The sequence below is a fragment of the Esox lucius genome, chromosome 10 (assembly GCF_011004845.1).
Source record: "Esox lucius isolate fEsoLuc1 chromosome 10, fEsoLuc1.pri, whole genome shotgun sequence".
Lineage (NCBI taxonomy): Eukaryota > Metazoa > Chordata > Actinopteri > Esociformes > Esocidae > Esox > Esox lucius.
In genome coordinates this window covers 3850023-3920689 of record NC_047578.1, presented here as the reverse complement: position 1 = coordinate 3920689, position 70667 = coordinate 3850023, and the positions used below count along the sequence as shown (strand labels likewise).

Genomic DNA, 70667 nt, shown 5'->3' with positions numbered 1-70667 from the left:
CCATGAGGAGACAAAAGTGCAGCGAAGCCTCTAAACCCGACCTCAGACAGATGAGTCCTGATTAGGTTGTACGGTTGAATATAAAATCCCATCCCCCAAGGAGCAGTATTACTGTGAAGGCAAAATGCTTTTTTATGGACCATTACAACCTTTGCAAACACATTCACACACACATACACACCAGAGCGAACACACACGCACACTTGCTCTCGTACACACACACACACATCCATACTAACGCACAAACACAATTGCCAGGCGTCGTTGACCCCCCTGGTCCAGAGGGAACGTAATACCAACGGAAATGGCCCGTCCACCACCAGCGTTGTCCTTGGCCTACACCGCAGTCGTTACAGCCCTATGTGAGGTTACACCATTTGTCAGAAACATGAGGCAACTCTGACAAACAAAAGGTGATTGTTCGACAATCCGGGTTTACAGTAGTAATCTCCAGGTAAGCACTGGCTATAATAAACAGAGTGGTTGGCTACCTGCTTTCTTTTGCAAATATGGCACTATTTATTTTATGGTTTGGGTTACTTAATAATTATTACCCGATTCCTGATGTAACTTTTGGGGTACCCTTGGAGTAGACAGAACCAAGTAGTAAAACACACTTGGGACAAAGAAGATCACCAGGTAATCAAATGCAATCATCAACTGGGGATCTTCCTTGGTGGTCTTCAAACTATTCTTACCTCATTTTGAACTACTATTACACAAATCAGTTTAACACTCTACTAATGCATACAAAGTTAAATTGTATGCTGTTTCTAACTGAATCACAGATTTTTACACGGTCGGGTAATAAATCAATATGGGGTCACATACACGTATGCAACCAGTATGATGTAGCCGTCCTAAATGGCGCCCTACAGCTCATGTCCTGCCCTAAAGTAGCGCGTTTGAGCTGCATCCTTCATTGTAATTTGCCATCGTTAGTTCGCGGCATGGTGCCGGTGATTGGTAGTTAATGGATGATTACCCTGTTCCGGCGGTTCTCCAATCTCACCCAATAGGTCGAGAGCGCTGTTGTTATGGCACCCACCTGGTGTCCCGGGTCTAAATCAGCCCCTTATTTGGGCGGGGGATGTGCAAAACACACACAGAGGAGCGTAATCTCCGACTAGGATTCCTATTTGAGGTCCCAGAACAAATCACATGACTCTGACATCACAAACGGTGAGGATGCCAAACCTTTTCACCTTAAAATCACAAACAAAACTCTCTAGCAAATGCGAACACTACATTAAAAACTGATGTTTCCAAAACTTTTTTTGCATCAAAATGACACACACACACACACACACACACCATATGTATAGATCTGTCTACCAATCAACAGCACACTGATGTGCTCAACACAAAATACTACCACGAATATCCCATCAGTAGGTTTATGCCTTTTGCAATGTCAGCGTTAAACTGTAGCCAGTTATAAAAGGCTGTTACAGTAATGTATACCTACACAAATATACATGAACACACACAAATGCAATGGAGTAACACAAACATTCATTTATTTCCTAAATGCAATATTTCTGAATGCAGTATGTATGTAACACTCTCCATACGCAACAGGAGAAAACCAAGCTAAACATTCAGTAAGATAAAGACAAAAACACATGCAAAATGTAAGGAAACGGAATTAGGCTGCACCCTGCCTCCTATTTTGGTATGGCCACAGCACCTCATCTACAAGAGATGTTCTCCCTGGCTGAAGAGCAGGAAAGACTCTTCTGGAGTGACAGATCCAGACGCCGAAAGCCCGCACATTAACTTACATCCTCCATTGCCTGGAGAAGAGGCATGCGTGTGAGGTGATGGTGGTCAAAAACCTTCCATCACCATGCCAGAAAGATCTCTTCGGTTGGGTTTAGGACTGGAGAATATGGTGGGAGGTACAGAACAATAAATTGTGGATGGTCGACGAACTCCATGCAGCCCGGTGGAGACTGTTGTTGTCCCAGAAGACGACATACCTGGGCTCCTCCGGTCCACCCCTCCGCTCGGCTGGTACGAGGACGCAGTGTGTCCAGGAATGTATTGAGAAGGGCGGTGTTGTAGGGGCCAAGGTTGGCATGGTGATGGAGGTTGGCATGGTGATGGAGGTTGGCATGGTGATGGAGGTTGGCATGGTGATGGAGGACGCCTTGCTGGCGGACGGTGCACACGCGGCGATGTTCCCTCCACGCCGTCCGGGGGCGTTGACAATCGCACGGTGGCCAATAGCGTCCCCGTCCCCGCCCCCTTCTTTTAGCTGGTTTAATCCAACCTGATCAATGTAAATATAAATTGCTGAATTGCAGTGGCATCCAGCTCCAAGACTCTGAATCAGACAACAAGACGATATGTGAAATAGACAGTCAATATGGTGAGGCACAATACACTGGACTGCAGCACTGTGACATGTCTATACAGGGCTGATAGTACATTCGCAGTATAGTACTTACTCGCACATATCCATAGCGCTGTAGACCTGTAGACCTGTTTCATCCGGATTTGTTTGTACACAATCCAGTGTAGAAAAGCCCACCTGGTGAATATTGTGTTGTCCGCAATTATGTGGTTCTGGATTTCTCGTAGTCTAGTGGTGCTGTTTGCCACAACCATGTTCACAGTGGCACTCTAATGGTGTGGACAGCCAGGTCTTCCACTGTGGCCTGGCCGTCTCTCAGCTCTGCAGAACATCCACAAATATGATATGACTGGTTACAGTAAGCTAAAATAATCTATTTTCTTTCCATATGAAATTACATTACTGTAACATTGGCCAACATTCAACATGGATCTACGGATGTGTCGGCCTGCAGTTTACTACAGTATACATACATAAAGAGTATAGTGTAGATGGCAGGTGACCGGTTCTCATTTCTGGATGTATGGATGATGGATGCAACCAAGCAGCAGCTCGGGTTGAACTCTGCCCAGCCTCTCATCTTTAATCCATGGTTGAGCACATGTGTGTGTGTGTGTGTGTGGTCACCCAATATGGCCCTGATCTCAACTGAGAATATGGCCCTGATCTCCTTCCTCCCTCTCCCTCCTCTTCCTCTCTCTCCTTGACCTATAGCACTTGCGTTACCACTCACTTTGATTTTCCTCCAAAACCGGAGAGCTCGTCTGTGGCCTTTTATAGTGCCAAAGCTCTGATGTCTAATGGAACAATTCAGGAACTAGTGTTTACACCTGTGCGGAGTGAGTGTTGCCAATAGGTGTATAGAGCTTGGCATTGTGATTGGCATTCTTGCAGACTCGGTGTAGGGATTTGGTTTCAGGTTTCTGTGGTTGCGTTTCAAGTTCCAGAATTAGTGTAAACAATTGTGAAAAAATTTAAATAGAAGGCTTAATCTGATGGAAAAAGCATATTCTGAGGGTTATAGTCAGGACCCCAGCTTACTTAGCTGCTTAATATACAGTATATCAAGAGGAAATTGTATACCTGATTCCCATTAAATGCTGTCAGTATCATTGAAATACAATGCCATTTAGAACCGAGCAACATATGTAGAAACTAATTCTCTGTTCAGGACATTATTGACCGGGCTTGTTCTGTTCACTGATAACTGACCTTAATAAAACAATGTGTTGATTTTGCTGTCCTCTCACCACAAAGACTTTCCCTCTACAGGTACATTACTTTGACTTAATAAAGCTGCACTGAGTCTGTTCGATTGGGTCAGAATTGTCTTGTAAGCATGTGTGTGGGTCTGTGTGCGTGTGTGTTTGTGTGTGCGGTTGTGGTGTGTTCGGGGGCGGGGGGGGCCGGGGTGAGAGATCTCTTAACCCCAGTGCATGTGTTCATCAATTACTGTCTCTGTACCATAATTGTACCATATTGATCTGTGAAGTTCATCTACCACTGTTCCTAAGTGCCCCCCCCCCCCCCCACCTTTGCATCTGCCACTGCGGGGTCAGAGACAACCTCCGAATCGTTAGGGCCGTGTCCCAAACACCTCTCCTCGATCCCAAAGTGGCCACTTCATCTCTTCCCTTTATTGACTTGAAATACAATGGCTGGCGGTTTCAGCGACGACGACACGCCGGAAAAACAACGCCAGCCTGTGCCTCCGTCCGTTGAAGGCTTGCACGCTGTGTCCTAGAGAGGTACACACCAGGACAAAGGACGTATCACTGAGTGTTGGGTGTTCGTGCCAGCCTCTCCGGGATTGGGGTCCTATGGATCCGATATTAAACATGGACCCTGTGTTGATCGCAAGCTGTTCCGCGCATTCAGTCCCAACTGGGACTGGAATTCCGACATCCTGCTGGAGACATCACCACCACGCACTGTCATCATTTACAAACGGTGTAATTACAGTGGATGTACAGAGCAGCTGTGGACGGATCAATTGCATACCCCCCCCCCCCCCCCCCCCCCATCCTAAACCCTAAACGACACTACAACTGTCTAGTCTTCCTGAGACGTGGATTCATCGCGCCTTGCGATTGGGGTGAAAACCTGACATTGCAAGGCTGGAAATGCATTGACACGTCAAGCATTCAGCGCCTTGTTGAAAAATAGATGCGGGAAAATCTGTCTCGGTGTAATCAATGCCGGGAGCAGCATGACCAGCTTTGTGTTGTGTTCTCCGCCACAGCCAAGGCGTCCAGGAACATGTCCTTCACGAAATTGGCCGAGCTAATAAGACGGTAGAGATAATCTGGGACAGTTATAATTATATTGTTGTAATTACACAGTAGCATATTGTTAGTTGTTGTACATGCAAATGATTGGATTGGGCAACAGTGGAATCAGTTAAAGCTGCATTGCTTAATTTTGACAGTAACAAAGTTTCACCTCACTTACGTTTTGGTAACACATAATATTGAGTACGGAGATGTTTGACTACTAACGCAGTCAAACGCATGCACTGAAAGCAAGATCTGACCCATTAAATAAAAAATGTAAGTTGGAACCATGATGTTTGGATAGAATACAGTTTGTTTACATTTACATTGTTCACAAAAATGGATTTAAAATCAGCCCTCATTCTTGGGATCTGACGGAGTGTGTGCGGTTGTGGTGCTACAGTAGAAAATCAGTTCAAATGCCACATATTAGTTAAACCCTTTACTGAAGAACTACGATGAACATACAATGTACAGCCTTTATGTGCTGCTCCTCTGGGGTGACTCACGGTCATCACACGATCCTGTGTACCATATTACCAACAATAACATCATGTAATGTTATTAGTAGCGATCCCCAAAGTCAATGAGCGAGGTACACCGTACTGGACGCCAAAACCACTACCAGCCATACCACCCCAGGCGCAATGGCAGAAGCTGCAGACCGGTTCTCCAACAACGCAATTCCCCCGACCATAAAACAGCGAGCAGGCACCAATACATAGATCACAGGGGCCAGGCTATCCCCCACTGCCTGAATTTGCGGCCCTCATCATCTCATGGGCGCGGTAGCACCGTCGATTCAGTAGTCTTCTTCTTGTTGAAGCACAGTAGCCTGAGATGCATCATGGGAGGTCTGCAAATCTCTAAATGTTATGTTTGAGCTGGCATTTAGTTTGACGTTTTCCTTGTGGCCCTTGGGGATATTCTAGAAGGATGTCTGGTTCTGTGCTGAGTGGCTGTCATGTTAAATGCTCTCCATTTGCAAATTGTTTGCCTGACAGTGGACTGGTGGAGCTCAGATCTTTTTGAGATGGTTGTATATCCTTCCCAGACTGATGTGCTGTCACTACCCACTTCCTGGTGTCCTCTGAGATCGCATGGTAGGTTTTGCATTCATCTGTATTGATAACACCAAACTTATCAGTGTCCTGCCCAAACTCTTTCCTAACGATCGGTCCTTTGATTGGTTCATTTGGCACATTATTTATCACCTGATTCCACTTCCCTAATTGATTCGTCCAGGGCAACTTGGGGTTCACTTATTTTTGCACCTGCACTAATTCCTTTTTTATTTTGTTTTTCAACTACACACATGATATCCCCTGAACCAACAAATGGAACTGATAACCTGTTAAGTCTGATTTTAAAAAAAAGTCTGTCTGTGATTAAATGAAGATTTCATGGTGAACACGAAACAAAATCTGTGGTTTCACAAGGGGTTCTGTGTTTTCCCACTAGGTTCAACCCTAATTCTGTGATAACTCATCATTTTGTGTTTTATCATTCGCAGCTGATTTTCATCATGATGTTTTTCATCACAGTGGATTGTTTTCGCTTCAACAGAAGGTGTATGTACTTTAAATGCTTGCAATGACAATAAGATCACCGCCCAGTGTCTCCCCTGAGTGAGGTTATTTACGAGGAACTTTAGAAATGGGGCAGCAATGTTCCAATACAATAGACTACAGAACATTGTGATTAGAATGCAGGTTGGAGTGACCGGCGGAGACAGTGGAGGAGTTTGCTGAATTCCACACCCGGTTTATTCACGATTGTGCCCATTTTATGAATGCTGACTGGATCCAATATGGACAGATTAAAAAATATATTCAGTGTTCAGATTCTCATTCAGATATTTTTGCCTCAGGAAATGATTGAACGATCTGGGAGAGTAATTTAAAATCACTTACTCAGCATCACTGCATAACTTATCTATCCTAACACCTGGCAGGGAACGAGACAGACAGACAGAATGCGTGTGAGAGACAGGGAGACAGAAACAGTGTGCACGAGAGAGACGCGCATAAACCCGACGACAGACACGAAGAAAGCGAAGGATATGGTTGATTATATTTCATACGTTATTCTATTAAGACACCGCTTCATTTCCTTTCAAACACCTCCTTTCTCATACCTAACCCTTATGTCTCTCTCTGCCTCACACACACACACACACACACACACAAACACTCACACACACACACACACACACTCACACACACACACACACACACACACACTCACACACACACACACACACACACACACACAGCAGGGCCTCTCTGTAGCCTTATCTATCACTTCCTTTATTAAAGACACAAAGCGCTCTGAGCGGACTATTTCATTCAGTCTCTCCCAGGCAAATGAGCCATTCGTTCCCTCGCCCAGATTCTCACATTTCAGCCAAGTGGGCCTATTAGCATACAGGGTGTAATTGAATTAGGAGATTATACCATGGGCTTCGTTCGAGAAAACACCACAAAGCAAAACATGCAATTATTCTGTTTTGGAGCGGTGGGTTCCTTTCATCTTGACGTGATTAGCAAATACTTAACGTGATTAGCTGTGTTTTTGGTTGAGCAAATTTCACCAATGGTTTAAGTACTGGATAAACATACATTGGGGAGTTTCCACCCGAGGCGGTTTAAGGCTGGCCAGCTTGATATTAGGCTATATTAAAATATAATAAAATAAACTGTTCTTGCACAAAGACAATCAAACGCGTTCTGTAAAACAACACAGACATAGTTGCGTTGTATGTTTTAAAACGGGCATGGGAAAACCATGATGAATTAATCCGAAGCTTTCCGTGGCGTTTAGAAAGCTCACACACCCTGCAATCACAGGGCTGGAAATGAGTGACACCATCTAATGAGATGGATGAGTATTCTGTGTAATGCCTCAGACCCCCCACTGTGGACAGAGGGGTGGGGGGGGGGGGTTTGCCTACACTACAACCATATCACGGCTTCTAACACAAGCAGACCCTTTTAAGTATGATCCATGTTCCGTCTTCTAATCCGCGTTAGGCCACCGCAAGACTAATGCATTTTATGGCTACAACAGAAAAGTAGCCACAGCCAGAGGCATAATATGCCTGCTGATAACCAAAAACACCTGACCTTAGCACATAACATACTAGTGCGTACAATGCTGGGATAGGCTACTTTAATGACACAAGCCTGATTAACACATTCATTTTGATGGACATCTAATGTGCGATTTGTCAGTGCCTGCACTTATTTTTAACCCAAGTCAAGCGCTGAATGCATATACACTGATCAGCCATGACATTATGTTTATTAGTGTATATATACACTGATCAGCCATGACATTATGTTTATTAGTGTGTATATATACACTGATCAGCCATGACATTATGTTTATTAGTGTATATATACACCGATCAGACATGACATTATGTTTATTAGTGTATATATACAAAGATCAGCCATGACATTATGTTTATTAGTGTATATATACACCAATCAGCCATGACATTATGTTTATTAGTGTATATAAACACAGATCAGCCATGACATTATGTTTATTAGTGTATATATACACTGATCAGCCATGACATTATGTTTATTAGTGTATATATACACCGATCAGCCATAACACTGTTTATTAGTGTATATAGACACGGATCAGCCATGACATTATGTTTATTAGTGTATATAGACACGGATCAGCCATGACATTATGTTTATTAGTGTATATATACACGGATCAGCCATGACATTATGTTTATTAGTGTATATATACACCGATCAGCCATGACATTATGTTTATTAGTGTATATATACACGGATCAGCCATGACATGATGTTTATTAGTGTATATATACACCGATCAGCCATGACATTATGTTTATTAGTGTATATATACACCGATCAGCCATGACATGATGTTTATTAGTGTATATATACACCGATCAGCCATGACATTATGTTTATTAGTGTATATTGACACCGATCAGCCATGACATTATGTTTATTAGTGTATATATACACTGATCAGCCATGACATTATGTTTATTAGTGTATATATACACCGATCAGCCATAACACTGTTTATTAGTGTATATATACACCGATCAGCCATGACATTATGTTTATTAGTGTATATAGACACGGATCAGCCATGACATTATGTTTATTAGTGTATATATACACCGATCAGCCATGACATTATGTTTATTAGTGTATATATACACCGATCAGCCATGACATTATGTTTATTAGTGTATATATACACCGATCAGCCATGACATGATGTTTATTAGTGTATATATACACGGATCAGCCATGACATTATGTTTATTAGTGTATATATACACCGATCAGCCATGACATGATGTTTATTAGTGTATATATACACCGATCAGCCATGACATTATGTTTATTAGTGTATATTGACACCGATCAGCCATGACATTATGTTTATTAGTGTATATATACACAGATCAGCCATGACATTATGTTTATTAGTGTATATATACACGGATCAGCCATGACATTATGTTCATTAGTGTATATATACACCGATCAGCCATGACATTATGTTTATTAGTGTATATAGACACCGATCAGCCATGACATTATGTTTATTAGTGTATATATACACCGATCAGACATGACATTATGTTTATTTGTGTATATATACACCGATCAGCCATGACATTATGTTTATTTGTGTATATATACACCAATCAGCCATGACATTATGTTTATTAGTGTATATATACCCCGATCAGCCATGACATTATGTTTATTAGTGTATATATACACCGATCAGCCATAACATTGTTTATTAGTGTATATATAACATTATGACCACCAACCTAATATTGTATAGGTCTTCCTTTTGCTGTCAAAACAGCTCAGACCCATCAATGCATGGATTCCACTAGACCTCTGAAGGTCTGCTCAGGTATCTGGCACCAAGATGTTAAGTACTGTTAGTTTCGAGGTGGGGCCTCCATGGATCGGACCGGTTTGTCCAGCACATCTCACAGATGCTCGATTGGATCTGGAGAATTTGGAGGTCAAGTCAACACCTTGAACTCATTGTATCCCTCAAACCATTCCTGAACCATTTTTGCTTTGTGGCAGGGCACATTATCCTGCTGAAAGAGGCCAATGCCATCAAGGAATACCGTTGCCATGAAAGGGTGCACATGGTCTGCAACAATGCTTAGGTAGGTGGTACATGTCAAAGTAGCATCCACATGAATGGCAGGACCCAAGGTTTCCCAGAAGAACATTGCCCAAAGCATCACACTGCCTCCGGCGGCTTGTGTCCTTCCCATAGTGCATCCTGGTGCCATGTGTTCTCCAGGTAAGCAACGCACACGCACCCGGCCAACCAAGTGATGTAAAAGAAAACATTATTCATCAGATCAGGCCACCTTCTTCCTTTGCTCCGTGGTCCAGTTCTGATGCTCACATGCCCATTGTAGGCTCTTTCTGCAGTGGACAGGGGTCAGCATGGGCACTCTGACTGGTCTGCGGCTACGTAGCCCCATACACAACAAACTGCAAGGCACTGTGTGTTCTGACACCTTTCTACCAGTAACAGTATTAACTTTTTCAGCAATTTGAGCTACAGTAGCTAATCAGTTGGATCGGACCTCACACCCCATGTGCATCAATGAGCCTTGGCCACCCATGACCCTGTCGCCGGTTCACCGCTTTTCCTTCCTTGGATCACTTTTGATAGGTACTGACCACTGCAGACCGGGAACACCCCACAAGGGCTGCAGTTTAGGAGATGCTCTGACCCAGTCGTCTAGCCATCACAATTTGGCCCTGGTCAAGGTGACTCAGATCCTTCCCCTTTTTCCTGCTTCTAACACATCAACTTTGAGGACAGAATGTTCACTTGCTGCCTAATATATCCCACCCACTGACAGGTGCCATGATAACGAGACTATCAGTGTTATTCACTTCACCTGTCAGTGGTCATAATGTTATGAAAGTGTAATACGCATGTACGCAGACAACATGACATTGAGGTACATTAACATGATATTAACAAACGTATGCTTTCGATCAGTGGTGAGTTCACTCTGACGGACTAAACATTGTTTCTAAGACAGATGGTTTCTGTGAGCCTAATTCAGGTACAGCAGGTCACTCACGCCTCATTTTGTTCATTTTCTGTTTTAAGGAATATTTAGCAACCAAGCAGGCCAAATAACACACACGCACTTAGCCTACACTGCCTACCCCAGTCTAGTTCCGGTATTAATATCACCCACCGGCGCAGAAAACTCTCAGTTTCATTATAGTTACCCGTCGCGCTGAAACTCCTTGTGACGTTGACAAATGGACCTGGGTCACCAGCGGCAACCCTTCCGCTGGCACGGGGGACAGCGGCACGCGTGGCAGGCTTGGCTGCAGATGATGTGCGCTAATGGTCCTCTGAGACCGGGGAAACACTGAGAAAACCCCCGAACCTGGAATGGTACGCCCCAAATGACATTAGGTTCCCTGTTGTCGTACACTTCTTACAACTGTTGCCCTGTCTAGGGGATAGGGTAGCATTTGGGACGCATTAGCAGGTGTTGTTCTCTGAATTCACTATGCTCTACCGCAATGAACGTAGCGTATTGGTTTACTAGCTGGGTTTTTTTTTTGGTCTGGTTTGCAGCCCAGAGACTAGCTAGCTCTGGAAGTGCCTGGGTCCTGGATTGCCGCATGCCAGGAAGACCGTTTTTTGTTGGATGTAGGCAATTGCTACCCATATGATTAATGTTGATGGCTGTTCGATCGCACGCTGGGGTTTTTTTTATTCTAGGTTTCATACCGAGAAATGCTAAAGTAAAAGCCTCCCTCAGCAGCCATGAAAGAGTGGCCAGTCAGCTGAAATGCGGTCTGTTGCTGGACTGAGACCAGGCTGGTTTTTCATATTGGACACATATACTTACTCACCAGGTCTGCCTAGTATTCAGCTGGAGGACACTTGGCTCACAAGTCCTTAAGGGGGGGGGGGGGGGGGGGGGGGGGGGGGGGGGGGGGTTCAGACAAAGTTGTATACACTCCATAATTTTCCCCATTACTTTTAATAAATGTTTCATTCATATTTTTAGTGGGCAGTTCTTTCAAGAGGCCGGATGACAATTTGGTCACCCTGGACAATATAATTCTTACAAGAGGGATTTGTTTGCAGACAAATCTGTATCTTCAATGTACCACTGATACTTAAATATCAGAATATTAAATGTATATCAGAGAATTAAATGTTTTCGAAAAGTTGTAATGCATTTTTATAATGCTGTGTATTCAATTATTGTAACAACCCAATCCAACACCTAGGGACTTTAACAAAAGGTTTGGACATCTAGGCATAAAAGTGACGTTTTGGTTACTCCTTTAATTAGCCTCGCGGGTGCGATGAAGTGAGATGGTCCGTAAACATGAGAAACTTAATGAAGAGAATCGGCGGAGGACATGCTCTCCCTAATTAACGGATCCATTTAGCAACCTTAATTCAACAATTAGCAACTTCCCGGTAATACTGCCCCGCGATTTCCTACAATATGATCTAACTGAAGCTAACTGAACTTCTGCACTTGTTAATAAATAACACAATTTTGCAGGGAATTAACATTAATAGTGATCATTAATAGTGTCTTCCCGGCACCAAGAGCTATTGCCTGAGCTGTGCCGACGACTGGTATTGGAAACCTGATCTTTCATATGTCCTTTCTATTACCTATGGCGGAGTCCAGGATGTAAACCCGCCGTATATTATTAATAATTTGATTTAAACCAAGTAGACCGCGTTTATCTGTCGTGGGAATCCAGTTAGTTCACCGCTTATACAACACCCCCCTCTGTCGGTGACTTTTGGGCCGGTGGGCTTAGATGTCAGAGGGACAACGATGCGTCACAAAGAGTGCAGTAATTTACCACCACCTGCTTGGGGCAAAATGACCGCAGATGCACCTTCCCTGTATTACACTGTCACATTAATTTGTGCAGTGTGCGTGGAATGCTCTGTTATTGTCACAGCGAGAGCACAGTGTTCTAAAGCCCAAAAGAGACAGAGCAGAAAACTGGGCAGGGAACGACGAGAGAAAGAGAGGGAGGGAGAACGGCAGGCCAAAAGCAAAATAATGTCATAAAAAATCACTCAGAAATGCTGTGAATTTGACTATGCTATAACAATGCCAGTAACCCCCTTTCAATCACTGCTCGAATTTTTTAATACTTGCTTGAATGTATATTATAGTATGGATTTGTCATAAAGACACATTAGTTAATACAGTGTCTTTACATCTCGATTTAATGTCCCAGCCAAATATAATTGTGTAACAAAATATTGTGCAATCATTTCTTTTGCGTCACATTTGCGCCCCCTAGCGTCAATAGGAAACAGATTTACATTTGTCATCTTTCGCACACCGTATTTCTCCGACGACATATTGTGTGTGAGCAAATTCTGGAAAATAAGGAGAGGTGTATTATCAACAATTTATTTATTTTCCAAGCAACATACGCAGTGTCTGACATTTAAGACGAAATGGGTGAGTTATGATTTTGTGTTTCTATGAAAACTGTCTATGAAGGTTTCCCTTATACATGGGATAAGGGATTAGTACCGAGCGTTAGAGTTGCTAGCAAACGTTAGCTACATAGCTAACTTAATATGCCTTTACTGTCATTAAAATGAGTTGTGTTGTCACAAATACCAACCATTCCAAAAAAGTTGTTAATTCAGACGACGTGACATTTCCAGTTTACAGATGGACTTCTGTAGCAAGGTAGTTAGTAGAAATGACTGTGTCAAGTTAACGCTAACGTGCCTCGCCTGCTAGCTAGCTTTTACTGTGTGGTGGTGGTGGTGGTGGTGGTGGTGGTGGTGGTGGTCGTCGTCAAATACTGCCTCTGTTGTTACCAGGTAACATTAGCATAAACGCTAACTAGTGCACTGGTGGTGGTATTAAATAATTTGAAACTGTTGGCTGACAAAGTTATGAACTTCAGTTAGTAATAAGACAAATCCCTGTTACATAGACTAATAAGGGGGCTTCACATTGACAACGAGATTGAATGTACATTAAATAGGGCGGATCAACGTGGTGACCACAAGCCAACTAACTACCTACCTAGTTAACTTGAGATAGTTAACCTTGGGTAGCGTGAGTTTCCGGCCTGACTAATTAGCGTTATCTACAGTACATCTTAGCCGCGTTACTATCTACCGGTTAGATTCATTACTGAATTAGCTACTGTACTGTAACTCGCTAGCTGTAACGCTATCAGCATGAGGCTGTTCATGCTGTCGGTGTCACTGTCAGCGGATTGACACATGCTGACTGCGGCTCAAAAAAATGGAGAACTAGCTTTAAGTCCCCCCCCCCCCAGTCTGTTTTATCATGAGCACTGAGTCTGTTTATTTTGAACTCAACGTTGGCCACGTTATCACTCAGACACGAGGAAATGCTTCATTTCTATTGACAGTGTTATGGAGAACTCGTCAGCAATGTAGGCAGCTGTTTGTTTACTTGTAGTTTGGGAGGGTGTGAGAGAGAGAAAGAAACTGGAAAATACTTTGTACATAGCTGAGGCGCAGAAAAAATACTGGCAGCTTGTTGTCAGTTTGTGAGCAGGAGAGAGAGGCTAATGGATTGTCATTACTGTGTAGCTACACCATTCTCATAAACAACACAATGTTTTCGTTAACCCCCGTAAATGTGACTGTCATATCAATCCGACCAAACCTAAACATAGAAGGCTAAAGCCCCACTCCTTCTCCCGCTGCTCTATCAGGTATAGCAGGGCCTGGGACCAATTATAGCTTCTCTCTGGAATCTGCATGTCACCTCGCCTGTGGCTTCACCTTCTGGTCACTTCACAAGCACATATATATGTACACACACACACTGTTATTCTGCAACAGGACTCATCTCATTATAGCATGGCTATATTGCAATGTATGGTGATCTAGGGTATATTATACATATTTTTTTTATGAAGAAACATGTATTTATAGATAATGTGAAGGTTGTCTTATTATTTAGGCCATGGTTGCAAACTGACAGACAGAGAATTACAGAACAAGGTGTCAAACTCCTGTGTCCCCTTGACTTTATTGGGTCAACCGCAACTTCCTGAGAGGCCACGCCGAAATTGTTTCCTTTGGCTTCAGAGTTTAAAATAAATTATCCTCTCACCATCGTTTTTGGAACTGTCTGTGCTCCCTGACTTTGGGTTTAATTTTGGTGATTGTTAACAAGTTGAGCAATTTGGTTTCAGTCCAATAGATATTAGTTGAAGTTATTTGTGTACACACACACTTTAACAGTGTGTCCCTAGATGACTCAGGTTTTGTGTGCTAGCTGGTTCTGGTAGCGTAACTGCACAAATGCTGAGTTGGGGTGGTTTGGCCAGCAATCAGCCACCCAGCCGTTCAGGCACTTTGGGCTAACTCAGGGATTATGTGTGTGTGTGTGTGTGGGGGTGGGGGGGGTTGTTTTTTTGGGTTTATGAGTTGACACAAACCCTGTGTGGCGTGTATGAAAGTGTATGTGTTTGACCTCAGGGTGTAATACTAGAGCAACATGATGACACAGGGGAATATAATCCCAATATAAACAAGGAAGTGTAGCACAGACACATGGTTAAATATACACCAGTGCTTCTGCTGCATGCCTACACACACGCATGCGCAAACCAGCAAAAACATAATGACACCTGTAATACTGGCTTACATGTTACCTAAACGCGTTCATAAACCTGGTAATACATGTACACACATGAGTTGACTTCCCTGGTAGAGTCTGATTTCTAGGATCAATGTGTTCCTCTGTTTCCAATATCTGTCCAGTAATGTGATTGGTCCAAATGGCTAGGAGCAGTCTAACAGATGTGTTTTGCAGAGCCGTCAGCCAGTCCGGTGAAGGATAACCCCAGGATGAACAGCTATAAGAACAAAGCCCTGAATCTGGAGGAGATGAGGCGCAGGAGGGAGGAGGAGGGAATCCAGCTCAGGAAACAGAAACGCGAACAACAGGTACACCCGCCGGGCCTGGCCCGTTAGATAGCCCGTTAGACCCGTCGGGCCTAGCCCGTTAGAGCCGCGTCCAGTGGAACAGGGCCAGCTGCTGCGCCCCCTTACAAACACAGATGTGCTATTTTCCTCCTGTATTAAACATGGCCTCCCCTGACCAGCCCGAGGGCTTCTTCTGCTGCCCTAAGCCTTTCCTCTTCCTGCCTGCAGTTCTTCAAGAGGAGGAATGTGGACATGTTGAACGAGGAGGGGGCCATGTCTGAGAGTCCACTGGTGGAGTCCTACATCGCCTCAACAGCCACTGGGGTGAGTTTTACCGGGGAGTGTCACCCCACCGCGGCCGGCGCTGAGGGCCTTCCTGTTTAAGGATGTGGGATGTGAAGGACACATCCTAACTTGAAGACCTGTTGGTTCTATGGTTTCAGGAAGGAGTGATCACCAGGGAGATGGTGGAGATGCTCTTCTCAGAGGACCTAAAGCTCCAACTTGCCACAACGCAGAAGTTCAGGAAATTGCTGTCCAAAGGTAGCGGGCTGTTCGGGGCGTATCGTCAGGGGACGCTTTGTCCGAAGTTATTCGCACGTTTTTTTGTCAGAACAGTAATGGGTTAGGGGAGTAATTGGTCAGCCGGCGTGTGTCTGTTCATGTCTGCTCCTGAGGACCAGTGGGTTCCATAACATACCGTATTAAATTCTGTCTGACCTGTTCCAGAGCCCAATCCACCAATCGATGAGGTCATTAACACGCCCGGCATAGTGGAGAGGTTTGTGGAGTTCCTCAAGATGAGCGTCGACTGCACATTACAGGTGAGACCTTCATGCAGGGTCACGTTCAGATCGAAAAACAACTTGTTTTGATTGAAACAAACTGCTTTGCAGGCTTTGTCAACATTGAATGACCGTTGAAGAACCTTTCTTTTTTTTGTTTGTTGAGTATTTATAATGTTGATGTATAATTTCTCTGTATGTCTGTGCGTGCGCGCGTGCGCGTGTAGTTTGAGGCTGCGTGGGCGCTGACCAACATAGCCTCAGGAACGTCCATGCAGACCAAGATCGTGATCGAGGCCGGAGCCGTGCCCATCTTCATAGAACTACTCAACTCCGACTTCGAAGATGTCCAGGAACAGGTGAGGGCCCCAACATTTTTAAGGGGCCTTATGTGAAATGTTGACTGTACTACTAGCATCAATACCAGCATAAATGATTCGACAATGTCTGCAGTTAGGGTTGGAGATGCTGCCCGTTTCAACTTCCTAGTTGACTTGTTCGCAGTGAAGTGTAGTCTCCTCTCACACACACACACACACACACACCACACACACACACCGAAACCACCCCGGACTTGCTAATACTACTCTGGTCTTGTTTGTTAAGAGATGAGGAGTAGGTGACCAGAAGTGTTACTGTTTTAAGTCTTGTAAACATTAGAGACAGGATTCTTCATAGTGCCCCTTTAACAGAATCGCACAGAAGAATTAATCAGGGCCTTTTTGTATAGTTCTTTTAATGGATTGTTGTTGAACACTATATATTTTTTCCTTGATTAAATTCTCAGTAATTATGTTTTCATGTAAATGTGAAACCCAGTGTAGTGAATCAGTATGTATTCTCTCTCGTTGTGTCTCACTCTCTCTGTCTCTCTCTTTCTCGCAGGCTGTGTGGGCTTTAGGTAACATAGCGGGAGACAGCGCCGTTTGCAGGGACTTCGTACTCAACTGCAACATCCTGCCACCTCTTCTAATGTAAGGAGACGCTGCTTCTGTTTCAGGTCCCGTGGGGGTCCTCGTTCGGCTCCCGTGGGGGTCCTCGTTCGGCTCCCGTGGGGGTCCTCGTTCGGCTCCCGTGGGGGTCCTCGTTCGGCTCCCGTGGGGGCCTTGTTTCGTCCTACTTCGTGAACCACCTAAGATGGACAGTTGTGGGATACAGGTGTTGTCTGTACTCATCCTGTTTCTCATCCTTCCTCCCCAGGCTTCTGACCAAGTCCACCAGGCTCACTATGACCAGGAATGCAGTCTGGGCTCTCTCCAACCTGTGTAGAGGGAAGAGCCCCCCACCTGTATTTGAGAAGGTAAACTTCCCCCACACCTCTCTCCAACCTGTGTAGAGGGAAGACCCCACCTGTATCATATAGTGTCAGGAATAGCATCATTTGATTTCATCATGTACGTAATGATATTAATAACTTGAGTTGAGGTTTTGTTCTGCCTGAGTTGCTAATTGTGTCTCTCTTTGAGTAAAACTTAAACTGCTAGTTATACTGAAGTAGAAGCAGTAAGTCTGTTTAATAACTACGCTAAGAGCTGCTCATTTTCCATGATGCCTGATACAACACTGGGCACAGCCTGTGGGATGTTGGCCATATCGTCATTATAAGCCAATAACTAAGGTGTAATGATGATGTCCTGTTCTTATGCCTCAGCTTTCAGCGCCCAGTGTTCAGGATATAAACTGGGTGCTTCATAATGTTGTTTTGGCTTCCCAAATGGCTTCCAGACGACTACGTTACACCGGCCGTGTCCCAAAGGGACTCATTGAGTTCCGATCCGAAACCCCGACAGGTTGCTAGATTAGGTCATGCTTTCGGCCCCCAGACCTGGAGCTACATTACACACGTCCCAAAAGGCACCCTGTGACCTGTTTTGTGCCCTACTATTTAGGTGATGTGGAGCCATTTGGGACGCTGCCCGGATGACTCAAAACGCTCTGTGTCAGTTAGCCAGCAGCTAGCGGATGATTTAATCTGCTAGTGACTGGGGCCGTCCCGAGCCGAGCGTCAAAGCCCCGGTGACCAAGACTGAGCATGTGACCAAGAGATGTCATGTGACGAGGCACCAGGAAACTAGTTTTCTGCGTTTGTTCATGCAGGAAGACTCGAGCCTGAGACCAGGGCCTCTTTTTCAGTTGAGCCCTGCGTTTTATCGGTTGACTTATCAGTAGTGCTTATGGAAATGAGGCAAAGTTTTTTTATCTACACTCCTCCCTGTAATCTGCAGTCTAATCGACATATCCTGTGGTCTACATTCCTTCCTGTAGTCTACACTGCTTCCTTTAGTCTGCACTTCCTGTATTTTACACCTCTTCCTGTAGTCTGCCCTCCTGTACCCTTTAATCTGTACTTACCTTTAGCCAACTTATCTCCTGTGAGGTCAGCTTGCTATTATTTGAGCTTGTTGACACAGCAGACAAGTACACAGGCTATTGGAAGGACACTACCCAGAATGCCCTGTACACAATCTACTGTACACTGACCTAGACACTGCGTGAACTTTAAACTCTCAGAAATGTCGACTGGCTCCTTTCAGTAGCGGCGTGGGCCGGTGGCGGTGGAGCTGGGCCGAGTTGTTCACCACAGGCAGACACTTTGAAGCACAAGCAGCAAGCGTGTCGTCGGTGCTCTCTGAAGCCGATCAGACGCGCCCTCCAGCCCCCCTGTTGAACCGGTCCTCCCATTCCCCAGGTGTCCCCCTGTCTGCCGGTGCTGTCCAGGCTGTTGTTCAGTAGCGATCCGGACCTGCTGGCGGACGCCTGCTGGGCCCTGTCCTACCTCTCCGACGGGCCCAACGAGAAGATCCAGGCCGTCATCGACTCGGGCGTGTGCCGGCGCCTCGTGGAGCTGCTCATGTAGGTGTACGCCAACCCGGCTCTCCGGCACGGCTCGTCAAAACACCCGCTGAATGTCACCCCCCAGGGAAGATTATGAGGATCGACTTGATTCCCTCCGTCTTTTAATCCTCTGTGTCTCCTTGCCCCCCCCCCCCCCCCCAACCAGGCACACGGACTACAAGGTGGCGTCTCCGGCCTTGAGAGCGGTGGGGAACATTGTGACCGGGGACGACATCCAGACGCAGGTAAAATGCTCCGGGGAGGCCGAGAGGTCTGTCAGAGGCCGGTCGGATCTGTTGCCGAGGGGAATGGAGGGTTTGTCTGCGGTGGGTGAATGACATGGGTGCTGTTGCCTGTAGGTGGTGCTGAACTGTTCAGCCCTGCCCTGTTTACTCCACCTGCTGAGCAGTGCTAAGGAGTCAATCCGCAAGGAAGCCTGCTGGACCATCTCCAACATCACGGCTGGAAACAGGGCTCAGATACAGGTGAGGCACGGAGGGAGTTCCCTGGGGTTTTCTCTGTTCAGGCAGCCCAGGTGACATGCATGTTCTGTGTCTTGGTTTATTGTATTTGTTTGGACAGGCACCATGTACAACGTTCTTGTTTTCCCTACTTTTTGCTCTCCATCAGACGGTGATTGATGCCAACATCTTCCCGGTGCTGATAGACATCCTGCAGAAGGCAGAGTTTAGAACCAGGAAGGAAGCAGCCTGGGCCATCACCAACGCCACGTCCGGAGGAACGCCGGAACAGATCAGGTACCCAACCACATCACAAACTTCTTAATTAGCTGTGTACCACTGGTAGAATATAATGACTTATGGAATTGTTTTATAATAGCTATAAGGCTCTTTGAGGGTAGTCGTTTATGGCTAATATAGCATGGCTGATATAGCATGGCTAATATAGCATGGCTAAGTGCTGTGCCCAAGTAATTATTGTTGCACTATGCCTAAGAACATCCCCTAGCTGTGCTATGCCCCACTTGGCTGTTAGCTGAGTTTAGATACTGCGTATACATACAAGGCTGGCAAAGGCCTAGCTCTACCAGTCGTTTCAAAGGGTGTTGTCATATAGTGTTCTCTTATTGCTTTGAACTGTTCAGTGTCAAATTGAAACCCTAGTCTGAGTTAGCAATGTTATGTTGGCGAGGCGCCCCGGGGGTTTGTGCGAGGTGCCCCAGGGGTTTGTGCGAGGTGCCCCGGGGGTTTGTGCGAGGTGCCCCGGGGGTTTGTGCGAGGTGCCCCGGGGGTTTGTGCGAGGCGCCCCGGGGGTTTGTGCGAGGCGCCCCGGGGGTTTGTGCGAGGCGCCCCGGGGGTTTGTGCGAGGCACCCCGGGGGTTTGTGCGAGGCGCCCCAGAGGTTTGTGCGAGGCGCCCCGGGGGTTTGTGCGAGGCGCCCCGGGGGTTTGTGCGAGGCGCCCCGGGGGTTTGTGCGAGGCGCCCCGGGGGTTTGTGCGAGGCGCCCCGGGGGTTTGTTGTGAGGCGCCCCGGGGGTTTGTTGTGAGGCGCCCCGGGGGTTTGTTGTGAGGCGCCCCGGGGGTTTGTTGTGAGGCGCCCCGGGGGTTTGTTGTGAGGCGCCCCGGGGGTTTGTTGTGAGGCGCCCCGGGGGTTTGTTGTGAGGCGCCCCAGGGGTTTGTGCGAGGCGCCCCAGGGGTTTGTGCGAGGCGCCCCGGGGGTTTGTGCGAGGCACCCCGGGGGTTTGTGCGAGGCGCCCCAGGGGTTTGTTGTGAGGAGGAAGGAAGCTGGTGTCCTATAAGGAAGTCAGTGCCTCTGGTCTACTATGCAAAGTGGGAGTATGTACGGTTGTGGTTCTACTCTGGGTTTTAAGAGAATCTCCAGGTTCTCGTAGGATGTTGCAGCTGTAGTAGGAAGTCAGTTTTTTTGTGGGAGAGGGTAGAAGGAGCGGTTCAGTGTTCGCTTTCCTCTCGTCGTATTCCTTGCTGGGTCAGAGAGTCCACTCAAAGCTTTTTCCACAGCCTGTGTCTGGAAATACCCGTGTTGTCACAGTAATGTCAGACTGGGGGTATACTTGGTGTGTGTATTTGAGGCCTTGTCGGGAGCTGTTGGTCCGTATTGAGTTACCTTGCGGTTCTTTTCCCCTCCTCCACATGAGGAACATCTCTGCTGTATCCAGGCTGCTAGTTCTCTCAGACGGCTGGGCTGGGCTGGACCAAACACTGTGTTCTGTGTTTATGATCGATGATTCAGTTCCATGTTGGTGTCACACAGCCTTTAGTCTCTCATCCGTCTCTCGATTCTCATATATTGTCTGTGGTGTCTGGTGCATGTCTGTTATTTCTTTTTTTTTCTGTACTACTTTGTGTCTGAAATATGGGTCATGTTCTGTTTAGTTTGACGTAGCAAAACCTTTGAAGGGGTGATTCACTGTCTTACTCCCCGTCTCCAGGTACCTGGTCAACCTGGGCTGCATCAAGCCTCTGTGTGATCTGTTGACGGTGATGGATAGTAAGATCGTCCAGGTGGCTTTGAACGGACTGGAGAACATTCTGAGACTTGGAGACCAGGAGGCTAAGCAGGATGGAGGACAGCACGGCTCCGGAATCAACCCTTACTGCTCCCTTATAGAGGAGGCCTATGGTATGTAAATACATACATTACCCCTTACTGCTCCCTTATAGATGCCTATGTTGTGTGCTTAAATACATTACCACTTACGGCTCCTTTAAAGAGGAGGTCTATGGTATGTAAATGCATACACTACCCCTTACAGCTCCCTTATAGAGGAGGCCTATAGTATGTAAATACATACATTACTCCTTACTGCTCCCTCATAGAGGAGGTCTGTTGTACGCTCATAAATACATCAGACACACACATGCATTCTGTCATCTATTAGGGTTGGATTGCAAAATTTTAAAATGGCATCTTACTAGCAGTTTTTTCATATAGTTTCCACACAAGGCCAATAAACATGAACGAACAAAATAAAGCAATCCACCTGCTGAAGTTATACAAGTATAGGTAGTAACCAAATTAAACAACACCAACTCCACTTTGTCCTTTGTCATCAAACCCCTCCCCTGTTTCCTTTGTTCCTCCTTCGTCCAGGCCTGGATAAGATTGAGTTCCTCCAGAGCCACGAGAACCAGGAGATCTACCAGAAGGCCTTTGACCTGATTGAGCACTACTTTGGTGTGGAGGAGGACGACCAAAACCTGGCGCCTCTGGTGGACGAGGCCAACCAGCAGTTCCTCTTCCCCCAGCAGGAGGCACCAATGGAGGGCTTCCAGCTATAACGCCTCCCCTGCCCCATACTTTCCTGGTTCTCTCTGCGCTTGGTTCATCCAACTCTCACCTCATACCAGGGCGTTCCCTACCCATCGGGGGGCTTTTAGGGTCCTTCTAGCCCAACATTTCTGTCCCACACTGTGCCCCTCCCCCTGGCTGTTTCCTTCCATGTCTCAACAATCATCTGGCAGATGTCTCACCCCGATCCCCCAATCTCTGTGGAAGGTGTTACTGTGCCTCTTCTTTCTTAGCTCCCAAACCGTACAGAGGGTTCACCAGCGCTAACTATCTCCACCTTGTGCCCCCCCGACCCCTTATGAAAGGTTTACGTTTGCCCCATCCCATGGGAGGCTTACGGCGATGACATTACCCAGCCTAATTTCCCCCCTCGACCTGGTGGATCTCACCTCTCTAACGGAAATGCCGCATCCAGGCCAGCGAGCCAATGGGAAGAGCTGAACTCAAAACCACCCGACCTGATGACAAAACCATGTTCTTCCTCCGCGGCGGTCACGCCCCCAAGGCCTGCCTTGTGTGCCGTTCCAGGTTTTAAAATGCACACATGCGCTGAGAGACGTCACACTGCCAGTTGATTCTTTGTGCATTGGCTGTGGTTTGATTTGGTCTTGTTTATTTGCCCGTCCGCGTGTCCTCTCTTGGTACGACACAGTCTGCCCTTTGTGGGGATCTGGCTTGTCAGGTGAGGACTCCCTGACTCTAGCATCAAACCTAACCAGTGTGAGGTTAATTACCTGGTCTCTGAAGTGTCTTCCTTGCCCTTATCAGCCCCCCCCCCCCCCACCCAGCATAGTTTTGTTTTACTGTGCCCCATCCAAAGACTAGAGGGTCCCCAGGCTACAGGCTGGTCTTTCCACTCTAAACAATAAACTACCCAGCTGTATTGACTAACCCAGATTCCAAACATCCCCTTTACACTGGTTTCTGTCGGTAGCAGACATACAGGGTTTGCCTACATTATTCTGTGGATTCTAGAACTGTCTCAGGTTCTACAGCCACGGTTTTGAAAATAGACCCATGGTTTTCCCTATTCTAGAACAGACCATGCGTCCTGTGTACAACATTTCCTTTTTTTTTTTCTTCACTTTTTTTTTTTTTTGTGCTTGTCAGATTATTTCTTAGTTGGGGTGGGGGGGGGGGGTGGGTGGAAAGTCATAGGAATTTGTTGAAGTTTAAATGGTACAGTCTGGTACATGTCTGGGCTGGTGTAAGAATTGGGCTGGGGAGGTTGTTGAGTTAGACATGGGGCTAGAGTTTTGGGCTGTCTTTTGATCCCTATTGAAAGTACCTAGTTTGCCAGCTTGATCTGAGGTTCATATACCGAATAGCTAGAGGTATAATATTTGTTGTGTGCTGTGTTCTTAATAACGATACATTTGAAATATGAAGTGAGTCTAACTATTTAACAACACACACCTGGTGGGCTAGAGGGACTGTGTCAGCTGGAGCACAATATTAGGTATGAATATCCAAAACCAAGATGTATCAACAGGATTCATTGTCAATTCCGGCTACTTCTGGATGTAATTTATTCCAGTTCTTATTCCAAATCTCATCAGTTAAAACCGTTTAGAATTCGAATTTGGTCAGCCTTCAGAGTTGACTAGCAATTCAGTTGAACTGAGGGTCGTTTTCTTGGTTTGGGTCTCAAATGAATTTATTTTTGGATGAATCCTAAATTGAGGAAAATCACAGCACTTAAATCAGCCACCATTTTCCGATTAAAAAAAACAAAAAACAATCAATCACCTATTAATTTGCATCTCTGGTTGGGATTTAGGCCTTTTAGGTTTTTAACTTCTTGGTTCCATATCAAGACTTGAACTCCTCACAAATGGCAACCTTATCCCTTATGTAATGCACTACTTTGCATCTTTTAATGCATTATTAAGGTAATGAGGTGCCATTTGGGACAAAGACCAAGTGTGACGAGAATGGAGCTGGCTGGGCTAGTGTAGGTGAAGGGGGTGGTGGCGCCCCTCAGGTGTGTGAGATGTGGGTTTGCATGGGGTTTCTATTGCCCTACATATTATCCCGGGGTATCCCTTCGCCAAACGCCTGGAATTATACCCGAAAATAGCAGAGAGGAAGAGGGGTGATGTGAAAACAAGGGATTTCGATGATGATCAGTTTGACGTCTTGAGTTGCGGCTGAGGTTTGCCATAATGTCAGGCCTAGCGGGAGAATCCAATCAAGTGTTTGCACACGTTTTCCTTAACGCGAACAAAAGAAAGCCGGTTTGTATGGTTATCACACAAAATACACTTCAAAGGAATTAACTAGTTGCTGTTAAGTTGATAGTTTGGTGGTGGGGCGGGGTTAGATCTGATATTCAGCAGATGTTTCATTCTAGATTGCTGTATTGTAAAGGAATGGGAATGACAACATGTCATTGTGATGGTATGTATATAACGGTGTCGAGATATATTTGCCGGGTGTCCTGAAAGTGTTCTCCAATGACACTATTCACCCATTATTTTTTGCCAGAGCTGCACAAGGACCCCCTGGTAAATAGTAGTAAATTTGTCTTGAGACGTAGCGTGTGAGTTGAGCCACGGACATGGGTCTTACGACAACCAGGGTTTGGCGAAGGATTTGTCTTTCTAGACCTTGACCAGCCTAACAGCAGCAGACATTATAGTAAAGAGATGTATTTGCACACACACACACACTACCTTCATACTCATTGTACACACTACACAATACACACAGATGCGTGCTACACAAAGAGAGAAAAAAACCTTCCAAAATCCACTGTTTGAATGAACGGTATTGCATGTTTTCTTTTCTGTGATATATTGCCACAGGCTTGGTTTCCATTTACAGCATGTTCATTCAGTGTTTGCTTTCATTTTGCCACTTTTTGGCACTTTTGAGATTATTACGCAATCATTATTTTTTATTTAAGAATGCACCTACCCACAATGCAGTGCTCTTTGATGCGATTAGATTCACACAGGGGACATGCAATAGATATGAAGAAATATATAAGTGGTTATTTTCTCTTAAGTGGAACATTATCACATTCTCAACATCATTTCATATCTTCTAAAGAATATTAAAGAGAAACTATGACCATTTTTTAGTTTTCCGTTTTATTAAAGTTTATTTTGGAAGTGCAGTGGTCTACTTTCTGGTATTATGGAAGACTTTTTTCTCTTTTCTGCCACATGACTGAAGATGGTGAGATGTATTGCCCTTAGACACAGAACTAAACTCCCCTTTCCCTCCATCATTAAAGATGAAGTCTGCGATTTAATTTTTTTTGTCCTCTGGTTGTGGAAGTCCAAAAAGGGTATCTGAAAGTAATGTGCTAGGTCTTGTTTGAAACTGCTTGCTTTCAAACCTCATGGATAACTGAGGTATGATGTTGAGTCTGATAATAGATTAGGTACATATTAACATCATATTGAACATCATTAAATCACAGGCCAAAATTGGTTTAAAAGAAAAACACACATTTCTCGGACTACATCTTTAATCCTAACCTTTACAATTAATGAGGGGGAGTAATACTGACTTTGGGTTGAGTGGAGCCATTGACTCAAACTAGTCGGGTAGTGTGACAGTTTGACTGACAGACAGGTGCTGTGTGAGGAATAGATTTGGGTACAATTATTAACTTCAGATCTGAGTTTTCCAGAAACTTGTTCTGTGTATCCACAGTTTTCCCCTTTGTTGAGCTGAACAAACTCAGTTGAGCTCTGTGAATAAATCGAATCTGAAATATTGTTTACTTAGGAAAAATCTGAATTTGTTATGAACATTCAAGGCTGGTGCTAAGCTGAATGTTTAGTCCCAGATGATCAAAACCACAGATTTCTTTTTGGAAGGTCATCGATAACACGGCAGACTTGATGTCCTAACTATGCGGATCTTGGCAGGTTTCTGAATAACTAGTTACTCTGTTGTCCAATTTGACGTGTCTGAGTAGGTTGATATTGTGATGGTGAGAGCTATGACTTCTCTTCTAAGTATTTCGTAATTATGAAGCATACTGTAAATGTCGCATGTTTTTTTTTTTTTTACAAATTAGTTTGTTTTTTGAACCATGTGGTTCTAAGGATGAACTTAGCGATTCCTTTGGAAGGCTGGCTCTTGGTCTGCAAAGGCATTGGACGCTTTTGGTTTAATTGCAACATATGCATTCAGATTTGTTGTAAGGCTAACCTTGTCATGGATATGGCGTAAGGATGTTTGTAAGTTTATACAGTGAAATATCGCAAGAGTCTATGCACTTTGGTCCTCAAAAGGTGAAATAGTGGTCCACAGAACAAGTCTGCTCCGAACAGACAATTTAAAACAAAAACAGTTATTGGAAAACTTGAGAAAAATAATTTGCAAAAAAATTTGGTCTCCAAGAAGGAATGGAGCACCCGTTAATGCAATGTGACTTTTTCTGGTCCACTTTAGTGTGCAGTCTCTACAAAGACTACCAAAATAGTACAATATTTAAAATCAATGGATCAACGCAAGTTTGACAAAATATAAAAAATATATATTTATATTTATGAAAAATAAAAATGCACTCCTATTCACTAAAGTGCCAATCCCGACAACTGACGACTGGAGGTTGATTATTGATTACTTGTCTTTTGACTTATTGATTTATATTCTTTCTTTTTTTGTATTTTTTTTACTTGAATGTGCACACGTTTTGTGCTAAAACATTGCTGCTCTATGTTCTTTATCTTATAAAGTTACATTACTTGCCGTGGTTTCTCAGAAGAAGTGGCATTCTTTACTACTTGTGCACCAAATTTTGGGATTAGGCCAGAGGACAGACTGGGGAGTCATTTAATAGCCTACAAGTGACTCCGTTTATCCCATCATGCTGTTCTAACAAAAATCACGTATGCAACTTTCATACAGTTTAATGCATTGTTTTTACTGCAGATTATAACTCATGTAGTTGCAATTGAAGGGCAGTTCAGACAATATAAAGAAACTGCAGTCAAAATCAAATGTTAGTCTATGGCGAAAACTTCACTGCGTCTTATTGCGCAATGTTGTGTCTTATGGTTTGGAAAAGCTTCTGGATGCAGTTATTGGGTCTGTTTCGGTATCTGGCCGATACGGTCTGCCATTCAGTAGCCTAACATTGTAATGCCAAGAATAGAGCCAACACAATTCCTTATCCTACTTTTCATACTTGTTTTACGTAGCATATTTCTACATTCAAACGGTTTCTCTTGGCTCTGAAAAAAAGGAACGGACAATTTCAAACGACGTCTCACCAAAGGTCTATTTGGATTTTTTCTTTTTTTTTACTTTGAGGAGCAGTGCCATTACATGTATGTTGTTTTTTTTGTTGTTTTTATTTGTGGCTTAAATCATATGGCTCACAAGACCCAGTCAACTAACCCAACAAGCAATCACTTGTGCATAGACATCTCTCAACTGTCTTTGATTTAGAAAATGTCATCAGCAGTGGTTGTTTTGAGATGGGAAGCTAAATATAAGCTATGTCTGAGAACCAGTAACCTTCTAACCAGACTTGCAATAAATACTCTCTAAAAATCAGCCAAACCCAGGGAGGTCTGCCCTGTCCCCTGGTCAGTGGCCTATTTTTGACTGTAAAATTGGGTGCCACTTGGGACAGAGCATACGGCATTCTTATTCCCGCTTATTATTCAGGGTTTTGGCCCTCTGTTCCAGGGTCAGAGGGGATTGATCTACAGTTTTACAGATTCCATTCAGGAATGCAGATGTGTAAAATAATTTACATAGAAAAATAATGATTATAAAATATTCAAATGGGGAGCTATGCGTACGAGGTATACAGTATACATATTAGCTGAACGAGTCATCCACATTTGTAATTCCCCCCTTCAGAGTGCCGAGATGCTTTTGGTGGAATATTGAAAGTGTAACATTTTGTTTACTGACGTGCTGGTAAATTCACACGGTTCTCGTTATTGACCATGTTTCTCTGAGATCAGAACATCTGGATATCTGATGTGTCAACTGTCCACAGCGTCTAGCTGTCTGTTAGTCAATGACATGGTAACGCAGAGTCGGGTACTGCTACATGCATGTAGCATCTGAGCTGGGGAAACCATCAATGTGTGTTCTAGTATCAGGATCCTGTGGTCAGGAAAATTATTTCATTAGAAATGAAAAAGAAAATAAAGATAAAATTGAATTGGACTTTTGTCGTCTTCCGTCCTAGAAATGTGTATACTTGGAGATAACAGTCTGCTAAAAACCCCAGCCACGGCAATATACTGCTCACCTTTGTCAAAAATGCCACAGCTGCAGTTTACAATGCTATTTGTTTGTAAAGTATTTTTCATTCACCATATTAACTGACCAACCCTGATTTAAACACTGACCTGGTCCTCTCATTTCTATCTTTTTAATTGTATTTATTTTCAAAAACATCTTATTTTTTATTTTTCCTTTTGGTGTGTTCGTTTGCTTTTGATAACCCATCTTAAACTGTGACTTGACATGACCGACGGTATGAATGAGTGACGAAAAACTGATACACTTCAAATGAACATGACACAAACATGAACACAGAAACTAAAAACAAACATACAAAATGCATTAACAAATATTAGAAATGTATAAAAATTAAAAAGTTGTCCAGTGGAAGCTGTACACAAATAAATGAATAAAAGTATGTTGCAACCCTTTAATGTTTGGTAGCTGTGATCTATTGTTTCTGGGATTTTGTGTTTTAAATTATAAAAACGTACTGAAGAGTTGTATGTTCGTGCCACATGTGCAAGAAGAGAATGGAGGAGAATGGGCAGGTTTGTAGTTCTGAAACAAGTGTTCAACTTAATATTAAATCTTCCCGCAAATCCCTTACCTACGTACTTCCGTTTTGCATAGCAGCCAATCTCCTTTACGTATATCCTGGTTATTGGTTGGCAGGAGGAAAAACAGCAAGCAACACAGTCAATTGTATTTATTGAGTTGGATCAAGAAGGGTAACGTACATTTCCATTTTTTCCCCCCATTCCAATAAAGCACCTACAGTTTGTACCAAGTATGCAATGAGTTACGTGTCGTGTTTTTTTTGTTTTTTGTTTCCTAGCTTTGACCCTAGCTAGCTAAGTTTGCTAGCTAACTAACATTAACTTTAGCTAGCATGCTCGCATTCCTTTCGAAAACGAGTTTCACTTTCTAAAAGGTTACCATTTCTCGTCAGTAAGATATAAAAGGTCGCTTCACTTGGTAAAGCTGTTGAGTTAATGAACCTTATGACATTTGTCTACTTTTCTACGAATATATACGCTTCACTTAGCCGCTTTAAAATGTCACTTCATGGGCTAGCCTAGCATACAACACATTCTTCGTTAATGATCCAACTAGATTTCGTTCGCCATTTCAGATACATTTTATATCAGTTGTATTTTAATACCCTTGGAAGTGTGCTGTACGGTCATAGCTATATCAGGGAAATGGACACCTGTAGTTAAGTAACCGTTATAAGTTTAGACGGTGACCCATTCCCATTGACGTAGGAATTTTCTTTTTCTGTTTTCAGGAGGTTAATTTGTCATGGTCTGGGATTATTGTAATATGCAGATCGTTGACAGCCTCTTTCCAAAGTTTATCGGCGGAGATGTTTAAACATAAGCGTCGTTGACATCTGAGTCACGTCTATTCCAGGCATTTCGTCATGAAGGAACAGGATACGGAAGAGTCGGTGGTGCAGGTCAGTGAAGCGGCACCAGCACCTAGCGTCGGAGAGCTGGAGGGAGGTGCAACATCAAATGACGTTACAGAGACCCTTATCCCTAAACAGCCAGAGACGGATGAGTCTGGGTCTGGAAGTGCAGGTAAAGTTAACGCTTAATTAGTTGCAGGGTTGGAATTTGTTTGTAATAGCTTTGAGGCGGCTATTGCTTCTTTCAGCCTCAAGTCTTGCCGTGTTAAAACTGTCACAGGGATTACTAATTTCCACCTCTCAGTTGAGTTGGGAACTCACAAGGACAACGTAACACAAACAGACCTATGTACAATACACACAGGCATTGTTGTGTCATACAATGTAACGCAATAACGTCTCGTTCCCCCCTCCTGTGTAGTGCCTGAGCCGGCTGTCCTCTCTGTGCCTAGTGCAGCAGAGACCCATGCTGTCCCTGGGTCCCCTGTACTAGAGCCTGCTATCGCTCCTGTAACGGAGGTGGTGGCGTCTCAGTGTGACATGGCTGAGGAGCTGAGCCGTCAGTTGGAGGACATCCTCAACACATACTGCCTGGAGGACAATGGCGAGGACAGGGTTAACTTGCCCAACGGCCAAGTACACTGCCCTGAGCTCAACGGCCTGGCCAGCGAGAAGGAACTGGAAGGCAAGCCGGAGGTCAAAGTGAACGGTGCCGTCGCTTGCGGACAAGAGAAGGAGAAAGGAAAACTTCAGGAGAAGAAGAAAGTGAAAGGCCTGGGTAAGGACTGGTTCTCTTGACTTGTATGAAATTCATCCTTATGTCGTATTGCTCAACACAGATCTGAAAATAATGTGGATGTGATGTACTAATGTCTCCACACCAGTAGTGAGACCGGTTCTCCAGTGTGGGACAGGAGTCGCTACAAACATTCCGTCAGGCTCCTTTTGTTTTTCTCTTTAGACTGGTGCACTCATCTCTTCTATTTAAATAAACAAGTGTTCTTTGGAAACGCGATGCTATTCTGGTCTGATGAATATACATGAAGTGTTGCCAGGATGGCTCGTGCATCACACTGCTTTTGGTACACTCCTACCAACATCAGGACACAAGTCTTGGGTGTAATCATCGTAACTCCCATAGAATTTAGCGTCAGGACTTGAAAAACAGCTGTTATTCCACTATTCATTTCGTCAATAGGATATGGGATTTTTAGATCCGTTTCAAATGTGGTTTGCACTTTGTGTAGCGCATCACGTTTTGATAACTTTAAAAATCTCTACAAGAAGTTGACTTTCATCAATTTGTTTGCCTATATTTAGCCAATAATATTTTTTGTAGCATGAGCAGATGCACATATGTTCATAGATGTCACCTTGACCTGAAGAGGTTTACAAGTTTATCAAAATGCTGAGCCGGGATAAGCCTAAAACAAACAGGCCTTATTTGAAGTGAATCTAAAATCTTGTGGAATTAAATGAATGGTGTTATGTGAGAAGAATGTTAACTGTTAAAATGATTGCCGCCCTGTTGTTGTCCCAGTTTCTGGGTCGTGTGCTGTGGCTTGTTTGACGAGCCGCTGTTGTTTCAGGTAAAGAGATCACCCTGCTGATGCAGACCCTGAACACCCTGCGGACCCCAGAGGAGAAACTGGCTGGTCTCTGTAAGAAATATGCTGAACTGGTGAGGAGCTTTTCCCTCTTCTGTTTGTCTGCGAGGCACTTAAAGGGTTACATTTACTTTTTAGACCTATATGTGCGTGCGTGTGGATTCAGAGTGTCTAGACTGATAAATGGCTCTCTGCGTTTGACTTCAAGCACATGGTGATTTCTGTTTATGTCTGTGGTTTATGTGGGTATATTCTGTTTATGTCTGTGGTTTATGTGGGTATATTCTGTTTATGTCTGTGGTTTATGTGGGTATATGCTGGCATTCTGTCAAAAATATGTTTTCCCCCCTATTAGCTGACTAGTTCCAGGAAGGGAGAGACTGTAGGATAGGTGGAGCCTGCTGAAACTGCAGTTGCAGTGTTTATAATGGGCTTTAGTGGAAACTGTTGTACTGCACAGGGCTGACAGCCTTGTCCCGCCCCCCCCCCCCACCTTAACCTTAAATCAGCAGTAGTATTGTAGCAGCTTTGTATAAAACATTTATGTGAATGTAGTTTAAATAAAGTAGCACAAATCTTAACCACTTCTTTTGTGCAATTGAACAATTGTGTGTGTGTGTGTGTGTGTGTGTGTGTGTGTGTGTGTGTGTGTGTGTGTGTGTGTGTGTGTGTGTGTGTGTGTGTGTGTGTGTGTGTGTGTGTGTGTGTGTGTGTGTGTGTGTGTGTGTGTGTGTGTGTGTGTGTGTGTGTGTGTGTGTGTAGCTGGAGGAGCAGCGTAACAGCCAGAAACAGATGCGTGTCCTTCAGAAGAAGCAGTCTCAGCTGGTGCAGGAGAAGGACCACCTGAGGAACGAGCACAGCAAAGCCATCCTGGCACGCAGCAAGCTGGAGTCACTGTGCCGTGAGCTGCAGAGACACAACCGCACGCTCAAGGTACACCTGACCGTGATGTCACCACGGCAACCGTCGTTCACCGTTACACATCCAGGGAACCATCATGACCCTACAAGGGACTCTTTTGGTGTAAAATTTTACTAATCTGCAATCTGATGTCATGTACTAAAATGTTTTAATCCCTTGTAACAACTCGAGGATTGAAAGAATAATTATAATGTGAAAGTGAATCCATGATATTGCAGTTTGCTTTGACTCCTGGTGTTGTAGGAGGATGGAATGCAGCGTGCACGAGTGGAGGAGGAGAAGAGAAAAGAAGTGACATCACACTTCCAGGTGAGACTCTAAAACTGTGGTGAATATACAAGGAAGGGTTTATACTTCCTGGTCCGTTGGAATGACTAGCGCTGCCAGGGACCTCAAAAACATGGTTTCATTATTGTATGCTGTTGTAATGTGTTGCAATTACCTGCCAAATAGCGTTCCGTTTGCCGTTTAGAGGACACTCTTATTCTGAGTAACTTGTAGTGAATGAATGAATGTATTTCAACACCTTTTCATACTGTCCTTCTCTGGGAATTTGACTCTGAAGTGCTAAAAACACATTCGCTATTTGGAAACAAAAGAGGCTACAGGACACAAAAAAATAGCTGGCAATACGGCATCTATTTTATTTGAGTAGTTATTTCCCTTACAACTTCATGGATTGTTGAAATTAAATAGACCAAAAACAATATTCCAGTACGTATCAGTTTCTTGCTGTTGCTACACTGCCTGAAGTGTCTTTGTTCCCAGGTGACTCTGAATGACATCCAGTCCCAGATGGAACAACACAATGAAAGAAATGCCAGCCTGAGGCAGGAGAATTCAGAGCTGGCCGAGAAACTCAAGAAACTAATTGAACAGTACGAACTCCGAGAGGAGGTATGTTGTTTTGGAGGGGTGGGGGTGTGAGTGGGCGTGCGTGCGCTAACCCTCTCCTGTCTTCATCCACAGCACATAGACAAGGTGTTCAAGCACAAGGACCTCCAGCAGCAGTTGGTGGACGCCAAGCTGCACCAGGCCCAGGAGCTGCTCATAGAGTCAGAAGATCGGCATCACAGGGAAAAGGACTTTGTAAGGAGCATTCAGATATGGTTGTTCATACAATGTTCTCCGAATAAAGTTCTGCCCCAGGCACAGGAGCAAACACATTCAATTTGGCTCCTACTGTGTATTGTGATGTCACGGGTGTTTACTGTATTCTCAGCTGCTGAAAGAAGCCCTGGAGTCTCAGAGGATGTGTGAGCTGATGAAGCAGCAGGAGGTTCATTTGAAACAACAGGTAGCTTTCAGTCTGTTTCCTGTCCAGGACACGTGAATTAGCCTGGTTTAGTTCCTGAACACCGTCCTCACTGTCATGTGTCTAAAGTCATGTCTCCATGTCTAGTTGTCCTTGTACACTGAGAAGTTTGAGGAGTTCCAGACCACACTATCTAAGAGCAACGAGGTGTTCACCACCTTCAAACAGGAGATGGAGAAGGTGAGCCTCTCTGTCACACCACCTATATCCCAGGCATTTACTGGTAGATCGTCTTTAGCAGGTCTTTCATCATTCCAATTCTTTGGTAAGTTCCTAAGATTGTTTGCTCCTGTGTGATTTATTATCAGTGTGGCAAACTCACAGATTATTATTACCGTATTTATTCACTGGCCCTTTTGAGCCCCGATCGTTCATGTTTTTACCTAAATGTAGTTGACCGTTAAGGATCACCTAATGGCCGGTTTTGTGTAGATCACTTAAAAGGATTCTGTTGAGTGTTTTTTTTTCAGCTGAAATCGCTGTATGTGGGCATTTTTGTTCCCTTTTGCTTCCGATTAAAGGGATAGATCAGTCCGGATTAATATGTGGGTGAAAATCCCCTTATCTTGAGTTGTTTGCTGAAGTATGCTGTAATTAGCATTATTAGCATCGTCCTAATAATTCCAATCATGAAGGGAAAGTGTGTCCTGCGTTGCACGCCGCAGACTACTCCGAAACACTTCAAACTACGTTTGGTAATCTGTCACACTAGCATCGTTTAAAAAAAACTTGAAGCTGGCACTGGTGAACTATTTCCTCTAGCCACCACACGCAGCTTCTGTTCTTCGGCAATGATGTCATAGGGGTTGGCGTGAACTTTAACCTCAACAAGCTACGTGAAGCCCATTTTTGGCGTTGCACTTCAGCATTGTATTTATAATTGAGGAAAATGCTGCGGTCTTGTTTTGCTTGCAAAGAAAGGTACAAGGGACATGAGAGCGGAGACCTGAGTTTTCGCTTGTTTTAATATCATAATCCTGAGTTGTGTAAATTAATTCTTATTGCAATAAATGACAATGATGTGGGGTGAATCATTGGAGCAATGATTAGCTCCTAACTAGATGTTTGTCTTGCTAACTTGGCGCTGGGTCCCTCGGGCCTGGAATGTCTTTTCCAGTTTATTTTTGGAATGTCCAGTTCCCCAGGAGTTATGAGGGGGTGAAATCCGAATGATCAACCACACGTCTTGGAACGCGTTCCGCTTCAGGGACTGGGTCATTCATGGTCTCCAGCATTGGTGTGAATAGTTCCCTCTCTGGAACAAAAGCATTCTGTTTTGGTTGGCATTGGATTGCACAGTCCACAACTACACCACCTATCTCCTGATATTCTGGGCAAGGGTTGGGGGATTCGCTGATTCACTATTGCCCCCCTCCTCAGTTGCTGTTCGAGCCTCTAGTTTGGTTAATTCATCCTGTGTATTCTGGTTCAAACAAGTAAGGTTCCAATCCCTGGAAAATGTATTCTTCCTGGTCCTATTCAGAATCAGGTGTGTGTGTGTGTGTGTGTGTGTGTGTGTGTGTGTGTGTGTGTGTGTGTGTGTGTGTGTGTGTGTGTGTGTGTGTGTGTGTGTGTGTGTGTGTGTGTGTGTGTGTGTGTGTGTGTGTGTGTGTGTGTGTGTGTGTGTGTGTGTGTGTGTGTGTGTGTGTGTGTGTGTGTGTGTGATACATTATTTTTTTTTTTTTCCTTTTCCTCTCAAGCAAATAGTTTCATTTTCCAATGTGAATATCTACGACGAAATGGGAAACTTGCTTTCTAGCTAGTGTATATGAACTTTTGTTTACTGTGATACTGTGTTCACTTCCTCTTCCCGAAATAACCCGCAATTGTGATCAAAACTGACCGGTAAACACAGTAAGTTCCAGTTTATTGGAAAATTAGATGTGTATTGTGAAAGTGAAACGTTATTTTGAGGAATGCAGCACTGTTCTTCGAGGTGAACAACCCCAGTAGTCTTCATTTGGTAAGCGTGTCGCACCGTTTCCATCTATGAATCTGAACCATGCTAATTACATACTGGTACAGATGCTAATAACGCTAATTACAGACTGGGACAGAGCTGAATAATGGATTGTAAAATGACTGTGCCTTCAGGAACAACTCCGGGTTAAGTGGACTGTCACCCAAATATGAATCTGGGCCAAACTATCCCTTTAAGGAAAAGTGCACGATTGCCCGTGTGTGGTCCATGGCTTCAATGTGACCTGTGTTTCCCCTTAGATGACTAAGAAGATCAAGAAGCTGGAGAAGGAGACAACGATGTATCGCTCAAGGTGGGAGAGCAGCAACAAAGCTCTACTGGACATGGCTGAGGAGGTAGGCTGGGTCACTGGGCCTTCTGTCCCTCTGGGAAACGGCCTGTAAATGACTGAGAAGCTGCAATGTAGAAGCCCCATTGAGATTGACTTTTTGTGCAGAGCAATTATATGTCAAGGGAAGTGAGTCATGCATTGTAATCCAAACGTGTGTGTGTGTGTGTGTGTGTGTGTGTGTGTGTGTGTGTGTGTGTGTGTGTGTGTGTGTGTGTGTTGTTTTTTGGAGCTTTTAGACATTGTTTATAGAAGAACTTTTCAACTCCAGGCCTGGAAGGGTGAAAAACCTGGTGTCACAGGTCTGAATCAGTCCCTCCAGGACCAAAGTGTGTAACACTGTTGTTCTGTGTTTCCTGAAGAGAACTCTGCGGGACCGTGAGTATGAGGGCCTCCAGGGGAAGGTGGGGAGGCTGGAGAAGCTCTGCCGCGCCCTGCAGAACGAACGCAACGAACTCAGCAAGAAGGTCCAGGGCCTGAGCGCCGGCGCCGAGGACAACAGCTCCAGCCCTGGGGCCGAATCGCCGTCCCTTTCCCCTAGAGACTCCCAGGAGCCCAGCCCGGCTCCTGACGCCGCCGCCCCGAGCCCCCACGCGCCCTGCTCCCATGGTTGCCACTGCAGCCCGGAGGTGACCGCTGACAGCCAGGCCTGCGGCGCTCCCCTCACTGCCCAGGAATGAGGCCACTAGCCTGGGCAACATCGCTCGTTTTCCCCCTCGCCCACCCCCCCCAACCAACGTGGGAGTGAAGAGTGGGTTTGTATGATTCCTCCTAGTGTAGGATGACGTTGGACTCTAACTACAGGTCCGGGATCAGATTCCTTCCCACCCATCCAAACTGAAATCAGTCTGACCCTGTGTCTGCAGTTAGCAGCAGCATTTCTCCTCTCTGGTTCCTTCTGATGTGGTGATGATGATGATGATGATGATGATGATGATTACGGTAGTGTCAGCCGGGGAAGATTGTGCCTTCTTGAAGGTTGTAATTCCGCATTTTTAGGTTTAGTTTTGGTCTTGCTGTTTTTCCCGGTTGCTTTCCATTCCTTGGGGAACTGCGGTATCAGTGGGGGGGGGGGTGGTGTTGGAGGTGGACCGTGTGTTGCAGATCTACCGAAACAAATGTATACTTTATTTGTGCTTCTCACTATTGGTGTGCCCGCGTACGCCTCAGTCACATAGAGAAAAGCTGCTGTGTCGGTGCGGTCATTTCTAGGGCCGGTGTAACCCTGACAGGATATAAATTAATTTTTTTTGTTAACACACATTTCCCGTTGAGGTCAATGTGACCAATGACCAATGTCCAAGTTGCTAGTGCACCGCCAGTGATATTCAAATCCTTGATGCCAGTTCCACATTTTGTTCCTTGCAACCCCCTGATCAGGGGTTTGTTTAGACCTGGGACACCAGGCGGGTGCAGTTACTGAGGTAGAACAGAAAGCTGAAGTCCCTGATTATGTGGTTGCAATGTAAAAACGGCGTGGAACTGGCTTCAAGGATTGGAATACCGCTGTGGTCTGCCGACTGACCCAGGCAGAGCCGCATAATTGGCATGAATGGGGAATGCACGTTCTATTCGTTTTATTTCTATGCCTAAAGCACCACATTCTGTGTATGGCGGGTTCACTTGGACTCGTGGCGGGAGAAAGGTTTCATATATCCTTGTTTATCCTAGAGCCAATGGCCTCTCGTGCGATTCAAACTCAGCTGATGGATATGGCTCTTGCAGCATCAGCAAATCTAAATTCTTTCTATTCACTGAGAAGAAATCAGAAAGGGACATACAAACTTGTTTTGTTATTAAGGAGTACATACCAAGAATGAAGGTAATAGCCCTTGTTCTTCTGCTTTGATTTTGTTTTGTTTCCTAATTATTTTTCTGTTAACGTTGTGCAGACTGTGTACAGCAGGAGGTCATTGACCGTATTTATTGTTTCATGTATCATCTAAGAGTTATTTTAGCACACGTGTATTTTGATAAACAAACACCACTATATAGAAATCTGTCTTTTTATTTACTTTTGTTTTCGTGAAGCTACTAGTTCACTTCAATTGACCAGTTTGCCGTTTCTTATCACTCCCACAGCATTCAAGCGTACATTCCTTCCGCTACACATTCCTCGATTTCATTCAGTTCTATTTGCTCAGATTGAAATGCTTTGCTATTTCTGTCCCTGCTGGCGTTCCTTGCAGTCATGACCATTTGTAAGATGTTAAGATTCCATCACTACTGAAGCAGCTTATGAAAACTGGCACCTGTCCCAACTCATCCTGTTTTGTTTGTGTGTTGTGTGTTTTGGGGGAGTATGTATAAGGTTGTTGCATCCCAACTCGGAGAGTTTGTTTGGTTAATCAGGGAGAAAAAAAAAAATTAAACCGATATTTCTATGCAACCCTGCCTTGCTACCTAGTTCTGTGACAGTATGATTGGACGAGCACTTAACTGCGAATGTATTGTCTATTTTGTCTACGTACAGTAGCCTGTTTCAGCTAGAGGGATCGTAACTTTAGTCAGCTTTTTTTTTGGACAGCTGGCTAACTTATTGATCCTGATTTCCTGTAACCGACCCCAGTACGTACACTTCATAGGGCCAATGGTATGCATTTCCTGTAATCCATTCCCTACCTTAACCACAGGGCTAGACACGCGTCGCCCCGTTTGATTCAGGAAACAAAACAGCCACGTGTTTATCCATAGGCAATCGGACAACCTAGCAGGTTCTCATTCTTCCATGTTTTTAATAGATATGCAGATCTATGGGGATTCATTCATTTTAAATGTTAGAAATCCCTTTGAAAAGAATCAATATATGGAGATAAATTACGGTTACAAGTTACTGGTAATTCTTGGAATTGTTTGGCGTAGAGATGGTAGTAACTTCATGTTTGGTGGCATTTTAACCAGCAACGATTGTCCTTCCAAATCCTGAATCTTGGAGACCTATTGGGATGAGGAATCATGAACTGTCCAAGTTTCAGAGGTTACAGGAAATGCCTATCTTGTCCTTTAATAGACCATAAAAAAAAACATTTATTTTTTACTTTTCCTTGTGATGTTGACACTGGAATGGAAATGGTTTGGTGTGTTATTCATTCACAAAAATGTCTTGTGTTCTGAATACTTGTTCAACTCAACTCTTTTTTTTCTTCTGTTGGATTAATAGATTTTAAGATTATTGCAGTTGAAAGTTATGTTAGTCTGTCTGTAGTTTATGATGACCTGCTCTGTCTTTCAGTTTTATTGCATTGGTTTGAGGAATGCAATTACTAAATTTTACATTTACTAGTTTATCATAATCATACAGTTTATTGTAATCACATGACAAACCTCTCAAGACTGACTTCCTTTCCATGTCTCTTTGGTGCTCAGTGGTATTAGAGATTAATTCATGTTGATCAAGAACCAAAGAATGTTTTTTTTTCTGTAGCTTGTGTACTTCATTTCTTGCTAATTAAAATATGAACACGTGATGAGAATTTGCCCACCCCCATTTTAATCGGGATCCAAATAAAAAGAACTGTTAAACTTTTCCAATAAGATGACTACGTGGGTATTTTTATCACGTTCTTGTATACATGTCTCTCTGAATAGTTGAAGTGTACAGCAGGAGTCGCACTTTTTTTGTTTGCGAGTCTTTGCCTCGGTGTTTCGTTCAAAGGGGCGCTAGGTCATACCGGAAGTACTTCTGTTCCTTTTCCGTCTTCGCCCCGGCGCCGAGCAGCACGAGTCCTCGTCCTATTTCGTTTTTTTGACAAACATAACGGATTAATTGACTCGAGTATAGCTTCGGGGATGGTGAGTATATAAAATCGCAACTGTTTAAATGTAATTATCTTCATAATAAGAAACAAATGCCTGTAGCCACCGCCAACTAAACTCATCCAGCTAGTTGGCAAAATGTCGACAGTTTTCCAACTGGCAATTCTATATAAACGTATTACGCACCTTTGTAGATCGTTCGTATACAGCTTGACGCTACATATCGCCTTTCCTCTTAGCTACGTTTGTTTTGTACAATTCTACGTAGCTGAGGTGGTCCCGTATGTTTGATAACCATCTTGCAGCAAGCTAGTGCTTCATCGTAATCATCACGGAGGATGTTTAGATTCAGAACCATGAAAGCAGTGGCTGTTCATGAAACATAAGCTGTAGTCCTCCTTATCGCCAAGTATGTTTAGTGGTCTTTAAGCGAAATGGTAATGTGGCAGTAAGAGCTAGCACGGCAGGTCGAGCTAACTGGGTGTTAACCGGTGTCACTGTTTATCCAGAAACCCATTCTACTCCAGGGCCATGAGCGGTCCATTACACAGATCAAATACAACCGAGAAGGAGACCTGCTCTTCACAGTGGCCAAAGACACGGTACGCGACGAATGATACCCAAGAAGTGTTTTGAGGAATGGCCTGAGATATTTTTGTAAGTCTAATTCTCAATTTGTAAGAGATTTCGCCCAATATCTGAGTGTTTTTTCCTTCTCCACAGGTAGCTAACGTGTGGTACTCCGTGAACGGGGAGAGGCTCGGCACCTATAATGGACACACTGGAGCGGTGTGGTGTGTTGATTGTGACTGTATCCTTAACCCGAGGAAAACCCTGGAGCCATGCAGACCATGGCTCTGTTTCCCTATGAGGAAACCTCCTTTTTTATGTCTTCCACATTTCTGTGTGTTTTGTTTCTTTGTGTTAGACGTTGTTAGAGTTTTATGATCAGGCCCGTGTTTGTTGTGGGCAACATTAATTCACACATGGCTTGAAGCGCCATTGGTTTTTCCTTTAACTGTGCTCCCAGGGGACACAAAGAATGTGTTAACTGGATCGGCAGACAACAGCTGTAGACTGTGGGACTGTGAGACAGGTACGTCGCTGTCCGTTTCGTCTGTGGGTGTGAATCTTAAAACACAGATGTGCTCGTGCCTACGTGTGTGAAACCGGTTTTGTGAACAACGTGTGTGTAGTATAATGAACACGCATCCTTTCTCTCCCAGGCAAACAGCTTGCCATGCTAAACACCAGTTCGGCTGTGAGGACCTGTGGCTTTGACTTCAGTGGCAACATCATCATGTTCTCCACGGACAAACAGATGGGCTACCAGTGTTACCTAAACTACTTTGACCTTCGGGACCCCCAGCAGATTGGTAGGTACCCTTACGATTTAGTGTCACTGTTAAGTCTACAGGAGGGTAGCACTCCAAGGACTGGGCTTAATACCACTGGCCCTGTGTGCATGCCCCGTGGCTTCGATCCTTATACGGCAGCGTGGAGGTTTGCAGGTAGAAATGAAAGCAACGCTGGAGTCCAAAGTTACATTAGTGTCTGGGGGGGCCAGGGCAGGAAATGTACTTTTTAATTCCACAGCCACTGTGGCTGATGAATGCCCATATTTTACTAGCCACGCAACATTTTTAGCAGACACATTTTCATCTCATAATAAATGACAAACAACAGAAAACGAAACACATGCATCTGTTTCAAAATCTTAAATCTTAAAAACATGTATTGAACATGACAAACAAACAAACATGACATTTTATTTTGCTAGTTCCCTTAATAAATGCGTTTGTTTGGTCCGAGGAACACTAACGACAGTGCGAACAGTGGGCTCTATTTGTTTGTCAGACTCCAGCTGATTCTGGACCTTTCCGGTGTCGTCGTGTTGCCACTTTTTAGAGTTTTCTAAGTTACTTTCACCGCTGCTGGACTTTCTATCCTAGTGAAATGCCGCTGCATTTCTGCTATCAGGCTAGCTAGCTAGAAAGCAAAATGTTTCTCCGCCCGTAATCATTTTGTTTCATCGCTCACCGCAACGCCGCTTGTTTTGCAATGTGCCAATAGACATGGAGCCAACGCTGTTGCCAACCAATCGAGTGATGCGCTCATGCCATCAAATGTGAATGTCCAATCAGAGTCTGGGAGCATCCATACGGATTCACTGGAGTTGATTTGTGTTTTTTAAAACATATTAAAAACGTTTTGGGAGGTGTTTTCTGAACCGTCTTTTTGGCTAACGTGTACCCACCACAGTGGCAGGTAGTTTTAGCAAATCTATCTTCCGGAGAAAAAGATCCCCCGCATCTAGCCTGTAGCGGGGGTTAATTTCCTGCACTGGTGGTCGGGTCACACTAACCCTCCCAACCTACCCCCCCCCCTCTCCCCCCATAGAGGACAACCAGCCGTACTTGACTGTGCCGTGTGCGGAGTCTAAGATCACCAGTGCCGTATGGGGGCCCCTGGGGGAGTTCGTCATCGCTGGCCATGAGAATGGAGAGATCAACCAGTTCAGCGCCAAGGTATGCCCGCAGACCCACCCACGCCTGAATCGACCCGTTCCCCCCCCCCCAAATGCAGCCGTCAAATGAACCATTGGCCTAATATGTATTCACTTCATTCATCATGTGTGTTCACAGTCCGGAGAGATCCTGAAGAAAGTAAAGGAGCACTCCAAACAGATCAATGACATCCAGACCTCCGTGGACCTGACCATGGTCATCACCGCCTCTAAAGACTGTTCCTCTAAGGTATGGAGGAATGACTGCCCTCTCTAAGGTACCAGAGTTGGAGGTGAGTGGACGCCTGTCTGTAATAACCGTCTGTTAATCCCACAGCTGTTTGACTCCACAACTCTGGATCACATCAAGACCTTCAAGACTGAGAGACCGGTCAACTCGGCCGCCATCTCGCCCATCATGGACCATGTAAGTCGCACACACTGAAGACAAATCTGTGCGGTTTGGTTTTCTGTATTGTGGATGGGATGTCTGAGATGAGAATAAGTTTCTAAATGTTTCAGGAGACTGCCTCAGAGCTGACCTTTAACACCTTTACATTTGTAGGTGGTGATGGGAGGAGGTCAGGAAGCCATGGAGGTCACCACCACCTCCACCAGGATCGGCAAGTTTGAGGCCAGGTTCTTCCATGCAGCCTACGAAGAGGAGTTTGGCAGGGTCAAGGGTCACTTCGGACCTATCAACTGTGTGGCATTCCATCCCGATGGCAAAAGGTCAGGACCTATATATCAAGCAGTCTGTGCTTATACGTATGTGTTTTGTTCATCAATGTGGGATCTACAAAGGTTTGCCAGGGTCATTATCTGGAATTGAGTACTAACTGAAAGGGCTTTTCTGGGCAATGTTACATGTCTACATTCGATATGACTTCTGGTAATGGGTATTGTGGTTTTGAGAGCAGTCGCTAACTAGCATTACCAGGTGACATGCTAGCACTATCCTCGTTGCCAAAATCACGAACCATCCACTAAATAGAGAAATCCTCGTATCTTGCCATATCTGAACCTGGTCTCGTTTTTGTCTCGCTCAGTTATTCCAGTGGAGGAGAAGATGGCTACACCAGAATCCACTACTTCGACCCGCAGTACTTTGACTTTGAATTGGAGGCATAAAACAGACTCATACTCAACATTCTCCAACATCGAGTCCAACATCGAGTCAGCTGGAATGAGCACCACCCACAGGCCGGCGACACATTGAGGATTGAGACCGCTATATACTTAGGCTTGTGGATTAACACCCGGGTGCATCTCAATAGTCTTTTCACTGTCTCCTTTTACCAGGAACCTTCCACTTGTTCAGTGGTTGTGTATTGGATTAGGGTGGGGGGGGAGAAGGGTTAAGGAAGTGACTTAAGGACAATTGAGATCCCCTTAGTGACATATGTACTATTGACTGGCCTTTGACAGTATAACAACATTTCCACTTCGTACACATTGTATTTAAATTCCTTAAAATAAATGGAATTTAAACTATATTGTGGTATTTCACTGCAGTGTTTGAGTCCATCAGTGGTTCCCGATACACATGTTGTAGCCCTGGAGACACAGACACCCAATCCACATCAGTAGGGGTCTGATAATTAGTTGAATCAGTTCTTGTCTGCAATAAAATGTGTACTGTTGGGAATCACTCAGGTATTGTCCGTTCCTTGGTAAAACCTTGTCTCCCAAGTGGAATTGAGCAAGCCAATCACTAACTTGAGGGTATTTATCAATATTGTATCAGCATGTTTAGTACATCCATTTTGGGTACCAAAAGTATTTTGACTTGAATCTCCAATAAGCAGATTAAGAGAACAATGGGTTATATTTGTATTAGGGGAAAACATTTTTAGTTCTCATTTGTTGTTCCTGAAAGTGTAGATCTGTCAACATGGGAGGAGCTAAACACAGGCTTGTTTCTGTCAAGGCACATGACTGAAAAAGCAGCAGGTCGTATTACGTTCATCTGGTCTTTGTCTAGTTCTTACCAGAGTCAGGATAGCAGTTTCTTAGTCACTTTTTAAATCCCAGACATTGCTTATACTTTGGGTCAGGTGTTAGCCAATACCTCAGTACTGCATGGATTTGGCAAAAAAACAACCCTCTGTCCAGTTAAGGAACTTAACACAGAAACAGTAGATGGGCTGCATTGTTCACACATTGTCTGCTTTTAACCACATGCTTCAAGAAGGACTACAATCAGTACAAAATCAATTAGATTTATTTTTCTATATAATAAAAACAAGTTATATGCACATCACAAAAATTGAACTCCCAACCAGCTAAACACTTTCTTCACCTGCTCTAATAACAGTAGAAAACACCGGGGACATAAAATGTGGTCCGGTTTCCAATGACGAAGCTGCCTCCGGATGCTGACCTTGGATCAGTTTCATATTTTTCTTATTCATGGCTTAGGTTAGCTTACTCATGACTGATCCAACATCTGTACCTAGAGGAAACTAGACCCTGGAGCAGTACGCACAAACACTGACCTATTAAACACAAGACATAAATAAAATAAAAAAGATTTAAAAATGTGTTTTACTGTAAGAAATATAAAACGAGGTAAGGAAGGAGTCAGTACGTCGCGTACCGTCACGTGAGATCAAGCTGTCTTGGGGAGGAGATATAAAATAACTGTCAGGACAAAAGAGTGCCGGCAAGACGTTCCATGTCACCCACTGTGGTGCAGAAACTGGTTTTTGTTTTGACAGAAGTGCACACTATATGGGGATAGAGCGCCACCTGGTTAAATGACCTGAAACTTAGTTTAACGAGGGACATTTCTAAGACGCTTTCTGCTTCCCCAATTTATCCAATTAAGATCTCAGCAACGGGGCAAGCTCCCGATGAATGTTAATTAACTTCTTTAATCAATCAGATACAAAAGGAGGAGCAACAATGTGCTGAGAAAAGGCCCTCTGGGAAGTGAGTCTTTCAGCATGGCGTTGGACTGTTGGCATGAACCCCATGGCTGGAGATTCTCCGATGGTGTTGAGGCTCCATAAGAACAGTGACACGTCAGGGGGTACCAGACACGTGAAAAAGAAATATCTTGCATCTCAATTTTCAACACTTGACCACAGGCCCAAACATTAGGCTGCATATGAAGAAATACTAAAACACTGTTCAAGAAATATTTTACAGTCCATTTCAGTTGCAATGTGTGTGTGTGTGGGGGGGGAATTGGTGCATAATGATCTGGGTTCATCAACTTCAAGTCATTTTCGTTTCTTCTTTTGGCCTGTTGAACAGAAGAATCAGTTTACTGGGCTGGTTCTGTGTCAAATGGCACCCAGTAATGCACTTTGAAGGCTCATATGCCATGCAGCTTACTTTAAAGGATGCCTTTTTCACACACTTTTGTAATTACCCCCTATGGGCATTGAACCCACAACCCTGTGGTCAAAGTGCCACGCGGACCACGGTTTGAGGTCACGACTCACCCTGTCGTATCCATCTTCTCATCGGTGTCCTTCTCCTCCTCTTTCACCTCTGGGGAAAGATAGAAAACAACTGTTTGGATTTTCCCAGTATCCCTAGCTAGTCGTGTGTGTGTGCGTGCGTGTGTGCGCACGCATTACCTTTCTTCTCCTCAACATCCTTCTCTTTCTCCTTCTCCTCCTCAGTCTTAACTCGTTTGGTCTTCTTGTGGTTTGCAGCGTTCCTCCTCCCTCCACCTCCCTGTCCCTCATCCTCTGAGTCGGAGAACTCCTCCTCGCATGCTATCCTCTTATCATGGGCGCGGACTGACAACAACAAGTCATTATTAGTCCACACACACGTGAGTCAGAGTAACAGTTAATGTGAATAGGTGTGTATGCTTGTTGTATTAGTCTCATTGAGGACAGACAGCTCAATCCATGGTTACAGGGGCCATTTTTAGTAGGAAAAACATGGCAGACAGAAACGCCACAGCTAGAGCTGACATCATTACTCAATTCTACATACCAGAGGGGTTATATGTCTACATTATACCATTCTCTGTGGACTTACTGGAGATGCGTTTGTCGGGGTCCTCATCCTCCTCGTCTCCAGAGTCGGGGTGCGGAGCGTCTTCAGGGATGGCCTGCATTTGCACCCCCGGAGCATGGGGCAACATACGCAGGTTCTCAAACAGCCTCTGTCTTCACCAGGGACAGACCACCAGGGACAGACACAGTCAGTACATAACCAGGGACAGACACAGGCAGTACAGACCACCAGGGACAGACCCAGTCAGTACATAACCAGGGACAGACCCAGTCAGTACATAACCAGGGACAGACCCAGTCAGTACATAACCAGGGACAGACCCAGTCAGTACATAACCAGGGACAGACCCAGTCAGTACATAACCAGGGACAGACCCAGTCAGTACATAACCAGGGACAGACCCAGTCAGTACATAACCAGGGACAGACCCAGTCAGTACATAACCAGGGACAGACCCAGTCAGTACATAACCAGGGACAGACCACCAGGGACAGAACACCAGGGACAGACCACCAGGGACAGACCCAGTCAGTACGTAACCAGGGACAGACCACCAGGGACAGACCCAGTCAGTACGTAACCAGGGACAGACCACCAGGGACAGACACAGTCAGTACGTAACCAGGGACAGACCACCAGGGACAGACCACCAGGGACAGACCACCAGGGACAGACCACCAGGGACAGACCACCAGGGACAGACCACCAGGGACAGACACGGTCAGTACGTAACTTTCAGGTTTAGGCCTTGGGACTAGGTTAAGTTTAGACATAAAAGTTAGGTTATTAAGGTTGAGGTCAGCGTAAGGCCTCAGGTCCACAAAATGACTGAAAAACAAGTGGGTGTGGGTGTGTGTGTTTGTTTTACTTGATCTTCTCCAGGTAGTCGTTGGTATTCTGGTTGGTCATGTTGGAGGGGCTGATGTGAAGCTTGAAATCTGGGCCAAAGTACTCAAAGTAGTCGTTGTAAGGCAGCTCTGATGGGACATGAGAAACATGAAGTGCGATGTCACATCAGCACAGAGATAAACTCTACATTAGTGATGAGGATCTTTACAGCTTTGAGTGGATTTCCTTTTGTGTGACAGATCTGGGGTTATAATCAGTACACTGTAAGTTTTCAGAAATGGTTTCATAGCTTTGAGAAAATGCAGTGTGTGTTAGAGTGTGTGTGTGACCGCGGGGTACTGTGGTGTACCGTTGGGTATGGAGCTGTCCAGAGCCACAGCGGTCTCGAAGGTCCAGCAGCGCGCCACATTGCGGATGGTGTAACCTCCTCCACCCAGCATGAGCAGGGGCAGGTTGAAGCTCTTCATGTACTCAACACACTTAGCGTGACCTGCAATGAATACTTTTTACATCTCATATTCATACACGTACACAATTAACAAACGCCGTCCATTAAAACACACCAGAATGATGGCAGAGCTTTGTGAGATTACAGTACACAGTCACCAGGCAGACATTAAACTGCCACTTAAAGGGAAAGTTGAAGCTTGTGTGTGTGTCAGTGTGTGTGCGCGCACATTACCTTTGATTGTAAGATTGAAGCAGCCCAGCCGGTCCCCTGACAGAGAATCAGCTCCACACTGCAACACCACAGCACTGGGCTGGAACATCTCCATCACTTTGGCCATGACCTGCAGGAACACAGGAAAATGGCAGGTGAAACCCAAGCAGACGTGCTGGTGAAAGCCCGGAGATGGAACGGTTCTTTCCAAACTCCTCGTGTGGAGAAGAGCATCCGAGGTGACGTACGGGTTTGAAGATGGCCTCATAGGACTCGTCGTCGATGCCGTCCCTGAGGGGGTAGTTCACCGCGTAGTACTTCCCCTTCCCTGCGCCGATGTCCTGCAAACACACGCACACACACACACCACAGTTGTTCGGAGATCCTTATGGAAGACGCATCCAAAACGATGCTGGTTCTAATCACGTTGATGAATAAGAGCGTGTCTCTCACCCGGAGGTCCCCGGTGCCAGGGAAGTACTCCCCGTACTTGTGGAAGGAGACGGACATGACTCTGTCTGTTGTGAAAAACGCCTCTTCCACTCCGTCTCCATGGTGGATGTCGATGTCTATGTACAGCACCCTCTGGTGGTACCTGGTAGGAGACACAGAGGGCACTGGGTTTCAACACGCACGCACACTTTTCTGTCCTTCTCAGAGGCAAATTATGATAACGAACATTGACCGAGACAGGCGAGGGACCCTGACCGAGACAGGCGAGGGACCCTGACCGAGACAGGCGAGGGACCCTGAGACCTGTAGTTCTTACTTCAGCAGCTCCAGGATGGCCAGAACGATGTCGTTGACGTAGCAGAACCCGGATGCTTCAGACTTCTTGGCGTGATGGAGTCCTCCGGCCCAGTTGATGGCGATGTCGGTCTGCTGCTTGTTCAGCTTCACTGCCCCTGCTGTGTGTAGGGTGAAGGAGGGTAGGCATTATAGGGGTTTTACATCGACAGGTTTAAATAATTACAACAACAAAAAAGTCACCCTAACTTCAGATGCCGTAAAGATTGTCATAAAAATTATGTAAACATTAATATTATATACACACACACCTCTAAAGGATTATTAGGAACATCATACTAATACTGTGTTTGACACCCTTTCGCCTTCAGAACTGCCTTAATTCTACGTGGCATTGATTCAACAAGGTGCTGAAAGCATTCTTTAGAAATGTTGGCCCATATTGATAGGATAGTATCTTGCAGTTGATGGAGATTTGTGGGATGCACATCCAGGGCACGAAGCTCCCGTTCCAACACATCCCAAGATGCTCTATTGGGTTGAGATCTGGTGACTGTGGGGGCCATTTCAGTACAGTGAACTCATTGTCATGTTCAAGAAACCAATTTGAAATGATTTGAGATTGTGACATGGTGCATTATCCTGCTGGAAGTAGCCATCAGAGGATGGGTACAAGGTGGTCATAAAGGGATGGACATGGTCAGGAACAATGCTCAGGTAGGCCGTGGCATTTAAACGATGCCCAATTGGCACTAAGGGGCCTAAAGTGTGCCAAGAAAACATCCCCCACACCATTACACCACCACCACCAGCCTGCACAGTGGTAACAAGGCATGATGGATCCATGTTCTCATTCTGTTTACGCCAGATTCTGACTCTACCATCTGAATGTCTCAACAGAAATCAAGACTCATCAGACCAGGCAACATTCTTCCCGTCTTCAACTGTCCAATTTTGGTGAGCTCGTGAAAATTGTGGCCTTTTTCCTATTTGTAGTGGAGATGAGTGGTACCCGGTGGGGTCTTCTGCTGTTGTAGCCCATCCGCCTCAAGGTTGTGCGTGTTGTGGCTTCACAAATGCTTTGCTGCATACCTCGGTTGTAACGAGTGGTTATTTCAGTCAAAGTTGCTCTTCTATCAGCTTGAATCAGTCGGCCCATTCTCCTCTGACCTCTAGCATCAACAAGGCATTTTCGCCCACAGGACTGCCGCATACTGGATGTTTTTCCCTTTTCACACCATTCTTTGTAAACCCTAGAAATGGTTGTGCGTGAAAATCTCAGTAACTGAGCAGATTTTGAAATACTCAGACCGGCCCGTCTGGCACCAACAACCATGCCACACTCAAAATTGCTTCAATCACCTTTCTTTCCCATTCTGACATTCAGTTTGGAGTTCAGGAGATTGTCTTGACCAGGACCACACCCCTAAATGCATTGAAGCAACTGCCATGTGATTGGTTGATTAGATAATTGAACAAGTGTTCCTAATAATCCTTTAGGTGAGTGTATATACACACACAAATAGTTGACTGGAGATAAACAGACTGGGTTCTACGTGTTTCACTGGCTACCTGATAAGTCTGTTCTCTGGTATCATTTATAGACTAGGCCTGCCTCCCAGCAAGGTCACACTCTCCTTGAGGGACAGCCTCGCACACGTGCCCACACGTTTGTGATGGATAAAATTAACTGTACCCAAGTAAAGTAAATCACCTTATAAATGTCAATGACTGTTCGATAAATTTTCAGATTTAACTTTTCCAGAAAGCTCCCAAGGCCCAGAAATGTTTTTAACAAAAATGCTCTTTCCTGACTATAAATCCTTCGACCGGAGAGAAAAGAATGAACAACAGACTCCAAGAGACGGAAAGACTTACCAACAGAGCCTCCTGTTGACAGCTGACAGAACTCAAACAGTCCATCGAACACGGGACAATCCTCTCCTACATTGACTGAGAACAGCAACGACACACAACATGTTACACACGTGACTAAACAGGACATTAACTCCAGATTCCTCAAGCATGAAGCAGAATCCACACGTGAGCAGGCTCAGAGCGAATATTTAATTTCACAGGACACGGTAGAAATATTTAGCACATCTTTTTTTTACAGCTCAACCCAACTCGATGCACAATCCACTTAAACACATAAGGTGACCCCAACTTTTGTTTGGTCATTTTTGTTTACATCTTGACCTTATCCTCCTCGGTCTAGAAGAAACACTGTTCCACTCACATCTCTGCATCTGTTTGCTGTGCTCTGACATGTTGTCTGGCCGAATAGATCGCAGGAACTTGATGTAGTCGTCACTGTGGTACTTGGTCATCTCCTCACTGTTGGCCTTGTGAGGTCTCTGGAGATGCCGAAGATCAGAAGAAGAAAAAATCAGGGGACCACAACTATTATTGTGAGGTGTATTGAGGGGATTTAAACTAGCCCAACTCAGAGCAGTAGCATTCTGGTTACGATTTAATTACCGGCAGAGTTAAAATAAAATCTTTCCAACATAGTCGGCTGAGAAGGTTAAAGGTGGAACAAAATGTTACGGAGTCTGGTTCCACTCTAGGTTTCTTCCTAGTCTAGGTTTTCAGGCTAGGTATCTGTAAAAGCACTGTGACACCGGCTGATGTAAAACTGACTGATTATAATCACAGTAAAATGTCATCTTTGCAAACTGTGTCATCCAAAATGACCTACATTAATTCATGCATGCGTACATTGTACATACGTGCCCGTGCCCTTCCAACTGAACCATAGGACCAACACTGTTTTTAGGCCCAGGTTGCACTCACATAGATCTCCATCTTTCTGTAGAGTCCGTAGTTGAGTAGAAGATTGTGAGTCATGCGGATCCTGTGAGGTTTCATGGGATGGCCCTGTCCATAGTAGTAATTTCCCACGTCGCCTGACAGCAAAAAAGACGGGTTTAAATCAAGCACGAAGTCCGCCGCCGTACACAAATCACGGTACAAGAGCAGAACGGTCAGACAAGTCTAAATATCCACAGCACATTCCCCTACAACTACTACTTTCCAAAGTTTACTGGCTAACCATGAGAGCTGGCTGCATCCATCCTGAAACAAAATAACTAAACAAAATGTTAACTACACCAAGACGCAGTTCGTGCTCCTCGCCTTCCCGTAATTACTGTACTCGTTATCTGTGATTGAATATGCAGATTAACGCGTTAGCAAGCAAACAATCCAACTGAGGTTTTTTGGCTATGGGTACTGTAGTTCATAACACCGTTAGCCAAGATGACACAAGCGAGAAGTGTTAACATGATCTATCGCAACCTCAGTTAAATTGTAACGAAATAAACTCAAATTGATCCAGGTAGTCGTCTAGGTAAAACAGGTTAGCTAGCGTTAGCAAGCTAACATGTCTGTGCCTTGTTAGCTAGCAGCTAACGCGGCTACGGTACTTCTTTTGAGGGGAAACAAATCCTCTATCGAGCACCGAATCCTCGTTGATACAGGGATTAATACTCCGGACAACACTGAGGAACATAAACACAAATCTTACCATCATAATAATAGCAAACTTTCTTCTTTGTTCCCCCTGCAGAAGACAGCGCCATTTTACTCCAATTAGCTAGTGCAGAGTTCTTTGTGCCCACCGGATTCGCTACCCACGCTGAAGAAAATTGCGCTATCGACTCGTCCAATCACCGAAGCGGGCTCAGCTCGAAGGCGTTGTTGCGAATGATGCGCGTATAGTCTGCATCCGTCTGACTGCAACATTCATTAGCAGCTTTAGTGGTCCACGGCCCTCATGCCGGTTATCAGCGTCAAATATGTAGGCAACGAATACATGCCGGTCTGGATACACGGGTGGTTTCAGGAACACAGATTATGTGTAGTCCAGGACTAAAATGTAATTACCATGGACCCATATGTACCCACGGTGTACATGTTGAAAGCAAATAAGGACAACTTTAAATACGGCTTATTACTATTCTGTTGCCGTCTGTAATGTGAAACCTTAAAAGCTAATGCGAAAACACAAATGAAACAAGTAAAATGACTGGTCGGTTTAAAAATGACAACTTCAAAAAATAATATAACAAAACATGGAAGTAAAAAAAAATAATTAAGATAATTCTGAGGATTTGTCTCTGCTTTCTTTAACTGGTAAAACTACCAAACCAAACGTTACATTTGAAAACATGAACACCAATTTAGAAACTAAGACTGTCTTTAGGTTTAGATTAGCCTCTGCTCTTGAACTATTAAAGGGGCATTTCCATCCTGGGGACCCTTAAGCTCATTGCACATTATCTATATAAAAACGTACATTAAAAAGATCCAGAAACGCTGCTTGAGCACATTTAATATGGACTGAGGCAAAGTGTAAAACTGTCATGTGGTCTGACAACTCAAAATGTTAAATAATTGTTGGGAGTCTTGGACACTGTACTCCAGGCTAAATAGGAAAGGGACCATTCGGCTTGTTATCAGTGTACAGTTCAAAAGCTAACATCAGTGATGGTATGGGGGTGCATTAGTGCACATGGCATGGGTGACTTGCACATCTGTGAAGGCACCATTAATGCTGAACAATATATACAGGTTTTGGAGCAGCATGTGCATGCTGCCATCCAGACAAGGTCTTTTTCAGGGAAGCCCTTGCTTACTTCAGCAAAACAATTCTAAATCACATTCTGCACATATTAGAACAGCATGGCTTTATAGTAAAAAGGTCCGGGTGCTAAACTGGCCTGCCTGAAGTCCAGACCTGTCACCCATTGAAAATATTTGGCGCATTAAAAATCGATAAAGCCGGCAAAGGAGACCCAGAACTGTTGAGCAGCTCAAATGCTATTTCAAGCAAGAATAATATAACATTACACTTTCAAAACTACAGTAACTGATCTCCTCAGTTCCCAAATCTTTACAGAGTGTTGTTAAGAGGTGATGCAACGCAGTAACAAACATGGCCCTGTCCCAACTTTTTGGAAACCTGTTGCTGGCATCAAATTAAAATTGGGCATATAATGTTCCCGAAAACAATAACATTTCTCTGGTTCAACATTTGATATGTTGTCTTTGTAGTATTTTCAATTAAATAAAGGGATTAAATGATTTGCACATCATTGGATTCTGTTTTTATTTGCATTTCACACAGCGTCCTGACTTTTTTGGAAACAGGTTTGTAGTTGGTCATATACATTCATCATAGTGATACATTAATTCCAACTCTGCCAACCCCAAAAAACGGTCATTGCCCTGGATATTGAAGTAGGCCAGCACCAGGATTCTAATGATGATGACGATGATAGCTTACAAAATAACCTATATATTCTTTTCAATAGTTTAGTTTTTTTGCCACCAGATGGTATAACTGTGCCACAATATGGGAATCTGTGCAACTTTGCAACTGCCTAGAGAGTATTTGGCTATAGACCTACTACCATCTCTGGTAGTTAGCAACCCAAACCTGACGTTAGAGAGACAATCTGCAAGAGCAGGTTCTGATTTTCCAAAATGGGGTGCTCATTTTCAAATGAAGTACATGCTTTCAAAGTACAAAACTTTCACCAACAGGTTGGAACCTAACACTAGGTCGCTGACCCAGAGCTGCAGAAATCTAGGCAACTTTCCCAAAAATGTTCTACAAACAGCCGAGGAAATGTGGGTTTTCTGCCACTTCTCTGGTGGTTACGGCGATCTGTCAACCCACCACAAGCATTTATTTCATATAAAGTGAGGGATGACAAACAGAACAGCGTGCATTTATTTGATGGCACCGTATGTTGTAGAGTTTAGTGTAGTTGTCTATGTTTCTGTTTGTCTTTTATATCTAGCTATGACTGCCACTGATGGATACAATACATTTTTTAGTCCACATTTACAATGTGGATCTTATGTGCTTATTTCAGAAGCAGATTTTACAAAATCTGATATCTATATTTTTAAATGAAAGGAACAGCTAAAAAAAAAGGTGTCCCTTTCTTATTCTTTAGGGGATTACATTGTTCTGTATTAAACAAATACTGCCTCGATAGCATGAGTCCCTGGAGCCGAGTAAGCTACCTAACGACCTCCGTGATGGTATTTTCACAAAATGTCAGTTGGCTGATTTGAAAAACAGACTTGGTGATTTCGAATAAACTGCCTCTGCAATCTGGGGCAAACGGCTTATGTATACGGATTTTGAGCAACATCCCAGTTTGAATAATTAATCATGGTTTGAACTCAAAAATAGCTCTTATCTCAACTGATCATATCACCATGTGAACTGGGTCAGTTGTATAGAGAAATGACACCTTATTCTCAATAGGAACATGGTAAAACGGAGTGGACTATATAGGGAATAGTGTGTCATCACAACCATTGGCTCAACAATTCAAAGCTCTACACAATTAATTGTATTAACTTACAAATAAATGAGGTTGAGAAGTGCTATGTTATTTCTTAAATGGTCTGAAGTTATGGCAGGTGATTTGAAGCCAAACTATAAAAGCGATAAGCAGTGACCTCTCGACAATGTCCCCACAAGGGCTACAAAGGTCATAGAGGTCACAAGGCTACAATGGGTGCAGTCAAGGGTCATTGGCTGCATTCCAATAATCTACCAGCTTTTTGGACGGGGCTACTCCGTATAATTAATTTAAAACCCCTGCAGTTGAATAAGCGCCAGAATGACTCAAGAGAGTTAACACCAGTCCTACTGACACCAGTTAATTTCTTTAAAATCAGCAAGTATAACAGCACATAACAGATAGACACCCAACAGTGGAACCACGGAACACATAAGGGTGTCATGGGCTGATCCTCAACAGTCTGAAATAGTCTCTACTCTCCACTGGCAACACTCACCAATACTCCCATCACCTTCTCTCCTCCAAGACAATGGCATGTTAAGGATTATCCCTGCTTGTTTTCACTGTTGGGATTATTCACTGTTTGTTTTTTTTACCGTGATATGGCTGTTGCCTTGGTTACACACCAAAACCAGTGTTTTATGGTTCCATGTATGATGGATTGTGGTCTTGGGTGAGTGGACTTATTGACCAGAAGTTTTGGGTCTGAGGACTTATTGGCCAAGTCTTGGGTCTATGGACTTCTTGGCCAATAGTCTTGGAGCTTGTGGATTTACTTGCCAATAGTCTTGCGATTATCTCTTTTAAGAATCACATTCCCATCAGAAATTGTAACTTATCCATTGTTGCTACTGAAAAGCACATCAGTCTAACTTCTGTAAACAGCTTATCTATATTGGGTTCTTCCCAGTGTTCCTCCCATATGATACTAACTGTCCTACGTAAAGAAATAAGTAAAACATTATAGACGGACAATGGAGAGGTATTGGTAACCAACATTTATTTATCATTATCAACTTTACAATAAAACCATAACATCTGTCAACATTAGCAAAATAAGGAACAGAATCAATCCAATGTATTTACAGAGACCAAACAGCAGATTCAGGCTTACACACGACAGATAGATCAACAACTCTGCTTCGTTTTAAAACCGCAACAGTGAACATAGCAAGCTCAAGTGTTCTTTTTTTATAGCCAAGGTAAAAATTAAAAATTGCTTTTCTTTTTCTTTAAACAAACAAGACATAGCTTCTCTGAATCTTTAAAATGGTTCTCTATTGTACACCACAAAATACTTCAGATTTGGGTTAAAATATAGGAATGTAGAAAGTTGGCATGTCTCTCTTTTTTAACTTCCGATTTAATTTTTTTAATTTTTTAACAGTCATTTCATGTGGTGGTTGATTGGTGTTTCATCCCATCAGTCTCCAACTGGTCGCCGTTGATGCATCTTTTTGAGACGGTGTTTAGAGTAAAGACAGGTCAACTCGACTCCCATCCATAACTGTGTCCTCTCTGTAATCTGATAAATCCATTCTCCCATAGCAACCAGCACATAATACTACCAGGTTCCCGATATCTCGCCGTAACCAGGGAGGTGAACTAGTGAATCTAGTCTGTCATCTTGTTACCATGACGAAGGTGGCGTTAAGGAGTCTCTCACATACATGTGTATATATTTACATATACATATATCCATACATATGTATACATATACACATATATATAAATATATATATATATCTATTTTTTTCTCTCTCTCTCTCTCTTTCGCTCTTGAAAAACAGTTCTCCCAGTCCTTTGTTGTGGGTAAAGATGCAATCACTCCACTTTCTGTTCGGAGGGAGCTGCGGGGGTCGAGCTGGTCTCCTCTGTGGGTTTTGTGGGCTCTGGGGCAGCAGCAGCCACCTCCTTCACTTCCTCCTTAGGAGCCTCCTTCACCTCTTCTGCTTTGGCCGGCGCCTCCTCTGCCTTAGGGGTTTCCGGGGCAGGAGCTGCCGCCGCAGCCTCCTCCTTAACCTGCTCCTCTTTCTTCTCCTCCGCAGCGGCGCCGTTTTCCGCTGGCTTCTCCTCGACTGGAGTGGCTGCCGCCTCCTCCTTCACCTCCTTCTCCTTCTTGGTCTTCTTCAGCTTCAGGCCTTTGAAGTTGAAGGATTTCTTCAGGGAGAACTTCTTCTTCTTCTTGGGGGTGTCCTTGGCAGCGGACTCGCCTTCGGCTTTGGCAGCGTCCCCGTCGGCAGCAGGCGCGGGCTCAATAGCGTCCCCTCCAGCACCCGCATCTGGCTCCTTGGCGGCATCGGCGGAACCATTAGTGGCAGCTGTGTCCGTGGCAGAGACATCACCGTTGGATTTGACGTGACCGTTCTCCTAGAAAAGACAGAGAGAGTTGGTTCTTTAAAAAAAAAAAAGCAGCTGAAGCAATCAATAATTAAAATGTGGGCGATACAAACATCTCAAAATTGAGATTTATAATGACATTTCATCGAGACGTCGTGCTCATCAATTAACCACCGTGTCGCTTAAAAGGCGACGCCTTGTAGTACCCCAATGAAACGACAGGCGGCGACAGTGTCACACACACCGAGCATGTGGTCCATCGCTCCCCGCTAGAAACCACACAGACTGGGCTATCTCTTTAAACAAAGACGAAAAGATCGATGAAAAAAAAAAATTACGTGAGGTCAAAATGTCAATAAAAACGACGAAGTCTTGACAAAAATAATTTTAAATTGATTTCGTGAGGTGAAGTTTTTTTGTGTGTTCGAAATTGTGCCTATGTTTATCTAAAATAATGTTTCGACTCCTGTCGCGACACAAGTCTAGACTCGCACGTTCTGAGGCGAGGGGCTGCAAATCCATTAATTCACGGATGGGCTGCATAGTGGCGATGTGGCCAAAAAGACATTGCCTCGTTAAAATGTCTCTAGAATCAACAATTCGAAGACTGGTTCACATATTTTATGCACAAAGGTAATTTGTCTACGTGCACCCTCGCCATCCCGAACCCCCTCGTGCATTGTATCAAATACATAGGTTTTGGGATCAAACCCACACGAGTACTACAGTGCTGTACTGGGGATAGAATCCCGGTACCTGTGGTCCATCGTGATCCCCCAAACCCCCCAAACCCTTATGTTTTTATAAAAAATACAAACTCGAAATATTTGCCAGATCGTTGAACTGGCGATTAGTAAAATTAGACGTTGATCCTGCCGACGAGTCTGAATTATGTGTCTGTAGCTAGCGTAAGCCATCACTGGTGATCCTGTTAGCAAGCCAACTGTGTATAACTGACCACTCTCAAGCGGAGACAACGTAAAGATTTTATAAATTATCCAATAATCTAAATTGACCAACCTTTTTTGAAATTAATTGTAAAATCACAACAACAGAAACAATCTCATCAAAGTTACTTTTAGTTGATTAAGAATAGCTCGAGTGGTCCAGGGATGAGAGCCTACCTGTCCGTTAGTTTTGACGGGATCAGCGGCAGCAGCATTCGCCTCCACCGCTACCCCTCCCTTGGACGCTTGGGAACCCATCGTTTTCGGAGTTTTTCCAAAGGAAATTAAAAGAAAAACACAAAAAGTGGTTTCAGTTTAATCCAGACCCCTGGCAATAGTATGGATCCAACGGCAAAACTGTCAAAAATATTCGATTTTGGGGGCTCGATTGCAGAAAATGTGCTAGTTTCCTTGGCTACTGGCAGAACCTATTCCTCCTCTGGATAGACACCCACTAGATTCAACACTGGTTGAACGCGGTGGTTGAAGATAGATCAAGATACCACCCACGGGCGTGGTCACACGAGTCTATCCAATCATAAGCACCCTTATGAGCTTCCCCGCCCTCTTCAGAAGACCCCCAACGGTCTCTCTACATCGTACTCAGCTTCCATATGAGTCGGAGTCTGTGGGGAGAGAGCGGAGATTTTTAGTGGTCGATTGTTCATTACTTGTTTATGACTTCACATAGACAATTTTTAGACATTCATTTCTGAATAGTGTGGATAATAGTCGATTTTTCACGCTTTTCTCCTTGTTTAGATCTGTTTGTAGATAGTTTGACTAGTGTTAAGTGCAGTCACTGAACAGCTCGAACGACGTGACTTTCGTGATATCCTCACGAGGTTTGTGTGTAGCCATCAGCTCGCTTGTCAACAACCACGTTAATGTCAATGCGACCGTTACGCACCGTTTGCCTACAAAATTATTAGCTATTCAACAATTGTTTCGACAGGCTAACTGTTTACTTTAGACAGCCTACATCCAAGCTGCTTCAGACTCCCACTGCCAATCACCTAAATAATAATACTTTATTGTCGACTTCAAATAACCAATGATGCCAATAATCACCAGTAGCTTTGCATTAATTGCACTGATGTGCAGAGGAAACCCATTACAGTTGGAACTTTCTACAGTTTTTGTGTAGTCTGTCTCTGTTGTCTCCTACCCACACCACCATTACAAAAGTGTCTCTGTGAATTTACGAATAAAGGTGATTCTGATCAATACGTATGATCGTGATGAGGCTGACATTGACCGGTTGAATCCAACAGTATGTGGTATGTTGTCATTTAGGAGTGACAAAGGGAGAGAAAGACAGAGAGGTTTCTCACTGATCTTCTAACCTTTTGTACACCCCCTCCCACCACTGTTAGCCTCTACCCCCCCCCCTTTCCTCTCCCCCCTCTCCATGACATAAAGTCTCCACTGTCTGGTTTTGGCATGCCAAGTCCTTACGGCAAATTTGTCATTTCTCACATCTCTTTCTGAGAATGGGCCGAGCCAGGCAGAAACAACCTCGGGTTAAGCAGCGCAAGCGAGCCGGAGAGCTGGCCAGGTCAGAGAGAGGACGAGAGGGGTGGGGGGATGAGTTAACGCCAGGAATAGTCCAAGTAATTTTAATATTGAAAAAGAAACAGCAGAGCTCAAGTTTTTTGCACCAGGTTCATTTCATGACGATGATGATGATTATGATGATGGTGATATTCAAGGCATGTCATCTCTTCAATGTGAGAAGTCTGTCTCGCTGTGTGTGTGTGTGTGTGTGTGTGTGAAAAGGCAGCTTTGTCATAGGCATGTATGCTGTGTATGTCAGTGGGGGGAAGGCACAGAAATGCAATCCTCTACAGACAAGCATACATTGAATTACAAACACGGGGGAGTGGGGGCAGTCAGCTGGTTGTGAGGGAGAATGTTGGGGGGGGGGGTAGAGAATCTGGTAGAGAATAATTTAAAGATACTATTTAAAATAGAAACTCGGGATGAGTGAGAGAAAGGTGACAGTAGCCAGAGGGGGGTGAGAGGGGTGATAACCGGACCCTTTAAATGATCTGGTGTTCCACATATGAAAGGAATGTAAGGATGGACACGTGGACGACCGTGTGATCACTAACGACTGACCGTCACACAGCCGTCAGGACTTCGTATAAGCGCCTGGGGCAGTGGCCTCCTCTCTGAGTCCTCGTGGGTATGTCCGGCTTTGCGTGTCTGGATTTTGGCAGTTATTGCCATTCTTCCTTGAAATGTTGGGGATTGTGATCATCAGGCCTCACCAAAGAGGTTGAATTGGGTTCAAGTCCAGAGTTTGGCCCACTCAAAAAACATGCACAGATTAATCCTGAAGTCACTCCAGCGTCGCCTTGGCTGTTTGCTTTGGGTCATTATTGTGCTGAAAGATTAATGTTCAAACCCAATCTGAGGTCCTGAGTGCTCTGAATCAGGTTTTCTTCAAGGATCTCTGTATTTGTTCTGTTCATCTTTCCCTGAATCCTGACCGGTCTCCTAGTCTGATGGAGCCCATTGTTACGATGTGAATTTCCAATGGTTCAACAATAGATGTATAACCTTTCTCAGACCTAGACCTCGTTACAGTTCTATCTCAGAGGCCCACTGTGAGTTCCTTGGACTTATTGCCTTGGTTTTGGCTCTTAAAAGCTTGTGGGACCTCATATTGATAGTTGTGTGCTTTTCTTAAATGATGCCTAATCAAATTAATTTGCCATAAGTGGACTCCAGTCAAGTACCAGAGACATCTCAAGGATAATGAAGGGGACACAGGATGCACCTGAGCTCAATTTGGAGCATCATGGCAAAAGGCCTGGATGCTTGACCTATTTCAGTTTTTAATTTTCAATAAATTGGCACACATTTCTAAAAATCTGTTTTCATTTTGTTATTATGGGCTATTTTGTGTAGATTAATGTCAGAAATGTAATCCGTTATAAAACATCATAAATGATGTGCGTAACACCACAAAATGTGGGGGAAGTAAAGTGGGTTGAATACTTTCCGAAAGGCACTGAGTTGTGCCTGTGCACACATTCCTAAAAGTTACCTGCACTCCAGGATCAACTAATCACATTTGGAAATCACCTTAAGAACCACTTGGACATTTTTAACCTCTGTCAGTTTATTGGGTGTTTCACGTCTTTAGTGGTGTTTTCCATTGAAGTGGAATTAGGGGGATTCCTGTTTAGATCCTAATTTACAGCAATACTGTTTCCTGTGGAGACAGTATATTAACCTATATGACCCAATGATTATCCATTTTCGGGCAAACCGCCTAAAAAAGCTAGGGGGTCAAAGGTCATCTTCCTTTTATCCGTGATTTAGAGGATCCTCCACCCACTCTCACAGGGTCCCGTGATTCTAAACCTTGACATTTGAGACATTTCACAGGCCAACCCTCGCCTGACCTCTCACCTCTCACTTTAACTCATGTGACCATCGGTCAGTGTTGAAGAAGACGCCGGTTAGTTCCTGGTATTTCAACCTTATAGTTTCCATCCTTATAGTGGTTCTATAGTGTTGCCCTGCCAGATCTACTAATCATTTCAGAACAGGATCAGTGTTTTCCTTCTTTATGAACTGTTCTATTAAGGACAGGGAGGACCTGGTCTCTTTTTCTCCTCAAAGCCTTCCTTCTTTTCCTTTTACCTAGAGGCCATTACCGTGTGTGTGTGTGAGTGAGTTCACGTCTGAACTCATAGCGAAGAGTTGTCCAATGTAAAGCACCTATTGTCCTGTTCTCCGTCGTCACCCTACAGATGAGGATCACAAGCTAAACTGGAGGGAGATTGGGGAAGGAGGAGGGGGGAGATGGGGGGAGGAGGAGAAAGAGGGAGATAGGGGGAGGAGATGGGTGATGGGGGGAGGAGGAGGAGGGAGATGGGGGGAAGAGGAGGAGGGAGATGGGGGAAGGAGGAGGAGGGAGATTGGGGAAGGAGGAGGGGGGAGATGGGGGAGGAGGAGAAAGAGGGAGATAGGGGGAGGAGGAGGGTGATGGGGGAAGAGGAGGAGGGAGATGGGGGAAGAGGAAGAGGGAGATGGGGAAGGAGGAGGAGGGAGATGGGGGAAGGAGGAGGAGGGAGATGGGGGGAAGAGGAGGAGGGAGATGGGGGAAGGAGGAGGAGGGAGATGGGGGAAGGAGGAGGGGGAAGGAAGAGGATGAGGAGGGAGATGGGGGAAGGAAAAGGAGGAAGGAGATGTGGGGAGGAGGAGGGGGGAAGGAGGAGGAGGAAGGAGATGTGGGGAGGAGGAGGGTGAGATGATGTTAAGGAAGAATAAAGACGGATGTGGGGCAATATTCCCTCTGAGAGCATTTTTACACTACAATAGTTTTATTTTGAAAAATGATTTGATTCAGATACATATATATATATACAGTGGGGAGAACAAGTATTAGATACACTGCTGATTTTGCAGGTTTTCCTACTTACAAAGCATGTAGAGGTCTGTGAGAGACGGAATCTAAAAATAAAATCCAGAAAATCACATTGTATGATTTTTTTAATAATTAATTTGCATTTTATTGCATGACATAAGTATTTGATCACCTACCAACCAGTAAGAATTCCAGCTTTTCTTTAAGAAGCCCTCATGTTCTCCACTCATTACCTGTATTAACTGCACCTGTTTGAACTCGTTACCTGTATAAAAGACACCTGTCCACACACTCAATCAAACAGACTCCAACCTCTCCACAGTGCTCCACAATATTTTATCATGCAATAAAATGCAAATTAATTATTTAAAAATCATACAATGTGATTTTCTGGATTTTTGTTTTAGATTCAGAAAAATTACAGACTTCTACATGCTTTATAAGTGGGAAAACCTGCAAAATCAGCAGTGTATCAAATACTTGTTCTCTCCAGTGTATATAAAACTGTTTGTAAAATGTAAATTGCTGTCTCTCAGTGTCCGAGGTAGTGTGAGAAACCATCTAAAAACACGTGTGGTGGTTGGAGGTTACATGTCGTTTTCCATAGTTGAGGGTCGCCTGACTCACTGTGACATAGACAGATTGTTCATGAAGTGGTAATCATGCTACCCAGAAATGATTAAATAACTATTATCACATTTTCTACACAACAAATCCTTTTAGAGGTCGGAGAGGTTGTGAAACCTCACTGACTTCAGTTAGCTACCTAGCTATTTAGCTTTTGGTTGAACATAAACAATTGACGCCATGTGCAATACTGGAACATGTGTACTGCACAGATACATTTTTACTTGGCAGATTTGGCACAGCCACGTTGTTAGCGTGCTGCTTTTCATGGCTGTCAAAGTCAAGAAATTCAGCCTGTTGATTCACAAAATGTGTCCAATAACACTATATGACGTGTCAAATACACTTTTCATTTCACCTGTCAAATTACAGAAATTCTGAAAAACAGAACATTTTGAAGAGCTGGCGCATTCTCCATATTCTCCAAATGGATTTTAATCCAAATGACCTTGGAAAATTGTTGTTCTATTGTGATCAAACTTCAGTTTGTGAGAATAACTTAATGTGAGTAAACAGGGTTTCTCTGAACGCCTCAGGTTGTTTTCAAAGGGCCGTTTCAGAATGGCTAATCCTTGGTCCTCAGAAATCATGTTCAATTCTAGAGAAAGAAGAAGTGAATGCATGTGCTAATGCATACAGATTCAGAGCCTAGAAAACAGTGTGGTCAGCATAGTAGTCAGACAAGTTTACACTAGGTACTGTTGTCTACTTTCATTTGAGAACTTCTAGATAATTGATACCACATTAGCATGGCTCAGGGTTGGCAGTGTTCTCAGCCCTGCTTCCCTCTGTCATATCATGTACAAGAACATAGGTCTTGTAGACTGTCACAAATCTCATTACAGATCATTGTTCCTCTTTCTCTTCCTGACATTCATCCACCTCCTCTCAGTCTTCCTCTACCTCTCTCTCTCTCTCTGATGTTGTCATCCAGTGTTCCAAACAACACGGGGGCTTACCTGTGGACTTTTTTATTCATGCCAACATCCCGATAGCCTGCTGACTAATTTGGCTTGTTTAGTGCCCAGAGAAATGTTTGTTGAGATTTGTCAGAATTGTGGCGATTTATGTCTAGTTATTGAATGGCATAGTGACAATTGAGGTTTGCAAGGAGAGTTGGGAGTGGTGTTCTGCCAAAACAAATGTGAATGGAACAGAGATTTATGTGAGAGCGGGTGAATAGGGCAGGTGGATATGGGTTCGGCAAAATGGTTTTGTGTATGTTCGGAGAACAGGTTTTTAATGTGTCAGTGATAAATTGTACTAGCCCAGTTGTGTGTTCAATGTCAGTGAGGATTCTTAAGAGGAGGTCACTGCTTCCTGTGTCCTTGGGGGGGTCCACCAGGCTAAGATACACCCTCCAGTTCACATGTCCTCAGGGGTGTCCACCAGGCTAAGATACACCCTCCAGTTCACATGTCCTCAAGGGGGGGGGGTCCATGGGGCTAAGATATGACCTCCAGTTCACATGTCCTTCTGCAGCATGAGTTTGTATCCAGCCAACTGCTCTTTTAGCGCTGAACTCCCTATTCTGTCATTCCACTCTTTTCTGTTAAACAAGCATTAATCTTATTCATTATTGAGGGAGGAGTGTTCTATTTTGAGACAAGCTGAATATGCAAATCACATCTGGTGGAGAAGGTAGATAGAGAATGGCAGGATGAAAATGGAGTTTGTTGATTTCAAATGTTTGCATGTTCACAATCAACTTTTGCATTTAAGTTATTTAGCAGACTCTTTTCTGTCAGAAATTGGTGAAGAGTGAGGGAGAATTATGCCCTGAAACATTATATTCTGATTGGATATTATGCTCATTGTGTTTTAGGATATTTACATATCGCGATCTATGTCTTTTTCCTACTGTTGTTCTTCCTGAAACCTATTAGTGTCCCTTATGATAAAGATAACTGTGCCATTCTCCAAAATGTTTTCAAATAAAGATGAAGTTATTATATTGGGATTTTCCTACTAGTAGTTGTTGATCACAGAACTTTTTTCCACAGAACACATCCTGTGGGGCAATGGCTCCCAACCCTTTTCAGTTACAGTACCACCGGCAGAATTTTGCTTCATGTTAATTTCACTAGTAAGGTTATGGTGTTTTTGAGTCCCCCCATGGGATCCTAGTACCCCTGGTTGTGAACCTCTGATGTAGGGAGGGAACTAGGAGAGATTGGTGTGCATCGTCAAGGCCGCGTAACTCACAGAAGGTCTGAGAATAATAACTTATCTGATAATGTGTCATCCTTGAGATGTGTGGGACACTTTTATCAGGGGTTTGGTTCTTTTGTGCCTTAGAGAACATGACTAGGCGCCAGCTGTGTACCATATAAACGTAACCTCTCAATGAATAGTTCAGATATACTCTGTAACTGAGAAGGTATCCTGTTATATTCTCCACGACAAGAGATGTGAATACCACACAGGTTTTATGAGTAATACGTTAAAGCTAAGTCAGGTGCTTTATGCACGCACTGGTTCTGCAGGAGTTGGAACTTAAAGTAATGTTTTAATGAAGCGCCTGACCTGCGGTGGACGGATATCTAGCTTTTATTTATTTTTTCCACGGAGAGAAACTGTGCTCAGGACAGGAAGCGCTACAGGACGCTCTGTTATCAGAGTTCACAGAGATACAGACGAGCTATTGATTTGCTGTTTGTTTATAATGTGACCGACAAGGGCCAGAAAGTACCCAATGGCCTGCTTCGCTGTTCTTTGTGTGGTCTGAGGCATTTGTTGAGGAACAAGAGTTTTCAAAACAAATGTATGGTACTTGTTCCAAATCCATTCATGTCATGCAGGGAAAAGCATTTCAAAATGCATCAAACATTTTATTTCCCATGTATTTCTGCATAGAACACAAGCAAACACAGATAGATACAAAAACTTCCACCAATATATATATACCTGACAAATAAAAAAGACATTAAAAATAACAAATTATTAGGGAAAAACAGTTACAGCTGTTGTCACACAGGCCACTGATTAACTTTTCAAACTCCCCTAAAGGTACCAGCTGATTTAATTTTAGAGAACGCTGCATTTTGTTCCACATATAAGGTGCAGCAAAACTAAAAGCAGTTTTGCCCATCTATGTGTAGACAGGCCACCGACAGTGAAATCCAGTCAGACCTGGTTTGATAATTAGTGATACTGATGTTAATTAGGTATGTTAAGTAAGTAGGTGATTTACCCAATAATGCTTTAAAAACCAACAGAAGGTAATGCTGTTCTCTACCTGCCTCTAAGGAGGCCTAAACTACCTCGTGATACAAAACACAGTGGTGAGTTGTAGGACAAAAACCAGTAATGAATCTGAGAGCACAGTGGAAGACTGCATCTAACAGTTTTAGTGTGGAATCAGCAGTATGCATATATAAAACCTCCCCTCTAATCTAAAATGGACGTAAAGGTAGCTTGAACAATTGTTTTCCAGTTTGCAGATGTTAAACATGCGTTGTCTGCTTTTCAGGTTTCAGCTCTAAGATGTGAAAAGGCTTGCTCAGCTGTTGTGGCAATAGAATACGGCACGGTATCGCCAGCGTACACATGGATTTTACATGCACTTCGATGTTATTTATATACACCGTGAAAAGTAAAGGGCCTAATATTGAACCTTGCGGCAGACCTTTGTGTGGTTCTAGGAACTGAGATTGACCCCCATCCATGTTGATAACTTGGATTCTATAAAATGATTGTGAAACCACATGCTGGCCTGCAGGCATCAGACCCTAATCCATATCAAGGAAGCATACCGAACAAAATGTCATGATCCACAGTGTCAAAAGCTTTAGAGAGGGCAACAAACATAGCCTATCTCACAACATACAGCTCCGGAAAAAATGAAGAGACCACTGCACCTTTTTCTTTCCTTTCCAAAAAAGTCGAAAAGGAAGGTTTTGCGTGAGGAACAGAAGTGTTATATTTTGCAGTGGTCTCTTAATTTTAACACTTCTGCTCCTCACTCAATACCCTCCTTTTGGATGTTTTTGGTAAGGAAAGAAGTAGGTGCAGTGGTCTCTTCATTTGTTCCGGAGCTGTAGGTGTTATGAGGTAGGCCAGTAAGTGGACTGTTGTGCCGGGAACTGCCGGACCGCCGACAATTTGTTCATATTCCGTTAGACAAGACACACAACTCCAACGGCTCCTGTCTTTGGCTGCTAATGTGAAAGAAAAATCTAAATAGATTTGGAATCCTCCATCTTAGGGAATACTGCACTGCAGTTGAAAGATGGATTCATGGAATTATGTGGGACTCTTTTATGCATTTCTAGTAAATCTGGTGGAATTCACTTGACTGCATTGCCACCTATCTGAGTTTCCGGGGTTTCCGGGGGTTTCCGGGGTAGTCTGTGTGTTTTCCATTAAGACTGCTGTGATGCAGCAAATAGAGCAGTGTTGTGCAACTAGCATCCAGTAAGACTATCTTTGTTTTTACCATGGATTTACTTTCACTTTCTCCTCTCTTTCATTCTGACCTTCTCCCTCGGTTGCTTGTTTGTCCAGTGTGGGGAAGTCCCGGATCCTCAGGGGAAATTACTGGGTATGTGTGTGTGTTTCATAACATACAGTGGGGAGAACAAGTATTTGATACACTGCCGATTTTGCAGGTTTTCCTCCAAAAATCCAGAAATTCACATTGTATGATTTTTAAATAATTTATTTGCATTTCATTGCATGACATAAGTATTTGATCACCTACCAACCAGTAAGAATTCTGGCTCTCACAGACCTGTTAGTTTTCATTAAGAAGCCCTCCTGTTCTCCACTCATTACCTGTATTAACTGCACCTGTCTGAACATGTTACCTGTATAAAAGACACCTGTCCACACACTCAATCAAACAGACTCTCCACAATGGCCAAGAACAGAGAGCTGTGTAAGGACATCAGGGATAAAATTGTAGACCTGCACAAGGCTGGGATGGGCTACAGGACAATAGGCAAGCAGCTTGGTGAGAAGGCAACAACTGTTGGCGCAATTATTAGAAAATGGATGAAGTTCAAGATGACGGTCTTGCCGTGTTGGGAGGAAGAAGAAGGATGAGTACAACTCCAAGAACACCATCCCAACCGTGAAGCATGGAGGTGGAAACATCATTCTTTGGGGATGCTTTTCTGCAAAGGGGACAGGACGACTGCACCGTATTGAGGGGAGGATGGATGGGGCCATGTATCGCGAGATCTTGGCCAACAACCTCCTTCCCTCAGTAAGAGCATTGAAGATGGGTCGTGGCTGGGTCTTCCAGCATGACAACAACCCGTAACACACAGCCAGGGCTACTAAGGAGTGGCTCCGTAAGAAGCATCTCAAGGTCCTGGAGTGGCCTAGCCAGTCTCCAGACCTGAAGCCAATAGAAAATCTTTGGAGGGAGCTGAAAGTCAGTATTGCCCAGCGAGAGCCCCGAAACCCGAAGGATCTGGAGAAGGTCTGTATGGAGGAGTGGGCCAAAATCCCTGATGCAATGTGTGCAAACCTGGTCAAGAACTACAGGAAACGTATGACCTCTGTAATTGCAAACAAAGGTTTCTGTACCAAATATTAAGTTCTGCTTTTCTGATGTATCAAATACTTATGTCATGCAATAAAATGCAAATGAATTACTTAAAAATCATACAATGTGATTTTCTGGATTTTTGTTTTAGATTCCATCACTCACAGTTGAAGAGTACCTATGATAAAAATTACAGACTTCTACATGCTTTGTAAGTGGGAAAACCTGCAAAATCGGCAGTGTATCAAATACTTGTTCTCCCCACTGTACATGAGTTTTGTGAGCACCATGTAAGATGTAATGGTTTTTTGTGGCTTTCTATTAAGTCTAAAACTAATAACATAACTTGATTGCGGTCCTGAATCAAGATCTCTTGCACACACACACACACGCACACACACATTATCCCTGCGTAACTGGCCACACACCACTGCCTATGTAGCATTATAATACCCTTCACGGAGACCACAGCCTGTGTGTATCTGTTAACGAGCTAATGAGAGAAGCGGTTTGTTTACCACAGATGAGAACAGGCTGTCCGAGTGCTTCAGCGCTAAGATACCCCTGACCACTGGGCAACCTGTTTCTCGACGTCACTTGAGTTAACGCACACAGACATCGCAGTGTGAATGCGCGCGTGTAGTGGTCGGACGGACGGAGGGAAAACACAAACAAACAGTCCCAAATCAGCCTCTTTACCTGCGGCCTGTTCTTCTCGACCCGCCCGGGCAACCCTGGGTCACCTGTGGGTTGGGTCAGGATAGCCGTCGTGGGGGTGTGTCTCTGCCATGGCATAGTGAAACGTGAGGAGACACTGCGTGGGCAGTGTACAGGCAGATGATAAGGCCACGACTTACCCCTCCACATGGGCTATCCCAATCCTACAGTACCTGGCTGTGGAGGCAGAGATTGCCAGTTCGAGACCCCGGCCTGCCATGTTAAACCGCGACACCATACCAGTCTACAGTATCTAACCAATAGGTTGCGTTAGCATTAGCAGCAGACTTACCAGAAGCTTCACTACCAGGCTTTACCAGAAACCACATTAAACATTTAACAGACCAAAGAGTCTCGCTTTCTCTCTCTCCATTTCTCTGTGTTTCTCACTTGCTTCCTTTCCCTTTCTGTTTGTCACTCAATCTCTGGCTCCCCTTATTCCTCTTTTAATCTGCCCCTTTTCTAATTGTATCTTGATCTCTATCTCTCTCTCTGTATCTCTGTCTCACACAAACACGCACACACACACCAAACAACACCACACACAAACACACACACACACACACACAGGTCTGGCACATATTGAGTTGTAAATGGTGTCAGCCCAATACAAATCCCTTCTGACATATGAGCATGCCAATGACCCTATTACCATGACAACAGATGTACTCACAATCATGACAACACTGACCCAATATAATATAATACTATGAGAATGTCATAACATCAACGTGTGTGTGTGTGTGTGTCTTTATTGTGTGATGTTTATCTGTCTGTTAATGAGTGTGAGTGATGAGTGTGTTTTGTTCGTTTCTATGCAAACACCAATTTACATATCAAGCCTGGCAACACACACCACACACAAACACACACACACACACACGCACACACACACTTCCTTAGATGGGTCTCACTTCCCCACACAGTATCAGCTGTGCGTTCATGTGTGTGTGTGTGTGTGTGTGTGTGTGTGTGTGTGAAAGAACCTCTTGGTTGTGCTTTTGTTTTACATGTGTGTTCAGAGTG

The 70667-nt window shown here is 44.2% G+C and overlaps 5 protein-coding genes across 5 annotated transcripts; 3 read left to right on the top strand and 2 right to left on the bottom strand.

Annotated features, from left to right (window-relative positions):
- The first annotated feature begins 13044 nt into the window (after positions 1-13044).
- Positions 13045-28036, top strand: kpna6 (karyopherin alpha 6 (importin alpha 7)). The gene is made up of 14 exons (XM_010903962.5): positions 13045-13171; positions 15527-15660; positions 15868-15963; positions 16083-16182; positions 16369-16463; positions 16652-16783; positions 17310-17398; positions 17625-17724; positions 19114-19277; positions 19426-19504; positions 19619-19744; positions 19890-20017; positions 21668-21858; positions 22330-28036. The coding sequence occupies exons 1-14, from the start codon at positions 13168-13170 to the stop codon at positions 22515-22517; spliced, it is 1626 nt and encodes a 541-aa protein (XP_010902264.2). The 5' UTR covers positions 13045-13167; the 3' UTR covers positions 22518-28036.
- Positions 28037-29361: 1325 nt separating this feature from the next.
- Positions 29362-39837, top strand: txlna (taxilin alpha). Its single transcript, XM_010903961.4, has 12 exons — positions 29362-29468; positions 30154-30323; positions 30573-30929; positions 31741-31832; positions 32521-32691; positions 32923-32988; positions 33448-33576; positions 33649-33768; positions 33902-33976; positions 34082-34174; positions 36215-36310; positions 36666-39837. The coding sequence occupies exons 2-12, from the start codon at positions 30164-30166 to the stop codon at positions 36981-36983; spliced, it is 1677 nt and encodes a 558-aa protein (XP_010902263.1). The 5' UTR covers positions 29362-29468; positions 30154-30163; the 3' UTR covers positions 36984-39837.
- Positions 39838-39971: 134 nt separating this feature from the next.
- Positions 39972-44059, top strand: eif3i (eukaryotic translation initiation factor 3, subunit I). Its single transcript, XM_010903960.4, has 10 exons — positions 39972-40095; positions 40569-40661; positions 40783-40870; positions 41090-41155; positions 41286-41435; positions 42460-42587; positions 42705-42815; positions 42903-42992; positions 43131-43297; positions 43615-44059. The coding sequence occupies exons 1-10, from the start codon at positions 40093-40095 to the stop codon at positions 43694-43696; spliced, it is 978 nt and encodes a 325-aa protein (XP_010902262.1). The 5' UTR covers positions 39972-40092; the 3' UTR covers positions 43697-44059.
- Positions 44060-44771: 712 nt separating this feature from the next.
- hdac1 (histone deacetylase 1) lies at positions 44772-52595 on the bottom strand. The gene is made up of 14 exons (XM_010903959.5): positions 52333-52595; positions 51600-51712; positions 51043-51160; positions 50682-50756; positions 48826-48964; positions 48510-48651; positions 48305-48397; positions 48078-48186; positions 47745-47885; positions 47415-47523; positions 46568-46698; positions 46156-46320; positions 46018-46066; positions 44772-45815 (listed from the first exon to the last, which is right to left on the bottom strand). Exons 1-14 carry the CDS (start codon positions 52385-52387, stop codon positions 45788-45790), a joined length of 1467 nt encoding a protein of 488 aa, XP_010902261.1. The 5' UTR covers positions 52388-52595; the 3' UTR covers positions 44772-45787.
- Positions 52596-56112: 3517 nt separating this feature from the next.
- marcksl1b (MARCKS-like 1b) lies at positions 56113-58892 on the bottom strand. The gene is made up of 2 exons (XM_010903958.4): positions 58597-58892; positions 56113-57502 (listed from the first exon to the last, which is right to left on the bottom strand). Exons 1-2 carry the CDS (start codon positions 58675-58677, stop codon positions 56957-56959), a joined length of 627 nt encoding a protein of 208 aa, XP_010902260.1. The 5' UTR covers positions 58678-58892; the 3' UTR covers positions 56113-56956.
- Between the last annotated feature and the right edge of the window lie 11775 nt (positions 58893-70667).

Excerpts from the sequence above, each read along its gene's own strand:
- kpna6 (XM_010903962.5), top strand. Across the intron at positions 19,278-19,425 it reads CGCCTCGTGGAGCTGCTCAT|GCACACGGACTACAAGGTGG; the intron begins GTAGGTGTACGC and ends CCCCCCAACCAG. Across the intron at positions 21,859-22,329 it reads CCTTATAGAGGAGGCCTATG|GCCTGGATAAGATTGAGTTC; the intron begins GTATGTAAATAC and ends TCCTTCGTCCAG.
- txlna (XM_010903961.4), top strand. The coding sequence starts at position 30,164 with ATGAAGGAACAGGATACGGAAGAGTCGGTGGTGCAGGTCAGTGAAGCG. Across the intron at positions 33,769-33,901 it reads ATCACAGGGAAAAGGACTTT|CTGCTGAAAGAAGCCCTGGA; the intron begins GTAAGGAGCATT and ends CTGTATTCTCAG. Across the intron at positions 36,311-36,665 it reads TACTGGACATGGCTGAGGAG|AGAACTCTGCGGGACCGTGA; the intron begins GTAGGCTGGGTC and ends TGTTTCCTGAAG.
- eif3i (XM_010903960.4), top strand. Across the intron at positions 40,871-41,089 it reads GTGGTGTGTTGATTGTGACT|GGGACACAAAGAATGTGTTA; the intron begins GTATCCTTAACC and ends CTGTGCTCCCAG. Across the intron at positions 42,993-43,130 it reads TCTCGCCCATCATGGACCAT|GTGGTGATGGGAGGAGGTCA; the intron begins GTAAGTCGCACA and ends TTACATTTGTAG.
- hdac1 (XM_010903959.5), bottom strand. The coding sequence starts at position 52,387 with ATGGCGCTGTCTTCTGCAGGGGGAACAAAGAAGAAAGTTTGCTATTAT. Across the intron at positions 48,398-48,509 it reads CTGGCACCGGGGACCTCCGG|GACATCGGCGCAGGGAAGGG; the intron begins GTGAGAGACACG and ends GTGTGTTTGCAG. Across the intron at positions 47,524-47,744 it reads GGACAGCTCCATACCCAACG|AGCTGCCTTACAACGACTAC; the intron begins GTACACCACAGT and ends ATGTCCCATCAG.
- marcksl1b (XM_010903958.4), bottom strand. The coding sequence starts at position 58,677 with ATGGGTTCCCAAGCGTCCAAGGGAGGGGTAGCGGTGGAGGCGAATGCT. Across the intron at positions 57,503-58,596 it reads CCGTCAAAACTAACGGACAG|GAGAACGGTCACGTCAAATC; the intron begins GTAGGCTCTCAT and ends TGTCTTTTCTAG.